Here is a 72,089-nt window from a genome sequence, read left to right on the forward strand (position 1 = left end):
TTGATTCTCCCTACTTTACTCTCCTCACAGCAAGTAACATAATTTTTTAAAAATCAAAATAAGATCACGTTATTTTCCATCTTATATCTCAGTGATCCTCTTAGTATCAACAAAAAACAAATATTTTAGCTAGTACTTGAGTACTTGAGGCCCTTCAAAATCTGACCATTGTCTTCCATTATCCCCTCAGTTTCTACCACCTCATTCACACCCCTATCCCCCCTGCAACATAACTGATTTTCCACCTGTCAGGGTGCCATACCCATATCCTGTGTTGATGGGTCTCATCTTGTCAATGGCCTTCATCTCTACTGTGCTTTCTAGTCCATGAAAATTCTGGATCCTTTTTATTTTCCTAACATTCCTAACCACAGGGTATCTTGGAGACCACCAACATACTTTTAAACATCTCATGGCGATGATTGTGGGAATTCTCACCTCTGTCTTCCTCATGTTGGAGTATATGGTACAGATGGTCCCCAACTTACCATGATTCAACTTTAAGGTGATGTGAAAGTAATATACATTCAATAGAAACTGTACTTCAATCTTGAATTCTAATCTTTCCTGGGCTAGAAATACATGGTATATTATTTTCTCAGGATGCTGGGCAGTAGCTGTGAGCCATAGCTCCCAGTCAGCCATCAGATCATGACGGTAAACAAATGATAGACTTAAAACCATTTTGTACCCATGCAACCATTTTGTTTTTTTCACTTTCAGGATAGTATTAGATAAATGACATAGGACATTCAACATTTAATTATAAAATAGGTTTTGTTTTAGTGATTTTGTTCAGCTGTAGGCTGATGTTAGTGTTCAGAGCATGATTAAAGTAGGCTAAGCTAAAATATAATATCCAGTAGATTATGTGTATTAAATGCATTTTTGACTTATGATATTTTCAACTTATGGTGGGTTTGTTGGGAAATAACCCCATCATAAATCAAGGAAGATCTATGCTCTGTGAGGCTGCCCTTCGGCAGTTATTGACATCTTCTGCATTGAGAGATCAAGAGGTCAAATTGAATGTCTCATTCAAAATAGCCTAGAGATTTCATATTAGATTATGAACTCTGCAAAACCTAAAAATAAAATGCATTAAGAGATAAAATGAACTAATTTCCAGCATATTTGTCTTGACTAGATAAAAGAAAAACACCACTTTTATATTTTAAGAAACTCTAAAAATGTCAGTTTCTTTAAGAATTGCCTGATTCTTGCATAGCATCTTTCAGTAAAAAGCACCCTATACACATATAATATAGTATAAACAGTACAATATATATGCCTTCTTAAATAGTACAAATATAATTTTTACGAAATCTCTTACAATCTACAGTGTCTAAAATCCTCGATTTTTCTCCCTCATAATGGTAGATGAATATTGTCTGGAAATAAACCATTTTTTTTTAAAGATTTTATTTATTTATTTGTTAGAGAACACGAGCACAGGCAGACAGAGTGGTAGGCAGAGGCAGAGGGAGAAGCAGGCTCCCCGCCAAGCAAGGAGCCCAATGTGGGACTCGATCCTAGGACACTGGGATCATGACCTGAGCCAAAGGCAGCTGCTTAACCAACTGAGCCACCCAGGCATCCCTGGAAATAAACCTTTTAAAAGAAAACTAGATCGTCTTATAATAAAAATGGCATAAATCCTCTTAACTGTAGAGAAGTTGCTAGTGGTTTTGTATACTTAATATAAGTATACAGACCCATTTTTAGTGTATTTCTTAGTGCTAGAAACATTGGTTTTGGTTTTGGGTTCAAATTCAGACTCAACTACTCACCAGTTTAATGACATTGTGATTTGAATGCTATTAGCCTTCTTAACTGTACTTCTTTTTATCTGTTGAATTATTTTACTTGCATGGAAACTCCCTTGCTGAAGCTTTTTGTGATGTTCACTTATTTTTCTAGACTAGTGTCTGACTTAGAGTAGGTGCTCGTTAAATATTTGCTGAATAAATGTAGGAATTACAAGCTAAATTTCCATTATTTTTATTTTAATTAAAAAAAATATTTGGAGAGAGCACATGAGCAAGTGTGAGCAGAGGGAGGGACAGCAGGAGAGAGAGAATTGCAAGCAGACTCCAAGTTGAGTTGAGCCTGACGTGGGGCTCAATCTCATAACCCCAAGATCATGACCCAAGTTGAAACCAAGAGTCAGACGCTTAAACAACTGAGCCACCCAAGGGCCCCTAAAGATCAGTTTTAAAAGAATGTATGTAGTAGGCCCTCAGACTGTGTATTGTGCAGTGTTGTCTCCCTGGAAGTTTCTTTTGGGTTTTCTATTCGTGGAGAACACTTCCATTTTTACAAAGGAATTAGACTTCCTGGATGATTGTCCTTATCTCACAGTGAATTCTTTTATGGCTCTTCTTTTAGAAAAGGAAGCAACTAAAGTCTTGAAAATTATGGCCATAGTTTAGTGGTGGAGTTGAATGAAAATGCCTTCGTAGTGTGAATATTTCTGAAGGCTTTAGGGTTTATTCCTGAGTAATATGCTTTTTGTGTTTTTTGGGTGCACTGACTGATTAGTCTTGGTGGCTCTAGCGTTTGGTCATCTCTAGCTAATGGCTCAACCTTCTATCCTGATTAATTTGTGCCATGCACTGTAGCCACAGTCTGGTCTCTCCTGGGATTTTGAGCAATTATTCTTGGATATTGTCTGGAGTTCATTGTTCAGAATGAACTTAATTTGATTAATGTGGCATCAATACCTTATAGGCTGAGGAACAGAGTGCTCAAATTGTCAGAATGAACTCCAGAGAAATATTTTTCACATACACATTACTAACGATGACTGAGAACCAAGACTAATATCACTCACTAGGAGAAACTTCTGTCCTATTATGAGGGAGCATTTTCACAGATGTGACCTTCAGTCTCCTCTCCCCAGAAAGTCCCTCAACAGCAAACAGTGGCAGGTATTTTTTCCTAAAATATCTAGGACTGGGGTATGTGGGTCCTCTGTCAGTTAAGCATCAGCCTTTGGCTCAGGTCATGATCCTAGCATCCTGAGATGGAACCCCTCACAGGGCTCTCTGCTCGCAGGGAGCCTGCTTCTCCCTTTTCTCCCAACTCAGTGTGCTCTCTCTCTCTCTCTCTCTCAAATAAATAAATGTTTAAAGGTAATAAGTAAATAAACAAAATATCCAGGACAATTTGAGCACTCTGTTCCTCAGCCTATAAGGTATTGATGCCACATTAATCAAATTAAGTAAAATTACTATAACAGGAAAAGAGAAGGAAACTTGTTGAATGTATACAAAACCAATAATGGCAGCAAGTAAACAGATTCCAGAAGACATGGAAAAGAGGACATGTACTGGTTAGGAGAAACATTAGTTGCCTATTATTTCCAAAATGTTTTTAAAATCAACAGGCACTGCATGTTCCTAGCCATCTGCTATATATAAACATAAACATACCCATTAAAGGGGCTCTGTAGAACTCTAAAAACAATTATTTGAGATTCCAAATATTTGCATTTTATTTATGGTACTGTTTTAATTCATTATCCAGCTTTTGGTTTTCAGCTATTTTTTTATTCACTCAATTAGGGATGGTAGGTACACTATGCTATAGATGTTTATACTTTTGTGTGTGACAGTAGAAAATGAAAATGCTTATCTGCTAAAGACATATTTGTTCCACTATGTTCTGACCCAGCAAAGAGGAGATAGTGTCATACACAGCTGTGATCTGCAGAGATGCTCAGAATATATGCTGAAAAAATGTAATATGGCCCCTCTGCTGGCAAGGAACTACTGCAAGGAAAAGACAGATAAGTCAAAAAGTGCCATGTTGCATTTGCCTGATATACGCATTTATGAATTTAGCCAACATCCTTCTCCAGTAGCGGCAAGCTGGTGACTAAGACAAGAAGCCCTGCCACAGAGGAGTAGCTTTTTGTCACAGGCTTTTTTGGGGACAGTTTGTTATTAGGACAATTAAGACTTGACTATTCTGAGAGACGGTATTTAGTGTAACTGTGGTTGAGTCAAATTGGCTGCAACATGGAATTAAGACTCAAAGAGAGAAGGATTTCTATTTGTTTCTGGGAGAGCTAAGGAAGAAATCTGTCAAAGTATAGTAAAAAAGAAAGAAAACTTAATTGTGTAACAACCTAAGTTTTCTGGCAATTTCCCAAACTAGGGTAATGTTTATGGAATAGTAATACTCAGTAGGAACAATTTATGAGCTGAATATTTCTGAAAGTCCTATTGAATTCCATGTTCTTTATTTACATAAAGCAGACTGTGCTGAGTAAACTAGACTTGAAAATGTCCCTCAAGGTTTACTGCAGATCAAAACTTTTTTTTTTTTTCTTCAATTATCCCCTGGTTCTTGGACCTTAATCCTGAATTCTTATTCAGTTTTAGAAATGAAGAATCCCTAGTAATTGGCACCTAAGTATATTTGGGAAATACAGAAAGGGAATAAGCTCTAACACTCTTACAAGTATAAATCTTTAGGTATGATAGAGGAGCACACACTGATGAAAATTTAATGGGAAGGAAATACGGTTCTCAGTTATCCATAAGGAAATAAAGATAATTAAAGTTGGTATAGAAATCTGTGTTTACATAGTTCCTGCCCTAACAGGTTATATGATTTTCACAATAAACTTGTAAGGTAAAAAGGATAGATTGGGAGCTGGGACCCAGAAGCCCTATATGACTGGCCTACAGCACAAATTGTATATAATGAAATTGGTACTTGAACCCAGTTTGTCCTCATCCAACCTCTGTGATCTTCCACCACCCTCACTGATGTGGAGTTTTGGACAGATATTTATTGCATCAGGCTAAATGCCTGAGCCAACTTTGAAAGGAAATACCACCCACTGTGTGAGGAAATGCCCTGAGCAAAGCCAACCTGTCTCTCCTATTTCAAGCATCAAGGCGGGTCCCTTCAGGGAGTAGCTGGCATCAAAATGGTATTTGCAGTAACTGCTTGCTTGGGGGAAACTCAAGTCATTATTGCGGCTAAATTATCCACACTATGTTGAGATAGTACGGAACAGAAATGAGATACTGTTTTAGCACTGAACAACAATATCTTTCATAACAGGGGTTATAGTTTAAAACCTGTATGCACACAATTTGGCATTGTGATTTAATTTAATTTCCATCACCACAGTGGGGCACTGTAGCTGGCCTCACTGCATGGTATGAGGACAACTATAGGAGCAGGTGCAGGCAGGAATGTTCCCTAGAGCCATGAGGTCTCTGTTTCCCATAGATGGCCATCACTCAGTAGGCTGCTCATAAATAGCAATTCACATCAAGGTTCTTTCTTCACTGGCTGCTGGAGATGTCATAGTCCTTCTTACTCCATCTCCATGATTCTGCTCAGGCTCTGTTCTCTAACTTTTCATCCTCTCAAACCATGGAAACCATACTATCCCTCTAAGGCTCAGTTTAAATTCCCTCATTTTCAAATACCTCGCCTTATATTGATCTTTCTGTCTTTGCTTTAGAAATATAATTGTGTTGGTAGTTCATAAAATTTAGTGTTCGGGGCTCTTTTTGTTGCTTGCTATTTTTTACATATTATTTTTTTTGTTTCATTTTACTTTTTTTTTCTTTACTAATTTTCAAAATTTAAAATCCCTGAAGGACAGAATATGTCCTTCTTAAGTACTGAATTGCCTTGCTCAATGCTGAGCACATGAAGGTTACAAATAGATGATTGTTTTTAAATTATTTGCACGTTTTTACCTATTTACAATAGATACATCTTTGGACTGTGCCCAACATAGAGTTTGCTTAATGTTTACTCTTTGAATTATATTAAATATATCTTTTCCAATTGCTTAATATGCATTTCATGATATTTAGGCAGCTGCCTTAGAGTATTCATATAGATCTCTTAAATTTCACTACTTTATACATGTTTATATAGTATGAATCTATATGGAAGAAAGTTTTAATATAATCTTGGTGTAATAATACAAATCACCAGATCAAGCTGATTAAGTATTTTTCTCTCACTAGGGTGTTGGATAGTGGTACATTCATTTTGTCTTTTTAAAAGTGCTTCCTTCTCTCCAGCTATGCACATTATATTGTTGTATTCTTGTGATTATTTAAGATCAAGCAGGAAAAACAATAATGCATTCAGTTGTCTTTTAATTTAAAAAATATACATATGTAAGTTTCTTATCCCTGCTGCTTTAACCATGAAATGATGCTGAATCACAGAAAACAGAGTCCAAAAAGGCCCATTAGCACATAGTCTTATCTCCTTTGTCACTATAAGAACATTCACTATTATACATTCTCTAATGTGATGAGGAAATGAGTCAGCAATCTTACAAGAGGGAAATGTCCTGGGTCTGCTTTTCTTGTTGATTTACTGTCAGCTTCTATTTGAATTAGACTTTGGTCTGAATACAAACAGGACCATATTCATCCCCCGAACAATCATTTCCTGGATCTCAGGCTAGCTGATTACTATTCAGGGCAAGAAAAGGCAGATGAAACAAAAAAATGTCAGAAAGGACCCCTTAAGCACACACAAAGATACATCTGCTCTTACACAGACACACATGTGCACTTGCACAGAGACATGGGCACTACTCGCACAGACAGATGGGCACCCTTACACCCTCCAATGCCAGGAGATCCTAGAGCTGTGATGCTGATTTTAGAGGGTTCAAAGTACAGAAGAATTGAATGATACAAAGAGAATTTTTGCCAGGTTTCCTAGGTTATAATGAATACTTTCTTGCTGCCCATTCTCTTACTGCCCTTCAACATAGAGGGAAATAAAGTCAAGTAGAACAGAATCAAGCATGGCAGATTTCATTTTCCAAAGATGACCAAATGCTCTTTTAGATCAATCCATCTCTTGAAGTAGATAAAATCTATTTCTCTCCCCCTTAAATGTAGGCAGGATTTTTAATGGTTTCAACAATGCACACATACACACACACCCCTTTAAAGTTCAGACAGTAAGCTTTGAGGAAGTTCAAAATAGTCTGTGTGGAGAAGAACTGAGGCCCCATGCAAAAGACATCAACTGCCTGACATGAGTAGATGAGCCCACAGAGAATTCTAACTTTCAGCCTTAAAATTTTCAGCTGGTAACAGGAAATAGAGAAACACTGTCTCTACTGAGTTCTGCTACATTTTGGAGTATTTAGCACAGTGAATAGTAAGTGGATGAGGGGTGAGTATATTTTGCATGTTGGAGGGATAGAGATTGTTGGGACAAATGGTAGACGGTGGCAGATTATGTTTGCAAAAATGATCACAGCAATATTCCAGGGCCAAATTCTCTTTCAAAACTTTATCATTACTTTATCATTACCTATCAAGAAGTAGAGAATATTTTTGCTTCTGGTTTCAATTAATGGAATGTGGCAGAAATGGTATTATGTGATTTCTGAGGCCAGGTCATAAAAGGTGATAAGAGTCTGCCTGTTCTTTGCTTTCTTGTTTTTGGACTCCAGTTGCCATACTCCATTTAAAAACAAACAAACAAACAAACAAACACGTGGAGGGGCACCTTCATGGCTCAGTTGGTTAGGCATCTGCCTTCGGCTCAGGTAATGATCCCAGATTCTGGGATTGAGCCCCACCTTAGTCTCCCTGCTCAGCCAGGAGCCTGCTTCTACCTCTCCCCCTGCTGCTTCCCTTGCTCATATGCTCTCCCTTTCTCTCTCAAATAAATTAATAATTAAAAAACTAAAAAATAAATAAAACGTGGAGAGTAACTGAAGCTGCTAACCATCAGTCAGAGTAGATCTCTAGATACATGAGGGAATGAGCTTTTAGATCATTCTAGGCATGAGACTTCACATTATTTATCTGTAGCCCCAGATGTAGTAGGACAGAGAGAACATGTCTATGCTGTGCCTTGTCCAAATTCCTGTCCTACACAATCCCTAAGCTTCAAGGCAGTTAAAAGAAATTATATCTAGAACACTAAGGAACCTAAGATCCCTTTTAACTCATCCATCCATGTAGGGCATATAGAGAAGAGAGGATTCAAAATCCAATGTGTCCATGGTCTTTAATATTTATGGATTATCACAAACTGAGACAGATTTCCAACACTTGCTATTATTATAAGACTCTTGGACATCCTTGGTTTGTACTCAAATTTAGAAATTTTTATAAAATATGACTAGATTGTGGTCCCAGTTACTATACTTAGTAAAAGAATTTTCCTTTGGAAGAGGATATGACAGGATTTATTATTTGGATACTAAAAATAGAAGTCAAAAATTTCAGTTAAAGTTGGTGAAGTAATTGCATAAGGTAAGTTCCCAGTTAGTAATCACTCCACAAACTGCTTATTCTAAAGTAAAGTCCGTTAGACTAGCACACAGTGCTTGTAGTCAGTCACCCAATTTAGGAACAAGAACTTTTGGGAGTGAAGGGATAAGTTAATTTATTTTCAGAGTAAATCTCCAATGTCTGTATTTACCAGTACAGTCTTCTATTCATTAAAGTGTGTTGACCACCAAAGAGCTCTAGACTTTGGAGAAAGGCAAGTAATCCAAACAGAAAGGTCAAGAGGAACAAATAAAACCTAACACCTGAGGAAAATGATAATGTAAAAGAAGAAAAACATATAAAACACCTAGTTAGTATCCTTAGAGACATTTGAACGAACAATGACTCCATAAGCTAGAAGGAAATGCTTTGGGAACAAAGAGGGATTGGGAAAGTAAAAGCATTCAAAATGTAAAAATGCGTTGATGGCAAAACTAAAAGAAATACAAATACAAGGGGGAAAAGTAAAGGACCCATATAATAGGTCTTTTAGAAAGAGGATAGGGAAAAAAAAAACAGATTATAAAAGATAATGATTGAAGATTATAGAGATTATAGATTATTATAGATCTATATATAGATTGAAGATTATAAAGATAATGATTGAAGGGACACTAAGTCAGTAGTTGGTTTATACATTTGTTTATGTATGCTTAGTAACCATAATAGAAGATGTGTAGGTTAACCTAATTTGGGAAATGCACTTTGTTTTGCCCTCTTTATTGAGATATTATGTAAGATAATGTTCTGATTATTACATTTGGAAATATTGTCATAAAATTTCTATATTCTAAATGAAAGTGAAGGCTCTATGGTTTCTGAGGGAGAGGAATATGCATAGCAAAAGCACTTGACAAAATTTAATAGCTATTCATGACAAAGACCTTTTTTTTCATGGTAAAATCTCTTGAGTTTGACATAGAAGGAAATAACATAATAAAAGCCATTTAGGACAAACCCACAGCTAACATCATACTTGATGGTGAAAGATTGACAACTTTTTTTGGTAGATCAGGAACAAAACAAGGGTGCCCATTTTTACCACTCCTATTCAACATTACACTAGCTAGGACTTCCAGTACTACTAGGCAAGAAAAAGCAGTGGTATCACAATAGGAAAGGAAGAAGTCAAAGTATCTATATTTTCAGATGACATAGTTTTAAGTAGAAAATTCTAAATGATTACAGCCCTGTTGTAATCAATGAATTTAGTTGCAAGATGAAAATTAACATACAAAAATCAACAACATTTTTGTACACAGTGAATTTTCTGAAAAATCTTGTTTACAATAGCATCAAAAAAAAAATAAAATAGAACTTGAAATATCTCTAAAAACTGTAAGACAATGACTAAAGAAATGGAAAACACATGGAAAATCATCCCACATTCATGGATGAATTAATATAAAATTAATTTTATAGCTGTATTAATATAAATATCTCTGAATTAATATAACATTTTTAATAACACATATATATCTGAATTAATATAAAATATCAGTACTACCAGAAGTCATCTATAGTTTCAAAGCAATCCCTATCAGGATTCTAAGGGCATTTTTCAAAGGAGGAAAAAACACTCTTAAAATTTATATGGAATCACAAAAGGTCCCAAATTGCCAATGAAATATTGAGAAAGAACAGAGCAGGGCTCATCATCACAGACTTCATGATTTCAAGATACACTATAAGATATAGTCATCAAAGTCATGTGTTACTAGTGTAAAAAGAGACCCGTAGACTGATGAAACCGAATCAAGAGCCCAGAAAATAAACCCAAGCATATACAGTCAACTAATATTTGACAAAGGAACCAAGAATGTTCAATGGAGAAAAGATAGTCTTTTCAATAAAAAGTGCTAGATAACTGGATAATCACTTGAAAAAGAAACTAAACCCAAATGTTACATCAGTCAGAAAAATTAACTGAAAATATGACTTAGACTTAACTCTTAAATGTGGCACCAGAAACCGTGTGATTGTAGATGAAAACCTAGAATAAAGCTCCGTGACAGGGTCTTGGTAATTTCTTGGGTAGGACAACTAAAATATAAACAACAAAATAAAAATAAAAAAGCAAGACTACATCAACTAAAAAGCTCCTATATAACAAGGGATACCAACAAAGTGAAAAGACCACTTATGGGAAAACATATCTGCAAATGGTATATCTGATAATAGGTTAATATATGACCACTTGCAGGACTAGCCAGTCATACTCTCCCCTGGGAAATAGTACTCTTTGGGCTGTGACAGGGTTGAAACAAGGACTGGAGCTGCACTTGTTTTTCCATCAAATGATACATGATTAGTAAAATTCATTAAACTGTGGGGCCTAAGCAAACAGAAAACATTCACTTGAAAAGATCTCGGCATTCTAATATTCATAACATCATTATTTATAATAGCCAAAACATGGAAACAATCTAAGTGTCCATCTGCAGATAAATGAATAAAGAAATTGTGGTACACAAATATTCAATAGGATATTTGACCTTTAAAAATGAGTAAATCCTACCATTTGTGACGACATGGATGGACTTGAAAGCATTATGCTAGGTGAGATAAAATAAACACTGATCTCACATACATGTGGAATCTTAACAACACCAACAAAAAAATACCCCCCAAAAAACAATAAAAACACCTCATAAAAAGAGATCAGATTTGTTACCAGAGGTGGAGGGGAGGATAAGGGGGATTGGAGTAAGGTGGTCGAAAGGTACAGACTTCCAGTTAAAAGAGAAATAAGTACGAGTGCTTTAATGTACAACTGGACTGTAACAGGTCAGTATGACACAGAGCAGAGTTAAGAGAGTTGGTGCTAAGAGTTGTCACAAGGAAAATGTTTATTTTTAGTGTATTTATAGGATTGTTAGCTGAATCCATTATGGTAATCAATTTATGAGGTATGTATATCAAACAATCATGCTGTATGCCTTAAGCTTATACAAGGATGCATGTCCATTATTTCTCAGTAAAACTACAGAATTTTTATTGAAGATTTAGAATAGTTTTATATTACTCAAAGTCATAGTCATAAGCAGTGAAATCCAATTTAGAACTCATTCTTGTAGTAAAAGTTTGTATTTCCGGGTCAACATCTGGGCACTTTTAAGTCAGCATTTTCTGACTTGACATTGGACCACAGCATTTGTTGTGACGTTGAGAAAAGAATTTACATAATATCTCAATACAAGATGGCAAAACAAAGTGCATTTCCCAAATTAGGTTAACCTACACATATTCTATTATGGTTACTAAGCATACATAAACAAATGTATAAACCAACTACTGACTTAGTGTCCCTTCAATCATAAGATTGGAGCCACAAGCTTAAAATCTTAAATATTATTTGTTACAAAAAATAAGTTAACGTTTTGGAAGAAGCAGGATTGTCCTAAATCAATGTTCTGACTTTGAAATTTATGCCAAACTGTAGTAATTCACAAAACCCACAACCTATGAAATCATTCTTATTTGTTATATGAGACAATAGCTCCTAAATTAGTCTTAAAATCTGATTTTCTTCCATTTATACTTTTCTATTTATGACTGAAAAGAATAATTTAACTTGAGAGACAAGCTGAAGTAGTTGACATTTTCCTGCCCTGCCTAATGTCCCAGTAATTTTAAAAGGTTATGTAGAAGATGCATTAAGTATAAAAATACTTTACTTTTATAAGGCAATCCTTAATTATGCTTCAATTGAAATTCAACTGGAATACAGAGACTAGCAAGCAATTTTTCTGAACTTGCATAGTTCTTAAGATCCTGTTTCTGTTTTGTGATATTTCAGTTTCCTTCTTAAGGAGTAAGAAAAATATAAATTCGGGAGATAAAATGACTCAAATTATTTTGTAAATTTTCCTTTATCTCTGAGCATCTAGTTAAATGCCCCCCACCATTCATGTATATATTAAAGTTTCTCCTGACCATAAAACTCATTGGGGTCTTGTTTGATGCCCAGGGCAGTGCCTGAAGTGGTCTTTAAAGTCCAAGCACTAAGGCATTAGCTGGAATTTTCACAATAACTGCAATGTTTATGGCTTACCTTTTACTCTGTCTTGGCTGAGTGACATTGTCAGAACTGTAAACTAAGAGTTTTATATATTTATAGTCTTCACCATAACTTTGACAGGTAGTTATAATTTTCCTCATTTTGTCACTGATGCAAATGAGACTCCAACTGGTTATTAACTGGTCCCAGAATATCTGTTACTTGGTTCTCTTTTATTAGTTAGGATTGATATTGGAATTCATCTGACTTGCAAGGCCATATACTTTAAAATACAGTAATTTGCTTTCTTTTAATAAAATAAATTACGTGTTTTTAAAGCATTTTGTAAATCATAATATCCCATATGAATTTAAGAAAATCCCTCAAAGTTCTTATTTATCTTTATGATGCAACCCATTGTTTATCTCTGAGTATCATTCCATTCTTTTGTTGAAGGTATTCTTAACAAATGTCCTCTATTTCTAGGGATAGAATGTGTGCATGGTGGACTAATACACATAGTCAAATTTCTTTATATATGCACAAATATGCATATATACTCATGTTAAAGGGACATATCCAGTTTGATGTAGGTGCCATAGTATTGCCCAAACTTTTTCTAGCTTTTGCCAAATTTTGACCAACAAATGAAATGTGCTTTTTTCACAATTCAGGGTATGTATATTTTTAAAGCAAGGCCTGTCATAAAAATCATGTTGCTGAGTGAAGCATAGAACATGCAGGCCAGGTACCACTTGTGAACCTGAGAATTAAGACATATGCAATCAGGTTGACAGTGAAGAAATATGTTGAAGAATTTGATTATATAGGAGGAGACTTGAAGACCTTGATTATATAGGAGGAAACAGTGACAGAGGGATTTTATATATCTTAGGAATGGCCAATTGTAGAGCATGATGGCTTAATAGGGTTGCAAGTACTCCAGTATTTTAGGTCAGGTGTAGGTTATTTTTCCAAGTAAGACCCCAGTTTTTCTTTAAAAACTAAAATGTGGCCAAAAGAAAAACAAAAAAAGGCTGAAAATTACTGTTTCATCTGCGTGCCCTTTATAACACTATGTGTAACTCTCCCTTCCTAATTCTGTCATTTAAAAATCCAGGATACTTACCTGTCCTCTGTAGGAGTGGTCTCAACATTCTTCCATTCTTCAGGGAGCATAGCAAATGGTTGCAGATGTGGATACAAAATGTAGTGACCTCAGTGCTTAGAATTGTAAGTAGATGTCATGTGCTCTTGGTTTCTAGATAGCTCAAGATAAACTTCCTTAAGTTTTGCTTTCTTCATACACCTTTGGGTCATTTCTCTTTTTAATAATCTGAAATAATTTCCCATTTCTTACTAGAAAAATCCACACACTTTGAGAAAACATCTGAGGAATTTCAAGTTCTTATCCCTATGTTTTCATTATAGTAACCAACTTCTCATGAGCTGACCAAAATTTTTGCTGCAGTCATTGTTGCTTACTTGGGTAGGGCCACTTCCTCAACAATAGGGCACCTCATAAGGTTCCCCTGAACAATGCTTTCTTATCCTATTGATATTTAAAGTATTTCTCCTTAAAAAGGATAACATCAAAGTATTGATTTTCATGAGCACCTGGTTGGCTCAGTCAGTTAAGCATCTAACTCTTGATTTTGGCTCAGGTCATGATCTTGGTGTCCTGGAATCCAGCCCCACCTTGGGCTCTGTGCTCAGCGGGGAGTCTGCTTGAGGATTCTTTCTCTTTCTCCACTGCTCTCCTCTCCCCCTGCTCACACATGCTCTGTCTCCCTCTCTCAAATCTTTGAGCATTATTTCTCTCTTTTCCCCCTTCGGCGGTGTGTGAGTGCTCTCTCTCTCCTTCTCTCAAATTATAAAAGTTCACTTATGGTCATAGTCTCCATCTCACTTTATTAAACACAATGGCTGGCACACAGCAGTTGATTAACCACACTATTCCTTTGTTTATTCATTCATTTAGTGCCACAAAACACAGGAGGTCTCTTGTGCAAAGTGTTAGGCTCAGAAAAAAATTACTTAAACACAAAAAGTAATAAAAAATGTTTTATTACATTAATAAAATTATAATGGTATGACCAAAGAGAAAGTGGTTTCAAGATACATTGATTGTGGGGCACCTGGGTGGCTCAGTAGGTTAAGCCTCTGCCTTCCTCTCAGGTCATGATCCCAAGGTCCTGGGATGGAGCCAGCATCAGGCTCTCTGCTCAGCAAGGGGCCTGCTTCCTCTTCCCCCTCTACCTGCTTCTCTGCCTACTTGTGATCTCTCTCTCTCTCTCTCTCTGTGTCAAATAAATAAATAAAATCTTTTTTTAAAAAAAAGATACTTTGATTGTGTTAAGTGACAAGAGATTATTTGTGTTTGTTTTGGGGGTATAAGATAATTTATAAGAGAATAGAGGAGCTGACACTTCTATACACATAAGTGATATTCCCCAGAGCTCACAATTCAACTAGGGCAGGTTTATTTCTTGTAAATAACTGAATAATAACTGAGAAATAATGAGAATTTAAGTCTTGTGATGATTAGACTTTTGAAGGAAAGAGTAGAGATGATAGAAAAAGTATGTAGAACATAGAAAATAGTGTCAGAAATTTCTACCAGTCTTCATTACCTGTTGCAAAATTGAGCAACTTTTGAAGTCTCATGTTTAAAGTGGGAGATAACATTAAGATATTAGATTTTAGTTTACTATATAATAAAACTTAAAGATGCATAAAGATGAATAAAAATGCATAAAGATGAATAGTAATGAAAGCTAAGCCAATGGTTAATTTTCTTTTTGTTCATTGTTGGAATTTTCAGAATTAAATTATTTGAATTTCTCATTCTTCCTAATTTTGCCTATTTTGTCACAGAGCTGTTAATACCTTGGAAAGACCTATAAAACAATCTTGTTATTATAAATGTGGTGATCCACAGAATCATGATATATAGAAAGAAAATAAGGTAGATTTTTTAATTTACTGTTTATTTTTTGTTTAGATGATCTGTTCATTGATATAAGTGAAGTATTAATATTTCTATATTTTGTTAACTATCAATTAGTTTCTTTGTGTTTCTTAATTATTTTTTATATATTTGGGCACTTCCATGTTGGGTGCAAAAATATTTACAATTATTCTGTCTTCTTGTTGGATTCTTCCTTTTATAATTATATAATGCCCTTCTTTGTTTCTTTTTCTGGTCTTTGTTTTAAAGTCTAGTTTGTCCAATATAAGTATGACTACCCTGGTTTTCCTTTGACATCTGTTCATGTGATGTTTCTCTACACTCTTGCTTTATATCTGCAGTTGTCTTTAGGTCTAAAGTGAATCTCTTATACGTAGCATATACATGGGTCTTATTTTTTTTTATCCATTTTGACAACCTATGTCTTTTGATTAGAGTGTTTAGTCCATTTACACTCAGAATAACTATTGATAGCATGTATTTAGTACCACTTTATTACTTGTATTGCCATTGTTGCTGGAGATTTTTCTCTGATCTTTTCTTCTCTTTGCAACATTAGGTCTCTCCTTTGCACTGAGTCTTCTTTAATATTTCCTGCAGGGCTGACTTAGTGGTAATGTATTTCTTTTGTATTTGTCTGGGAAACTTTTTATCTTCTATTTTGAATGTTAACTCCACTGTATAGATCTGCTTGGTTGCAGACTTTTCCCCATTCAGCACTTTGAATATATCATGCCACTTTCTTCTGGCTTGTCAAGTTTCTGTTTAGAAATCTCTAGTCAACCTTAAGGGTTTTTCCTTTTATTTTATTTTTTTAAAATTTTTAATTTCTTTTCAGCATAACAGTATTCATTGTTTTTGCACCATACCCAGTGCTCCATGCAATCTGTGCCCTCTCCAATACCCACCACCTGGTTCCTCCAACCTCCCACCCCCTTGCCCCTTCAAAACCCTCAGGTTGTTTTTCAGAGTCCATAGTCTCTCATGGTTCACCTCCCCTTCCAATTTCCCTCAACCCCCTTCTCCTCTCCATCTCTCCTTGTCCTCCATGCTATTTGTTATGCTCCACAAATAAGTGAAACCATATGATAATTGACTCTCTCTGCTTGACTTATTTCACTCAGCATAATCTCTTCCACTCCCATCCATGTTGCTGCAAAAGTTGGCTATTCATCCTTTCTGATGGAGGCATAATACTCCGTAGTGTATATGGACCACATCTTCCTTATCCATTCATCCGTTGAAGGTCATCTTGGTTCTTTCCACAGTTTGGCAACCGTGGCCATTGTTGCTATAAACATTGGGGTACAGATGGCCCTTTATTTCACTACATCTGTATCTTTGGGGTAAAGACCCAGTAATGCAATTGCAGGGTCATAGGGAAGCTCTGTTTTTAATTTCATGAGGAATCTCCACACTGTTTTCCAAAGTGGCTGCACCAACCTGCATTCCCACCAACAGTGTAAGAGGGTTCCCCTTTCTCCACATCCTCTCCAACACATGTTGTTTGCTGTCTTGCTAATTTTGGCCATTCTAACTGGTGTAAAGTGGTATCTCAATGTGGTTTTAATTTGAATCTCCCTCATGGCTAGTGACGATGAACATTTTTTCATGTGTCTGATAGTCCTTTGTATGTCTTCATTGGAGAAGTGTCTGTCCATATCTTCTGCCCATTTTTTTATATGATAGTCTGTTTCGTGTGTGTTGAGTTTGAGGAGTTCTTTGTAGATCTTGGATATCAACCTTTTGTTTGTGCTGTCATTTGCAAATATCTTCTCCCATTCCATGGGTTGCCTCTTTGTTTTGTTGACTGTTTGCTTTGCTGTGCAGAAGCTTTTGATTTTGATGAAGTCCCAAAAGTTCATTTTCGCTTTTGTTTCCTTTGCCTCTGGAGACATATCTTGAAAGAAGTTGCTTTCGCTGATATCGAAGAGGTTACTGCCTATGTACTCTAGGATTCTGATGGATTCATTTCTCACGTTGAGGTCTTTTAGCCATTTTGAGTTTATCTTTGTGTATGGTGTAAGAGAATGGTCAAGTTTCATTCCTCTACATATAGCTGTCCAGTTTTCCCATCACCATTTATTAAAGAGACTATCTTTTTCCCATTGTATATTTTTTCCTGTTTTGTTGAAGATTATTTGACCATAGAGTTGAGGGTCCATATGTGGGCTCTCTACTCTGTTCCACTGGTCTATGTGTCTTTTTTATGCCAGTACCATGCTGTTTTGGTGATCACAGCTTTGTAGTAAAGCTTGAAATCCGGTAACATGATGCCCCCAGGTTTATTTTTGTTTTTCAGCATTTCCTTAGCAATTCAGGGTCTCTTCTGATTCCATACAAATTTTAGGATTCTTTGCTCCAGCTCTTTGAAAAATACCAGTGGAATGTTGATCGGAATGGCATTAAAAGTATAGATTTCTCTAGGCAGTATAGACATTTTAACAATGTTTATTCTTCCAATCCAAGAGTATGGAATGGTCTTCCACTTTTTATGTCTTTTTTAATTCCTTTCATGAGTGTTCTGTAGTTCCTTGAGTACAGATCCTTTACCTCTTTGGTTAGGTTGATTCCCAGGTATCTTATGGTTCTTGGTGCTATAGTAAATGGAATCGAATCTCTAATTTCCCTTTCTGTATTTTCATTGTTAGTATATAAGAAAGCCACTGATTTCTGTACATTGACTTTGTATCCTGCCACGTTGCTGAATTGTTGTATGAGTTCTAGTACTTTGGGGGTGGAGTCCTTTGGGCTTTTCCATATAAAGAACCATGTCATCTGTGAAGAGAGTGAGTTTGACTTCTTCATTGCCAATTTGGATACCTTTTATTTATCTTTGTTTTCTGATTGCTGTTGCTAGGACTTCTAATACTATGTTGAACAAGAGCGGTGAAAGTGGGCATCCTTGTGTTCCTGATCTCAACGGGAAGGCTGCAAGCTTTTTTCCATTGAGGATGGTATTTGCTGTGGGTCTTCATAGATAGATTTTATGAAGCTCAGGAATGTTCCCTCTATCCCTATACTTTGAAGCGTTTTAATCAGGAATGGATGCTGGATTTTGTCAAATGCTTTTTCTGCATAAACTGAGAGGACCATGTGATTCTTCTCTCTTCTCTTATTAATTTGTTCTATCACACTGATTGATTTGCGAATGTTGAACCATCCTTGTAGCCCAGGAATGAATCCCACCTGGTCATGGTGGATAATCTTTCTAATGTGCAGTTTGATCCTGTTTGCTAGGATCTTGTTGAGAATCTTCACATCCATATTCATCAGTGATATTGGTCTGAAATTCTCCTTTTTGGTAGGGTCTTTGCCTGGTATGGGGATCAGGGTAATGCTGGCTTCATAGAAAGAGTCTGTAAGTTTTCCTTCTGCTTCAATTTTTTGAAACAGCTTCAGGAGGTTAGGTGTTATTTCTTCTTCGAAAGTTTGGTAGAATTCCCCAGGGAATCCATCAGGTCCTGGGCTCTTGTTTTTTGGGAGGTTTTTGATCACTGCTTCAATCTCGTTACTAGATATCGGTCTATTCAGGTTGTCAGTTTCTTCTTGGTTCGATTTTGGGAGTTTATAGTTTTCCAGGAATGCATCCATTTCATCTAGGTTGTTTAGTTTATTGGCATATAACTGTTGATAATAACTTCTGATGATTGTTTCTACTTCCTTGGTGTTAGTTGTGATCTCTTCCTTCTCATTCATAATTTTATAAATTTGGGCTTTCTATCTTTTCTTTTGGATTAGTGTGGCCAATGGTTTATCAATCTTATTGATTCTTTCAAAAAAACAGCTTCTAGTTTCATTGATACGTTCTACTGTATCTCTGGTTTCTACCTCATTGGTCTTTGCTCTAATCTTGATTATTTCCCTTTTCATGTGTAGAGTTCGTTTGATTTGTTGTTGATTCTCCAGTTCTTTAAGGTGTAGAGACAACTGGTATATTCTGGATTTTTCAATTTTGTTGAGGGAGGCTTGGATGGCTATGTATTTAGGACTGCCTTTGCAGTATCCCATAGGTTTTGGACTGAAGTGTCTTCATTCTCATTGGTTTCCATGAATTGTTTCAGTTATTCTTTGATGTCCTGGTTGATCCAAGCATTCTTAAGCAAGTTGGTCTTTAGCTTCCAGGTGCTTGAGTTCCTTCTGAACTTTTCCTTGTGATTGAACTCCAGTTTCAAAGTATTGTGATCTGAGAATATGCAGGGAATAATCTCAGTCTTTTGGTATCAGTTGAGTCCTGATCTGTGACCCAGTATGTGGTCTATTCTGGAGAAGGTTCCATGTGCACTTGAGAAGAATGAGTATTCTGTTGTTTTAGGGTGGAATGTTCTGTATATATCTATGAGGTCCATCTGGTCCAATGTGTCATTCAATGCTCTTGTTTCTTTATTGATTTTCTGCTTCGATGATCTATTTCTGAGAGAGGTGTGTTAAGATCTCCTACTATTAATGTATTCATATCAATATGACTCTTTATCTTGATTAACAGTTTTCTTATGTAATTGGCTGCTCCCATATTGGGGGCATAGATATTTACAATTGTTAGATCATTTGGGTAGGTAGTCCCTTTAAGAATTATGTAGTGTCCTTCTGTATCTCTGACTACAGCCTTTAGTTTAAAATCTAATTTGTCTGATATGAGAATTGCTACCCCGGCCTTCTTTTGAGGCCCATTGGCATGGAAGATGCTTCTCCATCCCTCACTTTCAATCTGGGTGTTTCTTTATGTTCAAAGTGGGTCTCTTGTAGACAACATATGGATGGGTCCTGTCGTTTTATCCAATCTGCAACCCTATGTCATTTGATGGGTGCATTTAGGCCATTCACATTGAGAGTGATTATTGATAGATACGTTTTTATTGACATCGTGTTATCTTTGAAGTCTTTCTTTCTATAGATTGTCTCTATAATTCTGTTCAATGCTATTCTTGGGATTTTTCCTTTTTTATAGACACCCCCCCTCCCTTAATATTTCCTGCAGTGTCGGCTTGGTGGTTGCATAGTCTTTTAAGCCTTGCTGGTCTTGGAAACTCTTTATCTCTCTATCCATTTTGAATGTCAGTCTTGCTGGATAAAGTATTCTTGGCTGCATGTTCTTCTCATTTAGTGCCCTGAATATATCCTGCCAGCTCTTTCTGGCTTGCCAGGTCTCTGTGGACAGGTCTGACGTTATTCTGATGGGCTTTTTTCTGTAAGTAAGGAGCCTCTTTGTCCTAGTGGCTTTCAAGAGATTGTATCTACAATTGTGATTCCTCAATTTGACTATCAGTTTCCTTGATTTTTTTTTTTTAATCTATAATCTTGGGTGGAGACCATTCGGCCTCTAGTACATGAATGCTGGTTCCATTCTCAAGATCGGGAAAATTTTCATGAAGAACTTGTTCCACTATATCTTCTAGACTTCTTTCTTTCTCCTCCCCTTCAGGTATTCCAATAATTCTGACACTGGAACGTTTCATGTCATCATTTACTTCCCTGATTCTGTTTTCGTGGCTTCTAAGCTGTTTCAGGCTTCCTCCTGATCCTTTCTCTCTGTCCTCCAGATCACTAATTCTATCTTCTGTCTCAGTTACCCTAGCTTTGAGAGAATTTAGATTAGATTGGAATTCATTGAGAGCATTGTGAACATCATCCCTGGTCACGTTCAGTTCTGCCCTAATCAATTCTGTTTGGTCATCCATGGCTTTCTCCAACCTAGCTATTGCCTGGATAATTGTTAGCCTGAATTCTCTTTCTGACATATTGTCTATTGATAGCCATTAGCTCTGTTGCAGAAGGCCCATCCTTTGTATTTTCCTTCTGTTGGGCATTCCTCCTTCTAGACATTTTGGTGAGAGATGACTGAACGGATGTAGCTGGATGTATCGACCGTGGTGCAGTCAAGGTGCACCCTGGAATGCTTCTGAGCAATCAGGATTCCCCACCCAAACAAGAGAAGAAAGAAAAGAAAAATAAAAAGAGAGAGAGGGACAGGAAAAAGAGGGAAGATAAAAGAGAAGGTTCAGCCTAAATGGGCCCCAAGGTAAGATTTATGAAGTATGCAAACAAAAACAGACAAACAAAAAGACTGATAAAAGTATATGACAAGGGTAGTGGCCTTGTTCTCCGCTCTTCTTCCCACGTCCGGGAGGCCGCTGTGTTTTTGTCAGTCTCCGACCCGCAGTCGGCCCGAGACTGAGCACCATGCCCTCAATTAAGTTGCAGAGTTCCGATGGAGAGATATTTGAAGTTGATGTTGAAATCGCCAAACAGTCTGTGACTATCAAGACCATGTTGGAAGATTTGGGAATGGATGATGAAGGAGATGATGATCCAGTTCCTCTACCAAATGTTAATGCAGCAACAATATTAAAAAAGGTCATTCAGTGGTGCACCCATCACAAGGATGACCCCCCTCCTCCTGAGGATGATGAGAACAAAGAAAAGCGGACAGATGATATCCCAGTTTGGGACCAAGAATTCCTGAAAGTTGACCAAGGAACACTGTTTGAACTTATTCTGGCTGCGAACTACTTAGACATCAAAGGTTTGCTTGATGTTACATGCAAGACTGTTGCCAATATGATCAAGGGGAAAACTCCTGAGGAGATCCGCAAGACCTTCAATATCAAAAATGACTTTACTGAAGAAGAGGAAGCCCAGGTACGCAAAGAGAACCAGTGGTGTGAAGAGAAGTGAAATGTTATGCCTGACACTGTAACACTGTAAGGATTGTTCCAAATACTAGTTGCACTGCTCTGTTTATAATTGTTAATATTAGACAAACAGTAGACAAATGGCAGCAGCGAATCAGTTGTTTAAGCAGAATATTGTCCTCCTTGCATGTGTAGTTTGAGTACAGATTCCAAACTTAAGGCTGAGTTTCTTCTAGTACGATCAAAAGTTTTTTTTCTTTGCTCTAAATAAACCTGAACTGTGAGTTCTCTGTAGAAGGTGGCATTTTGGGCTTTCCCTCTCTTTGTAAAGCGATTTCTGCCTAGTTTATTGTCTAGTTAACTTTAGTTTAATGACCTTTTAAAAGTTGGCATTGTAAATAAAACAAGTTGAAAAAAGTTTTCTGAAATAGAATTAACAATGTATTATCTTTATTCATGAGTTGGAAACTGGAAAAAGGCTACTTGAGGTAAATGTTTTGAGTGGGATTATTAGGGTGTCTTCCAGCTTCCTGGAGTCAAGGAGTACCACTGGTATTGATTAGCCTGTATGTAGCAGGGCTCCCTTAATTGGATAAGGACTTGTTTTTGCATTTTTAATTCTCAGCTTGGAATATGTTGGCTAGAGACTCAGTTACTACTAAATTTGTGGCTTGGGGGGGAAATGTAACTAGCCAGTGTGTTAGCTTTTCGATTAAAAAAGACAAATAACCCATGCAGTGTGTCATCTTTTTATAATCAGTGATCCCATGTGGGGGAAACTTCACAGTACTTGCATGTAAAAAAAATAATTTAACCTTTAACCTTAAAGTGTCTGGAAAAACCTAGAAAGCATCCATCACGAATGCAAGATACTTTCAATAAAAAATAAGTTATGTAAAAAAAAAAAAAAAAGTATATGACAAGAGAAAAAAATATATATATATGCAAATAGAGGAAGAACCTCATCAAAAAGAACCCCAAGTGTAAGATTTATATACTGAAAGGACAAACACAAAAACACAGAAACACTGGTAGAAGAAAAAGATGGGAAAGTAGTTATAAATTCTCAGTGTGGGCAAGGAAGGTTGTTTTGATTCTTCCTGGATGTATCTTGATATCTTTGTTAAAGGACTCAACTTTCCTAAGATAAAGGGGGATTAAAAATTTGTTTACCTATAGGGGTAGCATTGATTAGGGGAAGGGGATTACTTTGAAGTTTAACTACATGAATATTAGAGAATAAAAATAAAAAAGGAATAAACTAGACTAAACTAAACTAAAATTTAAAAAAAATAGAAATGCAAAAGAAAAACACAGGTGTATGTATCAAAAAGTTCAGGTTAGAAGGTTATATGGAATTTGATGTACTGGACATCTCACTGTGATGGTAAATAGGTTAAAAAATTATCTGTATGTAAAAAAAAAAGAACCAGAATAGTGGGAACGAGTTAAAAATAAAAGTTGTCCTATCAAGTAGTGGTGGTTGTTCTCTTGTAGTCTTTTTTTCCTTTTTTTTTTTTTTTTCCCTTTTCTGGTTGGTTTTCTGGGGGAGGGGCCTGCCACGTGGGTTTTCAGTCAATGATATTCCCTGATTTAAGTCCTCCCGAATCACCCCTCAGAGGGATGGGCTCTGAGGAAACCGTTTTTTTCAGGCTTTTGTTCTCTGGAGGTTTTTATGTTTTGTTCACTTTTTATTTTTCTCCTGCCTTGATGGCTTTTGATGGTTTTTGTAGGTTTAGAGGAAAGCAAACTGCACCCTGACCACCCTCTCAGAGAGAAGCCTCAGTCTGTTCTCCTGTGGGTGCTGCAGAGCCCATATAAATTCCCCCTTGGCTGCTGGCAGAGCAGGTTCCGAGTCACGGTCCCTGGGGACACAGGATCTTCTGCTTGTACCCAAAACCATGGCAGGGGTGGCTGTCTGGGCAGCTCCAGACCGCCAGAGAGGTTCCAAGCAGTGACTGCACACTGTGATTGTCCCGCTGGCACGGGATGGGAGTGCCTGGTCTCTCTGGGTCTAAGAGCGCCAGGCTTGTGTGCATCTCTCTCAGGGGAGGCTGTGGGTTGCACGGGCATCTCAGGCTCTGATACAATTGCGCAAATCTAAGAGCGCCGGGCTGGGCCTTTAGGCACCTCTCCTAGGGGAGGGTGTGGGTTGTGAGCATGTCTCAGGCTCTGATACAGTGGCGCGGGTCTGAGAGCACCAGGCTGGGCCTTTGCACACCTCTCTCGGGGGAGGGGCACACGCGTCTCAGGCTCTGTTACCATGGCTCCGCATTCTGCCGTCTGGCGAGGCTCCCAGCCCCTCACAGGAGCCAGGCCCCACGTGTTCTTGGATGTACTGGTGGCTCAGGGACCAAGACCTGGTTTCTCTGCCACACTCTCTTGGCTCAGTGCCAGGGGAGGCTGTCCTGGGTCCAGGGACTTAAGGTCCTGTCCCTAGCTGCCCCGATTCCCACTATTTCCCCCCCGCGATCCCTTGCTCTTTTGGAGTGCTTTCAACCAGTCTCAAGTTAATGCTGGTCCCCAGATGCAGGGCACTCTCGTATTAGGGGCATTACTTTCCAATTGGTCACCTCTGGTTGCTCCCTCTCCCTTTTGTTTATCTTCCGATATCTGTCTGTCATTCCCACTTAGCTCTACCTGCCCACTGGCATCTTCTGCCCCTATAGAGATACAGACGTGTATAATTCTGATCTCAGGCTGATTTCATGGGTGATCGGAGTTCTTTGGTAGGTAATCAGCTCACTTTAGGGTACACGTTGAAACGGCGCCTCCTCCTACTTCTCTGCCATCTTGTTCTCCCTTGGGTTTTGCTTTTATCCTGCTCTTTTAAGACTTTTTCTTTATCACTACATTTTGAAAATTACTATGTGCCTTGGTATTGCCCTGCTTTTGTTGATTTTGATGGGAGTTTTCTGTGCCTTCTGGGTCTGAATGTCTGTTTCCTTCCCCAGATTAGGAAGGTTTTCTGCTATTTCTTGAAATAAATTTTCTACCACCTTTTCTTTATTTTCTTCTTCTGCAACTTCTATAATACAGATGTTACATTTGATGAAGTCAGAACATTATAGCCTTAAAAAAAAAAAAAGCATATGCATTTTGTTCAAGAACACCTAGAATATCCTCCAGAATAGGTTACATATAAGTCACAAAACAGACCTCAACAAATACAAAAAAGATTGAAATCATACTGTATAACTTCTCTGGCTACAGCACTATAAAAATAGAGGTCAATCATAAATACCTGGAAATTAAATAACATGCTACTAAACATTGAATAGGTCAACCAGGAAACCAAGGAAGAAATTTAATAACACATGGAAACAAATGAAAATGAAAACACAATGGGGATGCTTGCATGGCTCAGTCAGTTAAGCAACTGACTCTTGATTTCAGCTCAGGTCATGGTCTCAGGGTATGGGATCAAGCCCCGCATCAAGCTCTTCACTGGTCATGGAGGCTGCTTAAGATTTTCTCTTTCTCTCTCCTTCTGTCCCTCCCTCTTTCTTTCTCTCTCTCTTATTAAAAAAATTATTGAAAGTACAATAGTAAAAACCTTTGGAATGTAGCAAAAACAGTCCTTTGAGGGAAGTATATAGTAATACAGGCATATCACAAAGGGCAAGAAAAATCTCCAACAACCTAACCTTACATCTAAAGGAGATAGAAAAACTAAGCCTAAAGCCAGAAGAAGGAAATAAATAGTATAGATTAGATCAGAAACATATGATATAGAAACTAAAAATACAATAGAACATGTCAATGAAACCAGGAACTACCTCTTTGAAAAAAATAATAAAATGGATAAACCTCCAGCCAGTGTTATCAAAAAGAAAAGCTAAAGAACTCAAATAATAAAATCACAAGTGAGAGAGAAGAAATAACAACCAATATAACAGAAATGCAAACAGTTATAAGAGACTGTTATAAGAAACTGTATGCCAAAAAATGACAACCTAGAAGAAATGGATAAATTCCTACAAACATATAAACCATGAAAACCAAAATAAGAAGAAATAGGAAACTTGAACAGACTCATAAGAAGCAAAGAAATTGAATTAATAATCAGAACCTCCCAAGAGAAGTCCAGGGACAGGTTCCTTCACAGGTGAATTCTACCAAATATTTGAAGAATTAATACCAATTCTTAAAGTATTCCAAAAAAGAAAAAAAGGAAAGAGAACTTCCAAAGTTATTCTATGAGACCAACATTACCCTGATATCAAAACCAGATAAAGATCCCACTAAAAAAGAGAACCACAGGTCAATTTCTCAGATGAACATAGATGGAAAAATTCTCAATAAAATACTAGCAAACTGAATCCAACAATATATTTAAAAAATAATTCACCATGATCCAGTGAGATTTATTCCTGGGCTTCAAGAGTGGTTCAGTATTCTCAAACCAATCAATATGTTACACCACATTAATAAAGGGAAGGGAGAAAAACTATAATCATTGCAATAGATGCAGAAAAAGCATTTGGCAAAGTACATTCATTTATGATAAAAACCTTCGACAAAGAAGGAACATAAATTATAGCAGAATTATTTTTTTAAGTTTATTACATTCTATTTAGTTAACAAAGAGTGTAATACTGCTTTTAAGAGTAGAATTTAGTAATTCATCACTTACATATAACTTCACATGCTTATCACAAGTGCCATCCTTAATACCCATCCCCTATATAGCACCCCCTGCCCACCTCCCCTCCAGTAACCCTCACATGGTTTGCTATAGTTGAGAATCTCTTATGGTTTGCCTCCTCCTTTTTTTCCCCCTTCCCCACGTTCATCTGTTTTGTTCCTTAAATTCCACATATGAATAAAATAATATTGTATTTTTGTCTTTCTCTGACTTATTTTATTTAGCATAATACAATCTAGTTCTACCCATTTCATTGCAAATGTCAAAGCTTTTTATTCTTCTTGATTGTTAAGTAGTATTGTGTGTATGTGGATCTATATCTATTATCTATATCTATATCTATATCTATATCTATATCTTCTCCATCCACTCATCAGATCATGGACATTTGGCCTCTTTCCATAATTTGGCTATTGTGATAATGTTGCTGCATGGTTCCCTTCAAATAAGTATTTTTACTTACTAGGTAAATACCTAGTATTCTTTAGCTGGTTTGCAGGGTAGTTCTATTTTAACTTTTTAAGGAACCTCCATACTGTTTGCCAAAGTGACTGCACCAGTTTGTATTCCCACCATCAGTGTAAGAGAATTCCCCTTTCTCCACATCCTTGCCAACATCTCATTGTAGTTTTGTGTTTTCCTGATGATAAGTGACGTTGAGCATCTTTTCATATGTTAGCCACTGGGATGTCATCTTTGGGAGTGTCTGTTCATGTCTTCTGCCCATTTCTTATCTGCATTATTTGTTTTTGTTGTTGTCTAAGTTTTTTACAGATTTTGGATACTGACATTTTGTCAAATATGTCATCTGCAAATATCTTTTCCTATTCCAAGTACTGCCTTTTAGTTCTGTTGATTGTTTCTTGCCCTGTGCAGAAGCCTTTTACCTTAATGAAGTCCCAGTATTTCTTTTTTGTTTCCCTTGCCTCCTGAGATATGTCTAGTAAGAAATTGCTACAGTTGATTTGAGAGAGGTTGCTACCTCTGTTCTCTCCTAGGATTTTGATGGTTTCTTGCCTCACATTTGGATCTTTGATCCATTTTGAGTTTATTTTCATGTATGGTAAGAAATTTGTCCAGTTTCATTCTTCTACATGATGCTATCTGGTTTTCTCAACACAATTTTTTGAAAAGACTATCTTTTTTCCATTGGATAGTCCTTCCTGCTTTGTCAAGGAGTAGTTGACCATATAGTTTTGGATGTATTTCTGGGTTTTCTGTTTTGTTCTATTGATCTATATGACTGTTTTGTGCCATTACCATACTGTTGTTGTTTTTTAATCAATGCAGCTTTGTAATATAACTGAAGTTTAGAATTGTGATGCCTCCAGCTTTGCTTTTCTTTTTCAAGATTGTTTTGATTATACAGGGTGTTTTGTGATTGCATACAAATTTTAAGATTGTTTTTTCTGGCTCTGTGAAAATTGCTGGTGATAATTTGATAGGGAGTACATTAAATGTGTAGATTGCTTTGTGTAGTATAGACATTTTTACCAATATTCTTTCAATCCATGAGCATGAAATTTTTTCCCATTTCTTTCTGTCACGTTTGATTTCTTTCATCATTACTCTATAGTTTTCAGAGTACAGATCTTTTACCTGTTTGATTAGGTTTAATCCTAGGTATCTTATCAGTTTGGGTGCAATTGTAAATGAGATTGATTCCTTGATTTCTCTTTCTGCTGAGAAATTATTTCCTTACTGGTGTATAGAGACGCAACAGATTTCTGTGTGGTGACTTTGTATCCTGCAAATTTGCTGAATTTGTGTATGAGTTCTAGAAGTTTTTTGCTAGTTTTTTAGTGGAGTCTTTCAGGTTTTTGAAATAGATTATCATGTTATCTGTGAATAGTGTAAGTTAGACATCTTCCCTTCCTACTTGGAAGACTTTTATTTCTTTTTGTTGTCTGATTGCTCTGGCTAGGACTTTCAGTAGTATGTGAAGTAACTCATGATGAGAGTGGACATTCCTGTCTTGTTCATGACCTTAGGGTGGGGGGAATGTCTGTTTTTTCCCCCACTGGGGATATGAGTTGTGAGTCTTTTGTATATGGCCGTAATGGTGTTGAGGTATGTTCCTTCTATTCCTACTTTCTTGAGGGTTTTTATCAAGAAAGGATACTATATTTGTCAAATGTGGAGTTCTTTAAAAAATTTTTTCCTGCATTTACTGAGAGGATCATAGAGCGTTTTTTTCCTTTATTTTATTAATGTAGTTAATCAGGTTGATTGATTTGTGGATTGTGAACCTCACTTGCGGAACAGGAATAAATCCAACTTGATTTTGTTGAATAATTCTTTTAATGTGTTGTTGGAATTGTTTTGCTAATATATTGGTAAGAACTTTTGTATCCACGTTCATCAGAGAGATTGGTCTGCAATTCTCCTTGTTAGTGGGGTCTTTATTTTTGGAATCAAGGTAATGTTGGTCTCATAGTATGAGTTTGAATGTTTTCTTAATTTATTTATTTATTTATTTTTTTTGGAACAGTAACTACTGATTCAATTTCTTTGCTGGTTATGGGTCTGTTCAAGTTTCCTATTTTGTCCTGTTTCAGTTGTGGTAGTTTGTATGTTTTTAGAAATTTATCTATTTCTTCCAGATTGACCAGTTTGTTGGCATATAATTTTTTATAGTATTTTCTTATAATTGTATTTCTGTGGTATTGTTTATGATCTCTCCTCTTTCATTCAAGATTTTATTTATTTACATCTTTTTTTCTTTTTCATAAGTCTGGGTGTTTATCAATTTTGTAAGTTATGGGTTTATCAATTTTATCTTTTCAGCTCCTAGTTTCATTGATCTGTCCTATTTTGTTGTTTGTTTCTGCATCATTTATTTCTGTTCTAATCTTTATCTTTTCCCTTTGTCTGATGGCTTTAAGGGTTCATTTGCAATTCTCTTTCTAGTTCCTTTTGGTGTAAGGTTAGGTTTGAGACTTTTATTTCTTCTTGAGGTAGGCCTGTGTTGCTATATACTTTCCTCTCATGACTGCTTCTGTTGCATCCCAAGGTTATGGACTGTTGTGTTTTCATTTTTATTTGCTTCCATGTAGTTTTTATTCTTTAATTTCCTGGTTTACCCGTTTGGGTTTTTTGTTGTTGTTGTTGTTGTTGTTGTTGTTGTTTTTTGACAGTCAGAGATCACAAGCAGGCAGAGAGGCAGGCAGAGAGAGAGAGGAGGAAGCAGGCTCCCCGCTGAGCAGAGAGCCCGATGTGGGCCCATCTCAGGACCCTGGGATCATGACCCGAGCCAAATGCAGAGGCTTTAACCCACTGAGCCACCCAGGTGCCCCAAACCTTTCATTCTTTAGCAGGATGTTCTTTAACTTCCATGTACTCATGGTCTTTCCAAATTTGTTTGTGTTTGATTTCATGTTTCAGAGTGTTGTAGTCTGAGAATATGCATAATATAATCTCAATTGTTTTGTATTTGTTGAGGCCTGATTTGTGACCCAGTATATGATCTATTCTGGAGAATGTTCCATTTGTCTTGAAAAGAGTGTGTATCTCTTTTGATTAGATCCTACAGGTGAACCTTTCTTGTTCTTTCTTTTAGGATGAATTCTTTCATCTTGGTATTTTGTATTTCTGTCTTTTCTCTGTTAATAAAGCCAACTATGTTTCCTGCTCCTGAAGTGAAAGCTATATTAAGAAGAGGATCATACACTGTTCAGGGCCTTGCACTTCAGTACATGTTTCTGGTGTATGCTCCATACACTCCATATTATGTTTTGACTGTTCTTTCCTCAGGTTAGACCTCTGCAGAGTTTTTCCTTGCCTGCAATGGAAATTTTTTGGATCTTGTCTAGTATGTAGTGAGTTTTAACTAGGTGTGTTTCGCTCTGCTTGTTAAAAGAGGCTAGGTCCTATATCCACTGGAGCTCAAGATTTGCAGCATTTTATGGTCAGTAGACTTGGCACCTATGGGAGGGTTTGTGCTGGCCTTCTGGGAGAGAGACCTCACTGCTCTTCTGGCTCTCAGACACTCTTATGCTAGTCAAAAAGCACTCGCAGAATGTGGAGGTTGTGGCTTGATGTAAGTGGCTCTAGCCTCCACTGTAGCCACTATGCTGCCCACTGAAGTCTGTTTATGCTGATGGGTGGGACTTGGAAGGAGAAATGACATCAGCTGCCTCTCCAGTTTCTACAAAGAGGAGTTTATGCCTACCGCTATTCAGGAAGTCTCAGAGAAGAGTGAAACATCTCCCTTCAGGTGTCCAGGCAGTCCTCAGATCCCTGCCTTCACCTTGTCGCATCTGAACTATCTGCCCATCCATGGGGTGCAGTGATCCTGAGTTTTATCTCGGGCATACCAGCTGGGTTTCAAAACTCCAAATTTTAGGGACTTCGTGCAGAAAGGACCCACTCTCATCCTCTGGGGATAGATCTCATTGCTTTGTGGTTGGTGCTGGTTTGTCCTAGAAGGGCAGTCACATGAACACACAGGGGCCTGGAGTTTATGGTAAATTGCAGCAAAAATGTGGTGTTAGGTTACCTGGTCTCAGCAGGTATCTCTGCTCCTATGCTAATGAACAGGCACCTGCTGGTACTTTTGTCTCCTGAGGGGCAGTGCCACCTCTCCCAAATGCACTCCAAGAAGGGGAACTGTCTCTTCCATTGTGGCCCAGGGGACCTTACACCACACTCTCCATTCCTGGGCGTTTGTCCTCTTTCTCCACAGGAGCACCACTACACCCACCACGCTCCAGGCTGGCCATGACATGGACATCCAAACCTTCAATCTTTGAACTCTGTTGCTTATGATAAATTGTAATTATCAGTCCCTTTTATTTTTCCTATCGATGGTTTTGGGGAAATGGTTTTCTTATGTGATCCCCTGTGTGCTGTTCCCTTGCTCTCCATCTCTTCTCCCTCTGTGATCAGAGCTCCCTCTCCTCCACAGCACCAGTGATTCTTTTCTTACCCCAAATCATGTCTCTATGCTTCCTACCTTCTACCATGTGGCCTCTTTTCTTTCGCTAGTTAGGTTGCTTATTCTCAGTCCTCAGATCAATTTCTTGGGTATTCAGAATAATTTCATATTTTCTAGGTGTTTCTGAAGGACAAGACAAGCATCAGTTTTCCATACTCCTCCACCATTTTAACTCCTCCCCATATAGCAGCATTATCTATAATAGTTAAATTAAGAAAACAACCCAAGTGTCCACAGACTGATGAATGGATAAAAAAGTTGAGGTGTATATATGCAATGGATTGTTACTCAGCCATAAAAAAGAATTAAATCTTGCCATTTACAGTGACATGGATGGAGCTAGACAGTATTATGCTAAGTGAAATAAGTCACTTAGAGAAAGAAGGATATCATATGTCAGTCACTTGTGAAATTTAAGAACACAAATAAGCAAGGGGGGAAAAAAAAGCAAACCAAGAAACAGATTCAACTTCAGAGACAACTGATGATTACTAAAGGGGAGATGGGTTGGGGGAGGGATGCATGAAATAGGTGATGAGAATTAAATATTGCACTTGAACTGGGTGTTGTATAAAGTGTTGAATCACTATATTGTATACTTGAAACTAACATTGCACTGTATGCTAACTGGAATTTAAATAAAAACCTTAAAAATTTTCCATTTAAGTTACACAGTTGTGTCATTGTTCTAAATATAAAGAAAATATTCCCTAAATTCGGTTTGGAAAATAAAGTATGAAGTAAAAGAAAGTCACCTATAGGCCCATATTCAAATACAAATAGTTAACATTTTAATCCTTTCCTTCTAGCTTCTATATAATGCATTATGTGCTAAGTTGAATATGTACAATTTCTGTCATCAAAATATCATTGTAGTGTGAACACAGCAGTTGTTTGTTTTTGTAATGTAATGCAAATGTGTGACTTAAGCTTTTATCACAGAGACATCCAGTTTAAAGATGGCTTCCAGAATAAGCACACTGCCAGCCACACAGCTAGATAAAGAGCCAGCCCCCATGGCCTCACCCCTTGAGGGTTGTTTTACAGATCCTGATTCATTTAGATAACTGGCTATTTGAGCCCCTTGTTTTCTCTCCCCATGCTTTAAATATCCACTCTTATATTTCATTTTTAAAATTACCAATTATGTTTTTTTTTTAATTTGACAGGTCACAAGTAGGCAGAAAAGCAGGCAGAGAGAAATGGGGGAAACAAGCTCCCTGCTGAGCAGAGAGCCCAATGCAGGGCTTGATCCCAGGACCCTGAGATCATGACCTGAGAAGAAGGGAAAGGCTTAACTCACTGAGCCACCCAGATGGCCCCCAATTTATTTTTAATGGAACTATCATTGACACAGTTTTGCCTTAGTTTTAGGTGTACAACATAGTGATTCCACAAACCTATACATTATGCATTGTTCATCACAAATGTGGCTACAATCTGTTAACAAAAAAGTCTATTACAATACCATTGACTATATTCGTTATGCTGTATCTTTCATCACTGTGACTTATTCTTTCCATAACTGGAAGTCTGTACCTCCTATCCCCTTTCACTCCTTTGTCCATCCCCTACCAGTCCCTTCCCTCTAGCAACCATCAGTTCTGTATTTATGGTTCTGGTTCTGGTTTATTTCTTGCTTGGTTTTTTTTAGATTTTGCATATAAGTGAAATCAGTTCTAGAGGGAAGGAGGCAAGTAGGGGACCTTGTTTCATCTGGTCCCTCCAGCTTAGCTGAATATCTATCAAACCATTCTGAACACCCACAAATGCAGCCTGAGATATAAATTTAAATCTACAAGAAGTAAAAAAGACAGCACTTTGCATGGTAGGAGGTGCAAAGTTGCGAATCTGTGGGAAAATATAAGAAGATAAACAATGTGATTGGTAAAAGAAATTAAGGAAAATCATGAGATACCTAGAAATATACCTAACCAGAAAGGTAAAGGATCTGTACCACAGAAACTACAGAACACTTAAACTGAGGAAGACACAGGGAGATGCAAAGACATTCCATGTTCATCGACTGGAAAAATAAGCATTATTAAAATATTTATGCTGCCCAAGCAATTTACACATTCAATGCAATCCCTGTCAAAATACCACTGACATTTTTCACAGAGTTGGAACAAACAATCCTAAAATGTGTATGGAAGCTTTCAGAAAAGAGATGGTATCACCCAGGAAATGTTGAAAAAGAAAACCAAAGCTCGGGGCATCATAATGCCTGACTTCAACCTATGTTATAAGTCTATGATCAAGACATCATGGTGCTGGCATAGAAACAGACACAGATCAATGGAACAGAATAGAGAGCCCAGAAGTGAACTCTCAACTCTATAGTCAACTTATCTTTGACAAAGCAGGAATGAATATCCAATGGAAAAAAGACAGCCTCTCCAATAGATGGTGTTGGGAAAATTTTACAGTCACGTACAGAAGAATGAATCTAGATCATTCTCTCATAGCATACACAAAGATAAACTCAAAATGGATGAAAGGTCTAAATGTGAGACAAATCCATCAAAATCCTAAAGGAGAATACAGGCAGTATCCTCTTTGACTATGGCCACAGCAACTTCTTGCAAGATACATTTCTAAAGTTAAGAAAAACAAAAGCAAAAATGAATTATTGGGACTTCATCAAGATTAAATCTTCTGCACAGCAAAGGATACAGTCAACAAAACTGAAAGGTAACCTACAAAATGGGAGAAGATATTTGCAAATGACATACCAGATGAAGGGTTAGTATCCAAAATCTATAAAGAACTTAGCCAACTCAACACCCAGAAAACAAAGAATCCAGCCAAGAAATGGGCAGAAGACATGAACAGACACTTCTTTTAAAAAGATATACTAATGGCCAACAGACATATGAAAAAATGCTCACATCATTTGCCCTCGGGGAAATACAAATCAAAACCATAATGAGATACCACCTCACACCAGTTAAAATGGTTGAAATAACAAGATTGTGAGCAACAAATGTTGATGAAAATGTGGTGGGACTTACACTTTTGGTGGGAATGCAAGCTGGTACAACCACCCTGGAAAACAGAATGGAGGCTTTTCAAGATGTTAAAAATATAACTATCCTACCACCCAGCAATTGCACTACTGGGTGTTTATCCTAAAGATATGAATGTAGCGAAAATAAGGGACACATGCACCCTCATGTGCATAGCAGCAATGTCCACAATAGCCAAACTGTGGAAGAAGCCAAGATGTCCTTCAACAGATGACTGGATAAAAACGAAGTGGTACATATATGAAATGGAATATTACTTAGCCATCAGAAAGAATGAATACCTATATTTACATTGATATAGATGGAACTGGAGGGGATTGTGCTAAGTGAAATCATCAATCAATGAAAGACAGTATCATATGGTTTCACTCATATATGGAATATAAAAAATAATGCAGAGGACAATAGGTGATAGGAGGGAAAACTGAACAGGAAGAAATCAGAAAGAGAGACAAATCAGGAGAGACTCTTGACTCCAGGAAACAAACTGAGGGTGCGGATAGGGAGAAGGATGGCAGGATTGGGTAACTGGGTGATGGGTTTATTAAGGAGGGCATGTGATTTGATGAGCACTGGGTGTTATATACAACTAACAGGTCACTGAACATTATTCAAAACTAATATACTCTATGTTGGCTAATGGAACTTAAATTTTAAGAAGTTGATGCTAAAGCCCTAAAAAGAAAAAGTGAAATTATATTTGTCTTTTTCTGACTTATTTCACTTAACATAATACCCCGTGAGTCCATCCATGCTGTTGTAAAAGGTAGGATTTCATTCTTTTCTATGGCTGAGTAATATTCCATTATATATATGTGTGTATGTCTTCTTTTTTAAAAAAATTATATTTATTAACATATAATGTATTACTTGCCCCAGGATACAGGTCTGTGAATCATCAGGCTTATAATATGTTTATCTATTCATCTGTTGACAGGCTATTTCCATACCTTGGCTATTATGTATAATGCTTCAATAAAGATAGGGATGCATATAGCTTTTCAAATTACTGCTTTTGTTTTCTTTGAGCATATGCTCAGTAATAGAATTACCAGTTCATAGGGTATTTTCATTTTTAATTTTTTGAAAGACCTCTGTTTTCCATAGTGAATGCACCAATTTACATTCCTGCCAATGTGCACCAGCATTCCCTTTTCTTTACAGTCTTGTTGACACTTGTTATTTCTTGTCTTTTTGATTCTAGCCATTTTTTACTGGTATGAAGGAATATCTTATTGTGGTTTTGGTTTGCATTTTCCTGATGATTTGTGATGTTGAGAATTTCTTCATGTATCTGTTGACTATCTGTGTCTTATTTGGAAAAATGTTTATTTAGGTCCTCTGCCCATGTTTTCATTGGGTTGTTTTCTTTCTGGTTTTGAGTTGTAAAATTTATTTATGTATTTTGGATATTATCAAATATATCATTTGCAGATTTCCTCCTATTCAGTAGATTGCATTTATATTTTGTTTATTATTTTTCTGCTCTGAAAAACTTTTTATTTTGGCATAGCCCTAATAGTTTATTTTTGCTTTTATTTCCCTAGCTTGGGGAGACAATTCTAGAAAAAATTGCTAGGGTCAAGGTCAAAGTATGGTTTTTGGTTTTTTGTTTGTTTTCCCTAGGACTTTTATGGCTTCAGGTCTCACATTTAACACTTTAATCCATTTTAGTTTATTTAGTTTAGTATATGATGTAAAAAAAAAAAAATGGTCCAGCTTTATTCTTGGTATGTAGCTAATTTTCCCAACAATTGAGACTATTGAGAAGACTACTCTTTCTGCATTGTATGTTCTTGTCTCCTTTTCCTGATGATTGACCATATAAGCATAGATTTATTTCTGAGTTCTATATCCTATTCCCTTTGTCTATGTGTTTTGTGCAAGTAATATGCTGTATTCTTTAGTTTTGGAGTATATCTCGAAATCTGAAATTGTGATAACTTAAGCCTTGTTTTCCTTTCTCAAGATTGCTTTGATTATTGCAGATTTTCTGTGATTCATACAAATCTCATGATTATTTGTTCTATTACTCTGAAAATGGTCAGTTGTATTTTGATAGGGATTATACTGATTCTGTCAATTTTGGAAGGTAGTTTGAACTTTTTTTTGAGCATTTTTCCAATCCATGAGCATTGCCATTTTTTTATTTTGTTTACATCATCTTTAATTTCTTTCATCAATGTTTCATAGTTTTCAGAATACAGGTGTTTTAACATTTTGGTTAAGTTTATTCCTAGATATTTTATTCTTTTTTGTGCTATTGTAAATTTTTTTTTAATTTCTCATTTTGCCACTTTGTTACTATATAAAAATGCAACAGATTTTTTATATTAATTTTTACCTTGCAACATAACTTTTACTTTAGTGTTTTTGTTGGATATTTTAGGGTTTTTTATGTAAGATATTATGTTATTTGTAAATAATGCCAGTTTTATTTTTTTCTTACACATTTTGATGCCTTTATTTCTTGCCTGATGTTGTGGCTAGGACTAGTACTATGTGAATAAAAGAGGTGAGAGTGGACCACCTTGTTTTTTTTCCCGATCTTGGAGGAAAGTCAGTTTTTCACTGTTCAGTATGATATTAGCCATGAATTTTTCATATATGGCTTTTTAAATGTTGAGACATATTCTCTTTAAACTCACATTGAAAATTCTTATCATGAATTGATTTTGTTTTGTCAAATGCTTTTTCTGCATCTACTGAGATAATCATGATATTTTTATTCTTAATTGTGTTAATGTGGTATGTTATATTGTGGTCTGAGGATATTCAAATATCTTTGTATTCCTGGGAATAAGTGTAACTTGATTGTGGTGAATGATCCTTTAAATGTATTGTTGATTTCAGTTTTTAAAATATTTTGTTGAAGATTTTTGCATGTACGTTGGATTTATTTATTTATTTATTTTTAGGGTAGTGTCCTTGTCTGGTTTTTGTATCAGGGTAATGCTGGCCTTGTAAGTATCCTCTTCCACCTATTGCAATAGTTTGAGAAGTATAGGTTTTAACTCTTCTTTAAATGTTCTGTAGAATTCACCTGTGCATCCATCTGCTCCTGGACTTTTGTTGAGAGTTACTTTATTACTGATTTAATTTCTTTACTAGTAATCCATCTGTTTAGATATCCAATTTTTCCTGATTCAGTTTAAGAAGGTTGTATACTTTTCTCCTCCTGATAGGAGAAAAGCAAAGAGTAGCAATTGCAAGAGCCATTTTGAAGGACCCCCCAGTCATTCTCTATGATGAAGCCACTTCATCATTAGATTCAATTACTGAAGAGACTATTCTTAGTGCCATGAAGGATGCAGTCAAACATAGAACTTCTATTTTTATTGCACACAGATTGTCAACAGTGGTTGATGCAGATGAAATCATTGTCTTGGATCAGGGTAAGATAGCTGAACGTGGTACCCACCATGGTTTGCTTGCAAACCCTGGCAGTATCTATTCAGAAATGTGGCATACACAAAGTAGCCGTGTGCAGAACCATAATAACCCCACATGGGATGCAAAGAAAGAAAATATGTCCAAAGAGGAGGAAAGGAAGAAACTACAAGAAGAAATTGTCAACAGTGTGAAAGGCTGTGGAAACTGTTCCTGCTAAGTTGCATAAGACTTTTTTTTTTGACACATTTGCACTGAAGCAGAATTGTTTTATTAAAAAAAATCATACATTCCCATTTTCTATAATCCTTTTTAGATAAGATTTGTTTGAAAAGAAATTTGAGTTTTACATCTTTCACAATATTTAATGTGACATATGCATTTAGCTCCAAACTACCTTCTTGTTTAGTGCCTTAGTTATGCCTAAAGCATGTTTTTTGTTACTATTTCACTTTTCCCCATTTCCGTTTTGGGGGGCCTGATAGCCATTTGATATCCATAATCAGATGAATTACATTGGATTCCAAATTTTAATAGTTTTTTATTTTAAGTCTCCTTTATGCTTATAGTTTAGATGAAAAGTATCCATTACTTTTTTTTTTTTCTTTTTAAAAGAGGACAGTGTAGGTTCATTGTTTCTCCTCTTCCCTCCCCGCTGACATACTTCAAAGATAGATACCTACACCTTCATTTTTTAAAGTCTGCCACTGTATAGTTTTTGGAGGAAAAACCTTAATTCTCATGTATGTATGTAGAATGTTCTTCATCATTAACCAGCATCTCTAGCAGTGGGAATTTTAATTTTTCATCAGAATGAGTTATTGCTCTTGTTTGGGACCAAAATTTATGCCTTTCTCTTTAACACTTAAAACCCTGATGTAGGGGAGGAGTCAAGATGGCGGAGAAGTAGCAGGCCGAGACTACTTCAGCTAGCCAGAGATCAGCTAGATAGCTTATCTAAAGATTGCAAACACCTGAAAATCCATCGGCAGATCGAAGAGAAGAAGAACAGCAATTCTGGAAACAGAAAAACAACCACTTTCTGAAAGGTAGGACCTGCGGAGAAGTGAATCCAAAGCGACGGGAAGATAGACCCTGGGGGGAGGGGCCGGCTCCCCGCAAGCGGCGGAGCAACCGCGCGCACAAAATCAGGACTTTTAAAAGTCTGTTCTGCTGAGGGACATCGCTCCAGAGGCTACCCGGGGCAAAGCCCACACGGGGTCAGCATGGCCTCAGGTCCCACAGGGTCACAGAAGGATCGGGGGTGTCTGAGTGTCGCAGAGCTTGCGGGTATTGGAACGGGAAAGCCGGCTACAGAGACAGAGCCGACAGTAAGCTCAGAGCTCGGTGTTACCTTGAACCGGTCGCAGGCTCGGTGAGCTCAGAGCGCGGCCCGAGGTCAGGCAGACGGGAGTAACTGAGCGCGGTTCTCTGAGCGCGCACTGAGGAGTGCGGCCCTGGGCTCTTGGCTCCTCCGGGCCGGAGACCAGTGGGCCGCCATTTGTATTCCCGTCCTCCGGAACTCTATGGAAAGCGCTCAGGGAACAAAAGCTCCTGAAAGCAAACCCGAGCGGATTACTCACCCCGGCCCCGGGTAAAAGCGGTGCAATTCCGCCTGGGGCAAAGACACTTGAGAATCACTACAACAGGCCCCTCCCCCAGAAGATCAACAAGAAATCCAGCCAAGACCAAGTTCACCTACCAAAGAGTACGGTTTCAATACCAAGGAGAGCAGCAGAATTCTAGAGGAGGAGAAAGCAAAGCACAGAACTCATGGCTTTTTCCCTGTGATTTTTTTTAGTCTTGCGGTTAATTTAATTTTTTTCTTTTTCTTTTTTTTTTTTTTTTTTTTGCCTTCGGGTAAATTTTTTTTTTTTTTTTAACTGTTACCTTTTTCTTTTTTAACGATTTTTTACTAGTTTATCTAATACATATATTTTTTCTTTTTTATATTTTTCTTAGGTGTTTTCTTTTTTTTTTTTTTAATTCTTTTCTTTTTTTTTTTTTTCTTCTCTTTTTTCTTTTTTTTTTTTATTTCTTCCTTTTTGAACCTCTTTTTATCCCTTTTCTCCCCCCTCACGATTTTGGATCTCTTCTAATTTGGTTAAAGCATATTTTCCTGGGGTTGTTGCCACCCTTTTAGTATTTTACTTGCCCCTTCATATACTCTTATCTGGACAAAATGACAAGACGGAAAATTCAACACAAAAAAAAGAACAAGAGGCAGTACCGAAGGCTAGGGACCTAATCAATACAGACATTGGTAATATGTCAGATCTAGAGTTCAGAATGACAATTCTCAAGGTTCTAGCCGGGCTCGAAAAAGGCATGGAAGATATTAGAGAAACCCTCTCGAGAGATATAAAAGCCCTTTCTGGAGAAATAAAAGAACTAAAATCTAACCAAGTTGAAATCAAAAAAGCTATTAATGAGGTACAATCAAAAATGGAGGCTCTCACTGCTAGGATAAATGAGGCAGAAGAAAGAATTAGTGATATAGAAGACCAAATGACAGAGAATAAAGAAGCTGAGCAAAAGAGGGACAAACAGCTACTGGACCACGAGGGGAGAATTCGAGAGATAAGTGACACCATAAGACGAAACAACATTAGAATAATTGGGATTCCAGAAGAAGAAGAAACAGAGAAGGGAGCAGAAGGTATACTAGAGAGAATTATTGGGGAGAATTTCCCCAATATGGCAAAGGGAACGAGCATCAAAATTCAGGAGGTTCAGAGAACGCCCCTCAAAATCAATAAGAATAGGCCCACACCCCGAACCTAATAGTAAAATTTACAAGTCTCAGTGACAAAGAGAAAATCCTGAAAGCAGCCCGGGAAAAGAAGTCTGTAACATACAATGGTAAAAATATTAGATTGGCAGCTGACTTATCCACAGAGACCTGGCAGGCCAGAAAGAGCTGGCATGATATTTTCAGAGCACTAAATGAGAAAAACATGCAGCCCAGAATACTATATCCAGCTAGGCTATCATTGAAAATAGAAGGAGAGATTAAAAGCTTCCAGGACAAACAACAACTGAAAGAATTTGCAAACACCAAACCAGCTCTACAGGAAATCTTGAAAGGGGTCCTCTAAGCAAAGAGAGATCCTACAAGTGGTAGATCAGAAAGGAACAGAGACCATATACAGTAACAGCCACCTTACAGGCAATACAATGGCCCTAAATTCATATCTCTCAATAGTTACCCTGAATGTTAATGGGCTAAATGCCCCTGTCAAAAGACACAGGGTATCAGAATGGATAAAAAAACAAAACCCATCTATATGTTGCCTCCAAGAAACACATTTTAAGCCCGAAGACACCTCCAGATTTAAAGTGAGGGGGTGGAAAAGAATTTACCATGCTAATGGACATCAGAAGAAAGCAGGAGTGGCAATCCTTATATAGATCAATTAGATTTTAAGCCAAAAACTATAATAAGAGATGAGGAAAAACACTATATCATACTCAAAGGGTCTGTCCAACAAGAAGATTTAACAATTTTAAATATCTATGCCCCCAATGTGGGAGCAGCCAACTATATAAACCAATTAATAACAAAATCAAAGAAACACATCAACAATAATACAATAATAGTAGGGGACTTTAACACTCCCCTCACTGAAATGGACAGATCATCCAAGCAAAAGATCAGCAAGGAAATGAAGGCCTTAAACGACACACTGGACCAGATGGACATCACAGATATATTCAGAACATTTCATCCCAAAGCAACAGAATACACATTCTTCTCTAGTGCACATGGAACATTCTCCAGAATAGATCACATCCTCAGTCCTAAATCAGGACTCAACCGGTATCAAAAGATTGGGATCATTCCCTGCATATTTTCAGACCACAATGCTCTAAAGCTAGAACTCAACCACAAAAGGAAGTTTGAAAAAAAACAAAATACATGGAGACTAAACAGCATCCTTCTAAAGAATGAATGGGTCAACCGGGAAATTAAAGAAGAATTGAAAAAAATCATGGAAACAAATGATAATGAAAATACAACGGTTCAAAATCTGTGGGACACAACAAAGGCAGTCCTGAGAGGAAAATATATAGCGGTACAAGCCTTTCTCAAGAAACAAGAAAGGTCTCAGGTACACAATCTAACCCTACACCTAAAGGAGCTGGAAAAAGAACAAGAAAGAAACCCTAAGCCTAGCAGGAGAAGAGAGATCATAAAGATCAGAGCAGAAATCAATGAAATAGAAACCAAAAAAACAATAGAACAAATCAACGAAAGTAGGAGCTGGTTCTTTGAAAGAATTAATAAAATTGATAAACCCCTGGCCCGACTTATCAAAAAGAAAAGAGAAAGGACCCAAATAAATAAAATCATGAATGAAAGAGGAGAGATCACAACTAACACCAAAGAAATACAAACTATTATAAGAACATACTATGAGCAACTCTACGGCAATAAATTTGACAATCTGGAAGAAATGGATGCATTCCTAGAAACATATAAACTACCACAACTGAACCAGGAAGAAATAGAAAGCCTGAACAGACCCATAACCAGTAAGGAGATTGAAACAGTCATTAAAAATCTCCAAACAAACAAAAGCCCAGGGCCAGACGGCTTCCCAGGGGAATTCTACCATACATTTAAAGAAGAACTAATTCCTATTCTCCTGAAACTGTTCCAAAAAATAGAAATGGAAGGAAAACTTCCAAACTCATTTTATGAGGCCAGCATCACCTTGATCCCAAAACCAGGCAAGGATCCCACCAAAAAAGAGAGCTATAGACCAATATCTTTGATGAACACAGATGCGAAAATACTCAACAAAATACTAGCCAATAGGATTCAACAGTACATTAAAAAGATTATTCACCACGACCAAGTGGGATTTATTCCAGGGATGCAAGGTTGGTTCAACATCCGCAAATCAGTCAATGTGATACAACACATCAATAAAAGTAAGAACAAGAACCATATGATACTCTCAATAGATGCTGAAAAAGCATTTGACAAAGTACAGCATCCCTTCCTGATCAAAACTCTTCAAAGTGTAGGGATAGAGGGCACATACCTCAATATCATCAAAGCCATCTATGAAAAACCCACCGCAAATATCATTCTCAATGGAGAAAAATGAAAGCTTTTCCGCTAAGGTCAGGAACACGGCAGGGATGTCCATTATCACCACTGCTATTCAACATAGTACTAGAGGTCCTAGCCTCAGCAATCAGACAACAAAAGGAAATTAAAGGCATCCAAATCGGCAAAGAAGAAGTCAAATTATCACTCTTCACAGATGATATGATACTATATGTGGAAAACCCAAAAGACTCCACTCCAAAACTGCTAGAACTTATACAGGAATTCAGTAAAGTGTCAGGATATAAAATCAATGCACAGAAATCAGTTGCATTTCTCTACACCAACAGCAAGACAGAAGAAAGGGAAATTAAGGAGTCAATCCCATTTACAATTGCACCCAAAACCATAAGATACCTAGGAATAAACCTAACCAAAGAGACACAGAATCTATACTCAGAAAACTATAAAGTACTCATGAAAGAAATTGAGGAAGACACAAAGAAATGGAAAAATGTTCCATGCTCCTGGATTGGAAGAATAAATATTGTGAAAATGTCTATGTTACCTAAAGCAATCTACACATTTAATGCAATTCCTATCAAAGTACCATCCATCTTTTTCAAAGAAATGGAACAAATAATTCTAAAATTTATATGGAACCAGAAAAGACCTCGAATAGCTAAAGGGATATTGAAAAAGAAAGCCAACGTTGGTGGCATCACAATCCCGGACTTCAAGCTCTATTACAAAGCTGTCATCATCAAGACAGCATGGTACTGGCACAAAAACAGACACATAGATCAATGGAACAGAATAGAGAGCCCAGAAATAGACCCTCAACTCTATGGTCAACTCATCTTCGACAAAGCAGGAAAGAATGTCCAATGGAAAAAAGACAGCCTCTTCAATAAATGGTGCTGGGAAAATTGGACAGCCACATGCAGAAAAATGAAATTGGACCATTTCCGTACACCACACACAAAAATAGACTCAAAATGGATGAAGGACCTCAATGTGCGAAAGGAATCCATCAAAACCCTTGAGGAGAACACAGGCAGCAACCTCTTCGACCTCAGCCGCAGCAACATCTTCCTAGGAACATCGCCAAAGGCAAGGGAAGCAAGGGCAAAAATGAACTATTGGGATTTCATCAAGATCAAAAGCTTTTGCACAGCAAAGGAAACAGTTAACAAAATCAAAAGAAAACTGACAGAATGGGAGAAGATATTTGCAAACGACATATCAGATAAAGGACTAGTGTCCAGAATCTATAAAGAACTTAGCAAACTCAACACCCAAAGAACAAATAATCCAATCAAGAAATGGGCAGAGGACATGAACAGACATTTCTGCAAAGAAGACATCCAGATGGCCAACAGACACATGAAAAAGTGCTCCATATCACTCAGCATCAGGGAAATACAAATCAAAACCACAATGCGATATCACCTCACACCAGTCAGAATGGCTAAAATCAAGAAGTCAGGAAATGACAGATGCTGGCGAGGATGCGGAGAAAGGGGAACCCTCCTACACTGTTGGTGGGAATGCAAGCTGGTGCAACCTCTCTGGAAAACAGCATGGAGGTTCCTCAAAATGTTGAAAATAGAACTGCCCTATGACCCAGCAATTGCACTATTGGGTATTTACCCTAAAGATACAAACGTAGTGATCCAAAGGGGCACGTGCACCCGAATGTTTATAGCAGCAATGTCCACAATAGCCAAACTATGGAAAGAACCTAGATGTCCATCAACAGATGAATGGATCAAGAAGATGTGGTATATATACACAATGGAATACTATGCAGCCATCAAAAGAAATGAAATCTTGCCTTTTGCGACAACATGGATGGAACTAGAGCATATCATGGTTAGCGAAATAAGTCAAGCAGAGAAAGACAACTATCATATGATCTCCCTGATATGAGGAAGTGGTGATGCAACATGGGGGCTTAAGTGGGTACGAGAAGAATAAGTGAAAGAAGATGGGATTGGGAGGGAGACAAACCATAAGTGACTCTTAATCTCACAAAACAAACTGAGAGTTGCTGGGGTGGGGAGGGGGTTTGGGAGAAGGGGGTGGGATTATGGACATTGGGGAGGGTATGTGTTTTGGTGAGTGCTGTGAAGTGTGTAAACCTGGTGATTCACAGACCTGTACCCCTGGGGATAAAAATATATGTTTATAAAAAATAAAAAATTATATTAAAAAAAAAATTTAAAAAAAAAATAAATAAATAAATTAAAAAAAAAAAAAAAAAAAAACCCTGATGTAATTTGACAGTTGTCATACTGGGAATGATCTAAAAAGCTTAGAAAGTTAATTGCCCTTCTATTTCCATCTTAACTATAGTGCTTTTGCTGTCTGAAGCTATATGAAGAAAAAACTAAATGGAATGTATGCATACACAGATATGTGTGTGTGCACATGCTCACAATTGTATATAGAGCAACAACCACTTAAAGATTATTAATGACCTTGAGGTAAATAGGAGAAAGTTATGTATATGTACTCTAGATGATTGGGACTTTAATCAGTGATATGTCAGAATTTATTACAAGATCTTCCCTTCCTTCTTCAGTAATTTAATGAGTTCCTTTAAATGTGACTTAACAAGGAAGAGCCCAAACAAAATGATCAAGTTTTACCTGTTAATAAAATGCTGGTATATGTTCAAAAAAAAAAAAAAAAAAGAAGGTTGTATACTTCTATGAATTTAACCCTTTCTTCTGGATTTTCTAATTTGGCATAAAATATTTTGTAGTATTCTCATAGTCCTTTTCATGTCTATTGTGTCAGTGGTTATATTTCTTCTTTTACTTGTGATTTTGAGTTCTCTCTGTCTTTTTTTTTTTTTTTTATGAGTCTGGCAAAAGTTTTATCAGTTTTGTTCATCTTTCCAAAGAACCAGCTTTTCTTTGATATTTTGGTTTTTTAATTCTCTAATTTACTTCTGCTTTCATCTTTATTATTTCTTCCCTTCTAACTTCAGGCTTTCATGGTATTTTCTAGTTTTTTTAGGCCCAAGGTCAGATTGCCTGAGATTTTTCTTGAGGTAGCTTGTAAAGGTCCCTTAAAGATTTTATTTATTTATTTGATAGAGAGAGAGAACATAAGCTTGGAGAGCAGGGAGAGGAAGAACCAGGTCTTTTTGCTGAGCAGAGAGCCTGATGTGGGGCTTGATCCCAGTACCCTGGGATCATGACCTGAGCTGAAGGCAGATATTTAACTGACTGAGCCACCCAGGCATCCCTAAACTTCCAAGTGCTTTTACTATATGCCAAATACCATTGTGTTTTCATTTTTGTCTCCATGTATTTTTAAAAATTCTTCTTTGATTTCTTTGTTTACTCATTGATTAATATGTTGTTTAGCCTCCATATGTTTATATTTTCTCCTAGTATTTTTCTTGCTTCTCTTTTTCTTCCTCCTATAGTCATTTGTTTCTCGAAGTCCACGTATGTATGAAATATCTTGGTCTGTCTCTCTCCCCTCTCCACCATGTTTATTTGTCCAGTTATTTTTCTTATAGTTCTAATTTCATGCCGTCGTAGTCAGAAATGATGTTTGATATAATATCATTCTTCTTAAATTTATTGAAATGTGTTTTGTGACCTAACATATGATCTGTCTTGGAGATTTTTCCAAGTGCACTTGAAGGGAATGGGTATTCTATTGTTTGGGGATAAAATGATCCATATATATCTGTTACGTCCATTTGGTCTAATGTGTCATTCAAAATATGGTTTCCTTAAAGATTTCCTTTTTTTTTTTTTTTTTCCAGGATAATGGATCTATTAAAATAAGTTTGTTGTAGGGCACCTGGGTGACTCAGCAGGTTAAAACTCTGCCTTGGGCTCAGGTCATGATCTCAGCATTGTGGGATTGAGGTCCACATTGGGTTCTTTGCTCAGCATGAAGCCAGCTTCCCCCTCTTTCTCTGCCTGCATCTCTGCCTACTTGTGATCTCTCTCCCTCTGTCAAATAAATAAAATCTTTAAATAAAATAAGTTTGTTGTTAAAATTCCCTATTATTTTTGTGTTGTTGTTGATTTCTTCTTTATGTCTGTTAATATTCAGTCTATGTTTGTAGGTGTGCTAATGCTGGGTGCATAGATAATTATAATTGTCATGTCATCTTATTGGTTTGATCTCTTTAACATTATGCAATGCCCTTCTTTATCTCTTGTTTTTGCTTTAAAGTATGTTTTTAAAAAAAGGATGAAAACTGTAAGAAACTCTTAACTATAGACAACAAACTGACTGTTGATGGAGGGGAAGTAGACAGGGAATGTGCTAAATGGCTGATGGGTATTAAGGAGGCAAATGTGATAAGCACTGGGTTTTTATGTAAGTGACAAATCACTAAATTCTACTCCTGTATGTGTCTATAGGTCAGAGGTGAGATTTGTGGATGGCATATTTGTGGGTCTTCTTTATTTGTTTGTTTTTGTTTTTTTTTTCTAGTCTCTTCAGTTTCCTATGTCCTGTATTTATTGCCATTTTATTGTTTTCTTGTTATTTTTGCATTTTGTTTTTCTTTACTTGATTAATTCATTGTGATTAATGACTTTCTTTAGTGTTATGCAAGGCTTTCTTTCTCGTTATTTATTTATTTTTTTGTGTGTAACTATTACAGGTTTTTGGTTTGTGGTTACCATTGAGTGTATATATAACATCCTAAGTATACAGCAATTTATATTAAGTTGATGGTCACTAAAGTTTGAACCCATTCTAAGAGAAATCCAATTTTATTCCTTTGCTCCACTATTTTTATGTTATCATATTTTACAACTCTTTATTTTGTGAGTTCTCTTAAGTAACTTTTTAGATATAATTGACTTTGCTACTTTTTTCTTTTAGTCTTCATACTAGCTTTATAACTGATGCTCTACTGTATATTTGCTTTTACTTATATTTGTTTTTTCTTTTTTTTTTCCCTCCTAATTCTCCTTTGCTTTTCCACTTAAGTCTTTTAACATGTCTTGAATGGCCATTTTAGTGGAGATAAAGTCCTATACCTTTGTCTTGGAACATCTTCATCTCTCCTTCAATTTAAATGATTACCTTGCCAGGCAGATTGTTCTTGGTTGTAGGTTTTTTCTTTCCATACTTTGAATATATCATGCCACTTTCTTCTGGCCTGTGAAGTTTCTGCTGAAAAATCAGTTGATAGTTTTGTGGAATTTCCATTATACATAGCTAGTTGCTTCTCTTATGGTGCTTTTAAAATTATTTACCTTTAATCTGTGAAATTGTAACTATTATGATTTGTGTGGACCTCCGTGCATCCATCTTATTTGAAACTCTTTATGATTCCTGATTCTGAATGTCTATTTCCTTCTTCAGTTTAGGGAAGTTTTTAGCTATTATTTTTTCAGATAATTTTCCTGCCCCTTTCTCCTCCTTCTCGTGCTTCGGTAGTGCCAGTGTTTGCTTGATGATGTATAAGAGATTCCCTTAACTTATCTTCATCTTTAAAAATAAATACTTTCTGGGTGCCTGGGTGGCTCAGTGGGTTAAGCCGCTGCCTTCGGCTCAGGTCATGATCTCAGCGTCCTGGGATCGAGTCCTGCATCGGGCTCTCTGCTCAGCAGGGAGCCTGTTTCCTCCTCTCTCTCTGCCTGCCTCTCTGCCTGCTTGTGATCTCTCTCTGTCAAATAAATAAATAAAATCTTTAAAAATAAATAAATAAATAAATAAATAAATAAATACTTTCTTGGTGCTATTCTTTAGCTTGGGTGCTTTGCATTACTCTTTTTTCGAGATTGCTGACCCATACTTCTGCATCTTCTAATCTACTTTCGACTCCTTCTAGTGTATTTTCATTTCAGTTATTGTTTTTTCAAACTCTGATTCTATTTTATGCTTTATATCTCTGTGTTGAAATTCTCACTGAATTCAACCACTCCTCTCTCTAGTCTGGTTAGCATCTTTAGAACCACATTTTGATCTCTGTATAAAGCAGATTACTTATCTATTTCATTTAGATGCCCCCCCAACAAGGTTTGTCTTATTCTTTTATTTGGAGCATGTTCCTCTGTCTCCTTATTTGCTTTTTTGTTTCTGTGAATTAGGAGGGACAGCTACTTCTAATCTAGAAAGAATGGTCTTGTGTATGGTTATTTCCTGCATAGATTGTGTGCTTAGTGACTTTGCCTGGCTGGGTGGTGCTGTGACTAGTGTGGGCTTGGGGTCCTGGGGCACTCTGCTGAGGCCACCCTGGTGGGAAGACCAGAGCTGAGGTGGGTTCAAGCTGCCCAGTTTGGGGGCTCTCTGTGCAGAGGATTTCCTGGCAGGACATCTGAAGCCAAAATGGGCATGGCCATAGTGGTCCTAGGGCTTTCTGCCCTCAGGGTGCCCTAGCAGAACAGTTGATCTTAAAGTAGGTGCTAACTACATTTTTCAGGGCTCTCCACACAGAGGGTGCCTTCATAGGAGAGCTGAAACAGAGGTGCAAGCTGGGGTGTCCCAGGATGCTTCCTGGTGAGTGTTTTAGAGCAAAAGTGATTTAGGCCTGGAGTGTTTTATACCTGTGCCACCTTGGCAAGATGGCTGGACCTGTAGCAAGGCTTGACCAGGAATATCCCAGTGTGTGGGATCCCAAGCTATGCTTGGGTCACATTGTGGGATAGTTAGGTCTGGTTTGGACTAGGAGATCAGGGATCATGGATGCAGTGACCTGGCTGATTGTCTAGACCCTGCTGTTGACTGTGCTATCAAGCTGGAAGGGAAACACAAATTGGGGTGCTCATCAGGCCTTTTGACCAGGAGGAAGTTGCAACAGCTCTCCACCCACAGTTTGGCAGAGTTCTAGGGCTGGATCCTTTGTATTTTAGTAGTAGTTCTGCTGCTGCTGCTGCTGTTTCTCCTCCTCCCCCTCCTTTCCCCCTCCCCCCCAGCTGGCTATGGTGCACAGACCTTACTCCCATCTGTGCTAGCAAAGTGGAGGGAGTGCATGAACTGCAACATTCACTGGCCCCTCAAACCTAGACAAAGTTGCAGCAACTCACTCCACTGTTAGGCAGCTTCTAAAACCAGCTCCCTGATATTCTAGTTGACCTTTTAAACCATAGCTTTTTCTCCTGTGCTCCAGGACAGATGAATCTGCTCACAGTTCCTTAGTACTATCCCTCCCCAGAATAGTTCAGTGTCCATAATAGAGGTTTCCTTTGTTACCATGGCTCCATCTCTTTGCTGTTCTCTATGTAATCTATCTTTTGTTGTGCTGATGCTGTTCAGTCAGACCTTGCTTATTCTTCAGAGTGAATTACTTTATAAATGGGTATAGATTTGGTCTGTCTATGGAGGAGGTAAGTTCAGGGACTTTGTATGTTGCCATCTTTGGCCCTCCCTTCTCCCTGCTCTTATTTTTATATTTACCAATAAAGAGTGATGCTGTGAAACTTTAAGCCCCTACACTCTACCCCAATAAAAGAAAAAACCCAGGCTTATGCACTCTCTCCTTCTGCTATGACCCCACTGTGTGGTTCCAGGTGTTCTGTGTACTCTTCAGGACTTGCAAGTAATAAACATTCTCCCTTCCCAGCCCCCACCAAAATTTCCTGATTGTTACTGCAGGTAGCATCTTGCAATCATACTAAGAACCATAGGGCCCTATCCAGCTACAACACTGGTATTGAAACAAAGACTGGCACAAAACATTTTAATTTTTCTCTCAATAAGGAAAAATTTCCCCAGCCATTGGGTAAAATCTATCAGGACTGTGATACTTTGCTAAATGTGAAGTAATAGTCTCTTGAGTTTATAAATGCAGACCCTGTTCATAATTTGAATATCCCATCCAATGTAGTAAACAGGATTCTGAATTTGGTACTAGTCATTCTCCCCATCCTAGCTCATGTCTACTTCAGGTTGGAATCCTACAGTGGGTGGGGAGAGGAGTGTCTTCTCATTGTCCTTCCAACTAGCTATTGCACATTTTAAAACCTTCTAGTACTAAGGTTTGGGAAAGGAGGATAAGAAGAAACAAACAGGTCTTACTTTTGATGTCAGCAAACATACGCTCTATGCTCTCTGGAGGCTGGTGGAGATTTTAAGGCTGAGTCCTTGTTTCCTGGAATTACTTCCCTTTACTTGAGTGAGTACATTTCTATCTCTGGTTATTGCTTGGGAGCTTTTTTTTTTCAGGCCCTGTGGTCTCATCTACATTTCTTGTTGGGATCCTGCCACTCTTCTAGGTAGCTATAGAATACCTTACACTAGCTTTCCTTTCTTGGCTAACTGGACCCTAGGAAACATACATGCATTTGCATCCCATGCCTAGAAGAATCTGATTGTGCATGGAAGTGTCCTCTCATAGTAGCATAATCTTATCTCTGCTCCCAAGGAAATTAGGGCTCTTTATCATCTGAACTGAACTTCTGAGTATTTCTTTTTTTTTTTTTTAATATTTTATTTATTTGACAGAGAGTTAGAGAGAGAGCACAAGTAAGCAGAGCGTCAGGGAGAGGGGGAGAGAGAGAAGCAGGCTCCCCGCTGAGCAGGGAGCCTGATGTGGGGCTCGATCCCAGGACCCTGGAATCATGACCTGAGCTGAAGGCAGCTGCTTAACCAACTGAGCCACCTGGGTGCCCCCTGAGTATTTCTTTAGGATAGTGTCTTAGCCTATTCAGGCTGATAAAACAAAATACCAGAATCTGGATAACTTATAAAAAACAGAAAAGTTTCTCACTATTCCAGATGCTGAAAGTAAGAGATCAGGGTGCCCACATAGTGAGGTAAAGGACTTATTTGAGGTCACAGATTTCTCTTGAGTCCTGACATGGCAGAAGTTTCAAGAAGTCTCTCATGACTTAATCAGTAGCAAAGGCCCCATCTCCTAAATATCATCATAGTAGGCATTAGGATTTCAGCATACTAATTTTGGGAGGAAACAGACCTTAGCAAATAGGTTCTAAAAAGTGGTGGAATTCAATCATTTTGAAGTCTAATTTTATATTTTTCTTCAATTATGTACTGAGAAGATGGTATTTCTTTCATTTTTCCACGCTGTAACTTGATTGACTTTATATTTTAATCTTTGAGATGACTTTATTTTTAATAAATAAATCAAACTTTCTTTGAATTCATGATTATTTCTGCTTGGAAAGTCACTGGCATACAGAAAACAAATAGGCTTTTACATTCTAAGGCTTATCTCCATCCTAACATATTTTCCTTTTATGCATGGCATTAAAATCTCCTTGTTTTCTTTCAAATTTTTTGGCCTCCCTAGCATCTCTTTCACATGACCTTAACAATGCAATGTTGTAGTTCTTTGATGTTCTATTTGAGGATGGCTTTTGACTTCCCAAGCTAGTCTCACCCTTTGCTATGAATTCAGTTGCTATTCATATTTAAGTAATTATCAAATTTACATCTCCACTGAAGTTTTCTCTTGAGTTTTAGATATGCATTTACTTTTCTACTTCATACCTGTGCCTGACCAAATTATATGTCTAAAATTTTAAAAATGATACTTGTCCTCCCCAACTTGCTTTTCCTCTGGTGTTTGCTATCTCAAATAGCTCCACAAATGCCTTACTCCTAGTGTACATGGAATTTTTTATTTGACCCTAGATTTGTATCTTAACCCCGTAGTCAATCAATTACCAAACATTAATTTCCCTGTCTAAATAGCCCCTAAGTCAACTGATTTTTTTTTCTCATTTCGTTTGTCATCATCCTAAACCCCACTTGTATCATTACTTACCTTGATTATTGTACCATCTCCTAGCCTATATGGACCCCAGAGAGTTATTTTTTCTTTCAGGATAATCTCTACAATAAAATTAGAGACTTTAAAAAATAATTTTATTTCATTCTTCTGTCTAAAGCTCTTTATCTTCTATTCTCATTAGAGTAAAGGTTCAAAATACTAACACTGGTATTGTCCTATGAGATAAATCATGTTTACCTCTTACCCATCTCTTTTTAGGATACATTCTAGCCATTCAGTGGCCCATTTTCTTCATCTTTTTTGTTCTTTCTAATCTCAAGGTCTTTGCATACATTATTGCATCATCTAAATCATATGCTACAAACCCTCTTTCAACTCACTCACACACTATAAATACACTCAATTCTTTGTTTATTTAATGTCATAAAATACCCTCCTTAGGGAAGACTTGTGAACCCCAGGCAAGTTTGTTTTTGCCATGAATTATATATCTTGTTCCCTGTACTGCTCATTTATACTAGTTCAGTGTTTTTCTAATGCTGTCTGCAAGAGTATAGAGTATGTGCATTTTATTCATTATTATTTGCCCCAAACAGAACAATGTTTAACTCAGAGTAGGTGCTTAAATACTTATTGAACAACTACAGTTTTAAATTACCAAGGTCTAGTTGAAGGCCAATAGCTTGAATGGGCAGAATAGGTACAGAGGTGAAAGGAAACAATCCTTGATGCAGTTGTTATAGCTACAATAGCAACATAAAAAATATGCTTCCAGAAAAAAAGTTTTGGAAGGCTTTTAGATTTTTTTTTCCCTCTGTGACTGGTGTAGTTCTGAAGCTAGAGAAATTCAAGTGCAACTATAGTATTATTTCCTGTAAGGCAACTTATTTGTTCACAAGCTCAGATTTAATAGACACTTATATGATTGTGTTATTTTATTCATCTGGTTAGAGAAATAGGGAAGAAATGAGAAAAAAGAATACTCCATTTAAAAGATGGTATCTCTGTGCAGTAGAATTTAAGGCACTTAAAATTATTCTTTATATTTTTAATATCTTATTATGACTATATATTTAAAATTTTATAACCATAGAGCATTACTTCAAGCATAAAGTATTATTAAACAAAAGGCTAGACCAATCCAATGTTTACATAAATTCAACTGGTATTTATGAAATGTTCTAGGTGCTCAGTTAGGGTCAGTTTAAAGACTCATTTTTAATATGAAGTTTCCCATTTTTTATTCTCAAGCCAAGAAATTTCTTTTTCTATTCATGCTGTAATCACTTGGAAAAACAAAAGTTGCTATGCAGACATGTGATAGACTGTCATTCTCAAGAAATAAGTGTGCAGATACCTCAGTAGTTTCTATAATTTCATATATACTTTGTTTACATTTTTAATAAAATTTTAAGCATAAAGACATCATTAAGTTGCAATGCTGCTCAAAATAGAAGGCAAATTTCCAAATTATATTCCTTCCAGATTGATGTCTGTTTATCACGTATTGGTAAAAAATTTGCCAATCAAAATTAGCATAAATTGCTAAATTTCAGTTATTTCTGTATGATTTGCAATAGAAGTACATCTACAATTAAGAGGAAAGCAGGACATTTCTAAAATATCCTCTACTTAAATGAAATCCTGTCAGACTACATAGCAATTATGCCCTCTGATGAATAAGAGAATGAACATAAAGAGATGCTGTTTTTGGACTGACATATTCTCTTTGGATAGAACTCATCTAAGAAGTCATAAGAAATATCAAATCATTTTCATTTTCAAGTTAAATCATATTCAAGGATAAACATGGTAGACATCTGTGGCATCACTATATTCATGTTTGCTCTTGGTGATCACCATTCTGATTTGAATATTTTAACATTATCCGCTATGAGACTTTTATAAGACTAATGATACTTCATGTTTTTAATGATCAAGTTTAAGATATTCTATCTTGTGTCTTGGCCTGTTATTTTTTCAGGAATAGAGCAATGCAAGAGTAAACCAATCAACTCATCATTATCCCAAGAATACTAGGTCCAGTTGGGCAAATAAGACCTCTCATTCAGTCTTTTCCTGATATGTTGTTGGAAATGCTGGGGAACAGACTATCATTATTGTTCTTGCTTATTATGAATCAAGAAACATATATTCCTCAGAATTTCTGTTTATTATCTTTGCCTCGAAAGGGAAACCACCATTAGAAGAAGCCAAAATTAAGGGAGAAGAGAGTAAAGAGAAACAAACAACAGGTTTTTGATATTCATTGACCCACCAGATAGCGTCTCGTCTGAAGCTTCATCTTGGTACATACATTTACATAAACTTTTAACATGACTTTTATGTTACACACTTGAATACAATAACCGAATATTTTCATCTAAAGTGATCAAATTAATGGAAGAACCAAAATTGTTCTTTCAATTTCAGCAAATATTAATTCTATATAGTTAAAATATAAATATATTATTCACACAAAAATAGGTAATATGAACATATATAAATGAAATTCTTATCAGATTACCCCAAGCATAGTATACACAGTTAGCCAGACTATTTCGGGACACTACGTATTCATCAAAACAAAAAGGTACCAAATAGTAACACAGAGTTTTGGTCATTGTTAACATGAGATTTTCATTTTCATTTTTTTTAAGAAGATATTTTCATTTTGTACTTAAAAAGAAAAAAAATATATATATAGTAATTATTTGAATGTTAATAGAAGAAAGTTCAAAGTTTCACGACCTCTGATTCTACTTGTCATTTGAAAAAAAGTAGCAACAAATAAGATAAAGTGAATATAAAAATCATTTTAAGCATCAGACAAAAGATAATTTATAATTAAGCAAGCATTAGCCAAAGGATAAAACAGAGGTGCCTTCACATTCCAAGGGGGCAATACAGCAGAGAGTAATGTTGCAAGATACATAAAATTCTTGATGTAAATAAGATTTAAGCTTCCAGAGCAGCAATATCCAGCAGTTGGAAATGAACCATAAGAACAAACTGCTGGACTTTGTGTTTGCAGGGCCCTTCTTTTGATCCACTAAAGCATCCTCACCTAACTGGAGTTAGAACTGGCAGCAAGATAAATCATCTAAGACCCAGAGCTCTTGAGTAGTGAAAAGGCAAATATAAGTCTAACCGATCCATGTAAACCCATTTCTGGTAACAAAGCCCAGATAACTTCCAGTGTCTGTTAGATATTAAAGTTACATTGCCTTAATTAAATAAAGTCATCTCATCAAAAATGGATCAATGATCAATAACATTTATGTAATAGATTTTTCATGGGCATGGCACTTTTATATTTTTATACATGAAATAAAAGCTAAATAAATCTAGCACTAAATGAAGATTCCCTTGATAATTAATTATACACAACTGTGTATACAAAATGAATAAAAAATTAATTGCAAATGACTACAAAAATATAGTTGATGGTGATATCTTAGATATTCTCAGAAAGGAAAGAATTTCATTATGTGGATTGACCCAATGAGCAATGTATCAGAAATTAGAAAAATCATAAAAATTTATATCTTCTTTTATGAGTCGTCTTAATCCACAAGGAATTCTTTGTACTTGATTTTAACCTGTTCTCTGCTATAAACTCCTAAAAACAAAACAAAACAAAACAACAAAAACCTGTGAAGAAGGTAGGTATAGAGGTATGTAACCACAGTTGTGAATCCTGTTAAGCAATGATGAAGAAACCCCTCTGATTATAATTTTCTTATGAAAGAACAAGTAGCATCTGTGACATTTCAATCCTTTACTAAATTTTTAATATGTGGAAAGTATATTCACATCAATTATCTTTACCACTGTTTTGAAAATGCTATTTGAGAAATATCAAATTCCTGAACACTTTTTCCTATATTGTTTATTGTTAAAACTCCTGGTAGTATTTTACGTGGGTTAAAATACTGGGGAAAAAGGACTTAATAGAGAAAATTAACCCTGTAAATACTTTTACTCAGTTTCTATTGGAGAGTTCACACTACCATGCCAGAAAGTTGTAGGAATTCATTCACATAATAAATATTTAATTTTTACTCTGTGCTAGGTTCTATGCTAGACATTGGGGATGAGACACTAAATATGTGGTTTTGAAAGGCTTTGAAAGGCTTACTATCTAAAATAAGATGGAAAAGAATTCTGTAGTGGGAAGGAAATTTTTTATTGGAAAGCTGTGTCCTAGCTGAGTATTAAAAGTAGGCATTTTCCAGGTGGATGGAGGTGGAGGAGAGTAGGAGGTTGAGGAAATGTCATTCTAAGATGAGAGTATCAAGAGATGCCACCTAGTTAAAAGCCAGGGACACAGGATATAAGCATAGATGACATTGGCAGTGTTTCACACACAGTTTATCCTAGTGACAATTCTATATTAAGTTAGGGGGATCATAAATTTTAGTTAATTCTGTCATTGAGTTAGTCTATAGGTGGTAGCTATTGACATACAAATGAAAGAAATAATTTAAAAGAATATATAATGTGAAAATTGAAGAGAGTCAAAGACAAAGTTCTGAAAGCACCAGTTGTCATAAAGAGACGAACTAGAAGCCAGAGAAGATAGTTCAAGAGGAAGGGATTGATGAAATGTCATCTGCAGAGAATTTGAGTAAAATAAGGTGACAATCAACCTTTTATTGACAATTAGGGAATCATTGGAGTAGTACCTAACTCTAGCCACTTGAAGGGTAAGTGGAAAATGGAGAAGTGGAACAACTGATGATATTTCTCTCTTAAAACTTGTATTTTACAGTAAAGAGAAAGATAAGTTGGTAGGTAGAGTCAATATGGAAACGAATGAAGTACAAACAGAAACAAAAATAGAACAAAGAATAGAACTCCTAGATTGTCCCGAAGAAAATATGAGATCATTTTAAAGACACAGATGTTGAAAAATCAACCTTGAGCATGAGTAGATACAGGTTGCTCTGATACTGCAAAAGGACATAGTGGGTAGTACAGATAACTTCTGTTATAATAAATGAATGTGCTTGGTATTCTTTTTTTTTTTTTTTTTTTTTTTTTTTGACAGACAGAGATTACAAGTAGGCAGAGAGGCAGGCAGAGAGAGAGAGAGAGAGAGGAGGAAGCAGGCTCCCTGCTGAGCAGAGAGCCCGATGCGGGACTCGATCCCAGAACCCTGAGATCATGACCTGAGCCGAAGGCAGCGGCTTAACCCACTGAGCCACCCAGGCGCCCTGTGCTTGGTATTCTTGATGTTCTCCATGGAATGGATGGTAGAATCCTTTGTGGATAGAAGGAAGGGTATTCATGCAGGCTTGAGGAAAGTGAGTCTTGATATACTAGATAGGGAAGGAAGATATGGTCAGGCAAATAGATTGATGATCAAGAATGTGTATTTGGCTTAGGTGGGAAACAGAATGAAAGAGCAAAAGATTTGGAATCATAAGACAGATGTAGAATGAAATTTGGACTCTGAGTAATGTTAGCTGTTCATCTGGTGCAAATCAGTGAATATTTCTGAGTTTCCATGTTCACAAGAAAAATGTTAACAGTAATATCTGCTCTGCCATCTGTATATGATGATTTGGATGATATAATTATATATCATATATATATGACGTATTTATATATATATAAGTATAATTATGTGTGTTAAAGTAGGTTATAAATAAAATTTATGATTAGCTTTTAATCAAATTAAATCTCTATAAAATAAGAAGTAAATGATGGATATGTTGATCAGATAAAGAAGAAAATCCACTTAGATAAAACCATAAGGGAGACAGTAATGTTAACTTATATACGTATAATTTGTGATTTCACTTATGCTTCACCACATTTATGAAATAGGCTTACATTTCATAAGTTAGGCTGATGTAAGTGGGGGTAATTCAAATTAATCTGTCACTTGCTAAGTATGATAAAAGAATGTTCCATAATTTTTTTTTTGAAAAGGCTAAAACTCCAAATAAATACATTGTAACCTTAATCTGTTCTGTTTATAATCTCACTGTCCCTTCAAGGTCTTTTAGAGATGCCATATGGGCTGGCTTATTGTTTAATGAAGTTTACAAATATGAATGAATACTTTTTGGGGGGTTTCTGCTAAGTCAAATTAAGTTGGATGCAATGTCAAGCAAACAGTACATATCATTATTTCACAAAGGAAATAAGGATTTATTATCACTGAGGAAACAAACTCCCAAATTACATTTTACTGGATGTGCAAAAATGCTTACATCCACTGTTCTTCAAATCTGTCACTTATTGGAAGAGGCATGCTTATTACTACAATAAATAAATTACTTCCCAGTGAGTTACTCTATTTACTAATATGCTTCCTGGTTTTATTTATTCTATAGATTGTTCATTAACAAACTGCGAAGAATTCTTTCTCTTTCCTAAAATAGAGTTCTGATATGAAAAATTAGGTAATTATAATAAGAATAGCTTTCAGGTCTTTAATAGTAAACTATTCAAGACAAGTCAGTCAAATGTTTTTAGACAAAATTTGATTTGTGCTCAGGAGGGGAAAAAAAAAAAAAGATGGCCTTCAAGTGATGTGGATTATGTTTTAAAAAATTTGCTCATCCCAAATGTATGTCTTTAGAAAGCCAGGGAACAAACACAAATCAGTAACTCATTATATACAAACTAAGAATTGTTTTCATTAAATTGTAAAAAAAAAATTCAAGAAAAATATATAATGTTAGGTGGATATCACATTAAAATGTCGACATCTGAACTATAGGTAACTTTAATAGTGGATTTTCCTCTATACTTCATCTAATATATAAGGATCTTCTCATGACTTTATATATTAACATATTTTGACATCAAAAGATCCTAACCAGTTTATTGAGCAATGTTTTTTCTTTCTATATCAAAGTCACTCAGTATTACTTAGGATGGGGGAAGAGATGTCATTATATATATATTAAGCAGATATTCCTATGCCAACTATAAAAAATAATCAGACTCTGTAATTATGGCTTTTAAGATGCCTTTTTTAAGGGTTCCTGGGTGGCTCATTTGGTTGCGCATCTGACTGTTGGTTTTGGCTCGGGTCATGGTCTCAGGAGTGTGAGACTGAGCCCCATGTTGAGCTCCCCATGCAGTGGGGAGTCTTCTTGAGATTCTCTCCCTCCTCCCCACATGGGCTCTCTTTCTCTCAATCTCTCTCTAAAATAAATCTATTTAAAAAGTTAAAAAATTAAAAATAAAAAAGAGATTCTTTTGTTATAATAATCCAGTGAAAGGTGATGCTACCTTTAAGATGGTCTTTATGGATGAACACCAGAGTCCTTGATGAAAGCATATGAGAAATAAAATATTTCCTCCTTCTCTCCTCTAAATCAACTAATATTCCAGGTTGATTCTGATATGCTGGTTATGATTCTGATTTAACATTAAGAGAAATTAATTGACTGGAAATTTCTTGATCATTTTGAATTATTTTTCAATTGCTCATGGGCTATTATTTAAATCATTTTTCAAACACTACAAAAATTCTAATTAGTGACCTTCTTTCTAGATCAGTGGGTAAAACTCACAGCTTAGCCAATAATCATTTGCCTTATAAATATGCATTGTAATTAACTGTGGTTATTTATAGATAATAAACACATTTTTCTCCTGGCATGTTATTGTTGTTCAAGGAGTATAAAACGTTAGACCTGATGGTTTTACTTCTGTTAGTTGATGTGTGACTTCACTTACATTCTTGATGATATCAGCTCCCAAGGAAAAGAGAATTGTTGTATTGGAATATTTTCTCAAGTAATCTTAAGATGGAATTTTCGGACTTTTAGGCTTGAATATATTTTTCATTTAGAGAAAGGAACTGGGAAACAAGTACACAGAATCTTCCTGATTCTTCTTAGCTGGTTCCACAAAATTAAGGCAACAACTAATACTTCCATTATCCTGCAAAATGTGTGGAAAAATATAGCTGTGTTTTAACTCCGTGGATGAGAATAAAGAGGAAACCAGAGTTACCATAGCACTAAGGTGGTAAAATGGATTGTTCACACCTATGTTGATGATCTCTGTTGTGGATAAGTTTTAGGAATTTAAGTCCAGAACTTTTAGATGTAATTGGTAGAAGAGATGGACCCTTCTGAACATATACCACCATAGTGTAACTGGAATTATCCATATTAAATACTCATATTAGTGGAAGGAAGAGTTGTTAACCAACTACCTAAGGTTCAAGGAGATACAGGAGATAAATTTAGGATACAGGAGAGAAAATTAGATTTAAAAAAATTAGAAATAACAATAATAGCACAAATTAAAAATAGAAAAACAAAAAATGAATTAAAACCTGTATATTTGAAAAGATCAATAAAATCTGTTAACTGCTAGCTAGACTGATCAAGAAAACCAAGGGAAAAATTAAATTGCAAACTTCAGAAATAAAGTAGTAGTTATTGTATACATATATCCCAGACATTTACTGAAAGTAAAATGGGGGCACCTGGGTGGCTCAGTGGCTTAAAGCTTTTGCTTTCGGCTCAGGTCATGATGCCAGAGTTCTGGGATCGAGCCCTGCTTCTTCCTCTGTCTCTGTCTGCCTCTCTGCCTATGCATGATCTCTGTCTGCCAAGTAAATAAATTAAAAAAAAAAAAAAAAAAAGGAAAATGAGGAGTACCTAGGTGGTTCAGTCAGTCAAGCATTCAACTTGTGGTTTTGGTTCTCAGGTCACCATAGATCTCAGGGTTATAAGATGAAGCCCTGCATTGGGCTCTAGGCTCAGCAGGGAGTTTGCTTGAGATTTACTCTTTCACTTTGCCCCTCCCTCTGGTTGCTCACTTGCTCTCTCTCTCTCTTTTTCTTTCTCTCTCAAATAACCTTAAATATCTCATTTTCTTTCTTTCTTTCTTTCTTTCTTTTTTTCTTTAAGAGTAGACAACATTTAATGATATATAGAATAGAAAAAATTTGGGGGAGACACCAAAATGTTTACTCAAGAAGTAGATAGCCTAAATAATTCATCTTTTATAGAATATAATTTATAGTTATATACTTTTCCATAAAGAAATATTCAGACCCGAAGGCTTCATAGTAAGTTCTGCCAAAAGCACAAAAAAAGAATAAAACCAGTTTGACATGGACACTTCCTGAAAAAAAAAAAGAATATTTGCAATTCATTTTATGAGATTTCCAAAACCATATAAAACTAGTATCAGCAGAGAAAACTAAAGACCTATATCCCTCATGAACATAATTGTAAAAATCGTTAACTAGGTATTAATAAGTTGAATTCAGCAATATTTAAAAAGGGTAACACACTGTGATCAAGAGGGTATTTAGAATGTAAAACTGGCACAACATGTACCAATCAGTAAATGAATTTTACTATATCACAGACCAGAATATAATAGAAAAGAAGAAAAGACATGATCAACCTAATAGTTACAGAAAAAAAAAATATTTTACAAAATAAACTTCTATTCATGATAAAAACTTTCATAAATATGAATAAAGGGAAACTTTAATGTGATTAAAGGCTTTACCCCCCCCCAAAAAAAAAGCCCACCAACAACAGCTAATACCATATTTATGGTGTAAAACAGTATGTTTTCACTATGAAATTGGAAAGGAAGCAAGGATGTCAACTCCCAAATTCTATTTAATGATTTGATTTAGAGGAGGTTTAGCAAGTGTGAATAAGGCAAATGAAAACTTAAATAATTTTTAAAATACTGGTTTGAAAGGAAGATATAAAACTAGCTTTATTTATAGAAAGCATGAATATCTACATAGAAAATACAAAATTTATTAAAAAACTTCTAGAAATAGCAAGTTTAGTAAGATTGCAGGATATGACATCAAATTATAAGAAAAATCAGTTTTCTTTCCATATATTATGATTATAGTTGAAATTTTAAAAGATAAATAAAAGCATCAAGAGCATTAGATATTAACAGTTGATACACAAGATACATGTGATATAAAGAGAAAAATAAGAAGCCATAAATGGAGTTTTTTTTTAATCATTTGGAAGATGGGAGATTCTTCAGATATTGTTTTTTTCCCAAACTGTTGTAAATTAGACACAATTCTGAGCACAATTTAAGCATAGTAGTTTTGGTATGATAAAATGATGAATAGCTCTTGGTGAAATTTCAAAGAGTGTAATTCTATACCAGAAAAGTTTGTGTATTCAGTTTATACAAATATAATTCTAAATAGTTTTTCTATATCATATCATACATAGTATGTTTTTCATATTCATAAATGTATACTTTGATATGGAACATTTCTTTTTCTTGGTTATAGTTGTTCTAATGAATATAGAATGCTTAACATTTCTTTTCTTTCTTTTCTTTTTGTTATATGGTAACATTTGGTGTTTTTGGTTCTATTTTGTGTTTAACCTAGGAGAAACTTAACATAGTTTATCTTCACAAAAGCAAACTATGGTAGTCTAAACCTTAAAAAATAGAAATAAGTCATACAAAGGACTTGCTATCTGAAAAAAAATGTTTCCCAATTTCCTGTTAATTTTCTTTTGTAGCCTGGGCATATTTATTTACTTTAATTGCATTTGGAGGAGCACAGAGAGGAATTATGTCATATTACATGACGAGATGAAGATTAAAATGCCCAAGACTCACAGGTACCCCCAACCCCTTATCTTGAAATTTTAAGTCTCAACCCCTTAGATCTGGAGGATGGGAAATAGAAGGGAATTACTCTGGATCCTCTCTGACAAAAACAGTCTATGTTTTCTCATTTGTAAAAAAAATTATATGGTATAATGAACACTGGTTGGGTACCAAACAGATGCTCAGCACTACTCCAGGTGATTAATATGTTTCACTTCATTGATTATACACAGAAATCATGTTTCTCCTCTAATTGAAATAAAATATAGCTAGGTTTTGTATGTGTGTTATATAACCTAATCAGCCTGAAAAACAAAAAAAACTATGTGTATGAAGAAAAGGATAAGGGAACTCACCATTATTTCGGGGCAGCAGAAAAAGACGTCAAGAAATCAATCCCACTTACAATTGCACCAAAACCATACAATACCTCGGATTAAAACAGGTAAAAGATCAGTACTCTGAAAACTCTAGAGTACTTTTGAAATAAATTGAAGAGGACACAGAAATGGAAAAACATTCCATGTTTTTGAGTTGGAAGAACAAATATTGTTAAATGTCTATACTACCCAAAATAATCTATACATTCAATGCAATCCCTATAAAAATAACACTACCTTTTTTCACAGAGCTGGAACCAACAATTCTAAAATTTGTATGGAACGAGAAAAGATCCCAAATAGCCATAGTAATGTTGCAATGAAAAAGCAAAGTGGGAGGCCTCTCAATTTCAGACTTCAAACTGTATTACAAAGGTATAATCATCAAGACGGTATGGTACTGGCACAAAAACAGACACACAGATCAATGGGACAGATTAGAGAACCCAGAAATAGACCCACAACTGTGTGATCAACAAATCTTCGACAAAGCAGGAAAGAATATCCAATGGAAAAAAGGCAGTCTCTTTAAGAAATGGTCTTGGGAAAACTAGACAACCTTGTGAAGAAGAACGAAAGTGGACCTCTTTCTTAAACCATTCATAAAAATAAATTCTAAATCAATGAGAGACTTCAATGTCAGACAGAAAGCCATCAAAATCCTAGAGGAGAAAGCAGGCAGCAACCTCTTTTACATCCACTGTAGCAACTTACTAGACACACAAGAGAAACAAAGGCAAAAATGAAATATTGGGACCTCATGAAGATAAAAGCTTTCTTCATAGTGAAGGAAACAGTAAACAAAACTAAAAGGCAACCAGTGCAATGAAGAAGGTATTTTCAAATGACATATTGGATAAAGTGTTAGTATCCAAAATCTAAAAGAATTTATCAACCTCAGCACCCAAAAACAAATAATGCATTCTTAAGAAATGGGCAGAGTGGAGTCTTTTGGGTTTAAGTGGGTAGGAGAAGAATAAATGAAACAAGATGGGATTGGGAGGGAGACAAACCATAAGTGACTCTTAATCTCACAAAACAAACTGAGGGTTGCTGGGGGGAGGGGGTTTGGGAGAAGGGGGTGGGATTATGGACATTGGGGAGGGTATGTGCTTTGGTGAGTGCTGTGAAGTGTGTAAACCTGGTGATTCACAGACCTGTACCCCTGGGGATAAAAATATATGTTTATAAAAAATAAAAAATTAAAAAAAAAAAAAAAAGAAATGGGCAGAAGACCCGAATAGGCACTTTTCCATGGAACACATCCAGATGGCTAACAGATGAAGAGAGGCTCAATATCACTCATCATCAGGGAAATGCAAATCAAAACCATGAGATACCACCTCACACCTGCTGGAATTGACTGAAATTAACTTAGGAAACAACAGATGTTGATGAGGATGTGGGGAAAGGGGAGTGCTCTTACACTGATTGTAGGAGTGCCTTCTGTAGCAGTCACTCTGGAAAATAGTATGGACATTCCCTCAAAAGTTCAAAATAGAACTACCTTACAACCCAGCAATTGCATTACTAGGTTCTTACCCCAATGATACAAAAATGCTGATTCAAAGGGCACATGCACCCGAATGTTTATGCAGCACTATCAACCATCACAAAATTATGGAGAGAGCCCAAACATCCATTGACTGATTCATAGAGAAGATGCAGCGTGTATATATATATATATATATACACACATGCAATGGAATATTAGTATACACACACATATTAGTGTGTATATACACATATTAATGGAATATTCTAATGGAATATTACTCAGGCATCTAAAAGAATGAAATCTTGCCATTTGTAACAAAGTAGATAGGACTAGAGTATATTAGGTTAAGTGAAATGAAACAGAGAAAGACAAATATGACTTAAATCATATGTGGAATTTAAGAACTAAAACAGATGAACATAGGGGAAGGGAGAGAAAAATAAAATAAGAGAAAAACAGGGAGCCAAACCATAAAAGACTCAACTATAGAGAATAACTGAGGCTTGCTGGAGGGGAGATGGTTTGGGGGGTGGGGTAGATGGGTGATGGGCATTATGGAGGACTTGTTACGATGAGTGCTGGGTGTTGTATGTAAATGATGAATCACTCAATTCTACTCCTGAAACCTATACTACACTATATGCTAACTACCTTGAATTTAAATAATAATTTAAAAATACAGTGAGTAGCTAATTATATGAAAATGTATATGTATATAATCTTTATTCCCAGAATAGATGATTTTTATAGGTACTTGAATAAAACACTTCACTGTAACATTTGTAAAACAAAGCTCTCTCCCAAAATTGACTTTCCTGCTAAATGTGCAATCTATGAAACTTCAAATATTCTTTGAAAGACAATATTTTATAATCATTAAATGTTGATATTTAAAAATATCCTCCAATTACCTGTTCAAAACACTGTAAGTTCATAAATTCGAAGATAATTGTATTATTTCACACAACAGAGCAGATGAGCATTCTTTCATAAGCTAGCTGTTAGCAAATCTTCATACCTCTTACCTAAACTTTGGAAACAGTGTATTTGTGTTCCTGTCTGGCACATCTCAAATTTTAAAGTTCACAAGAATCATCTGAGAATCTTGGTAGAGTACCATTAGGTACCCGTTATAATTATGGGTAATTATAATTATGGGTGAGATGTTAAGTAAAAGAGTTAGGGGGGTTAGGGAGGTTTTGTCCATTAAGTAGTTTCACAATTTCTCATTTTGGTGAGTTGTACTTGCTTTGTACAAAGTAGGATATATTAAAAATAGAACTTGATTATTTACTTTTATCACACTCTTTTCCCTGTAGACAGTCTGATTCCATGATATTGTCTATATTGCTAAACTCAGGATCTGAAAGAAACAATTTATTATATTTTAGCTATTTAAAGTTATGTTGTTATTTTAATTATCTAAAATTATGAGTCTTAAAATTGAAGGCAATTTCATAATTTGACAGCAATTTTTTTTTGCTCTTAGTTTTCTCTCTTTATTTTACATGGATCAAGAATTCTGCTTCTTACAATCAGTGGATTCATAGATTTTAAGAAATATAACAAAAAGAAAGACAAACCAAGATACAGAGTCTTAACCGCAGAGAGCAGACTGATGGTTACCAGAGGGGAGGTGGGTGTGGGAATGGGTGGTCTAGGTGATATGGATCAAGACTACAATTATCATGATGAGTACTGAGGAATGTATTGGATTGTTGAATCACTACATTGTACGCTTGAGACTAATGTAGCACTCTATGTTAACTATCCTGGAATGAAAACAAACAAACAAAACTAAAAAGAAGCAGGGTTGCTGATGTGTCCTGTATATAACTGATCATCTTCTGCAGAGGCAACAGCTTGGGCTCTGATGGCTTGTTTTAACAAATGATACCATAGATTCTGCTGCAAGCAATAGCCAAACAGGACAGAAATCACACAGGGTATAAAATGGCAAATGTGCAGGGATCTCATATAGCATTCTGCACAGATTTTCCTTCTGGGACCATTGGGAACAATCACAGACCTGCAGAAAAGGCTTTTTCTTTTGCTGTTCCTCCTGAGACTCAGCTCTCAAAGCCACTTACATCCTACAGAGAAAGAGAACAATGGCTGGTATTTTTTCCTCTTCCAAATACATATTTGACAAAAGTTTAAAGACATTTTCAGATTCCCATAATAAAGGCCTCTTTGTTAGGCTGAGTTAGGACCAAATGACAATGACGGTTTCTTTTCCTCCACCAACAAGTGCAGGTGCAAGAAAAAGAGGTTTACAGATAACTTTGTTTTGTTTTGTTTTTGTTTTTTTACTGGAAAAAAAAAGTAAAATCCTGTGGATAATGAGACAGTTTTCCAAAGTTAAGGTTAGTAATCTTAAAAAATGTTTATTTTAAAATCACATTTATCATTTCTATCTGTATTTGTTGGGCATATACGTACACTATAGTTACCCCAACCTTAACTACCATACTGATGACAAACTATTGGTGATACTTCAGTCTTGTTATGTTTCTTACAAAAATGAAAGACATAAGCCTTAAAGGACAAATTACATGCTCCTTCACTCCCAAGAACACATATAAACAGATGCTCAGAATTGGCTCTGTTTCCTGAGAAGGGCAAAGTAGCCCTTTATTAATCTGCTGTTTTTATGCTCTATCAGAGATAATAATATATTCTAAACTCAGATGAACTAATGTCCTAGCAGTACTGGCACAAGAAGTAACATTGTAATTTAGGGGGTAAACAAAAATGTGGGAATGATAAGCTATAATCCTATATTTCTAAACATAAAAGAACTATGGCCTTATATTTTAAAGCAGCTCAGTAATGAGGGAAAATAAAAAGCAACTTATTGTCAAATGAAGCTTGGAAGTGGTCTACTTTAAATTGATTTAAAACAATGAGTTTATAATCAAAATTAAGAGTTTCATTTTCCATATTTTTTCACAAAGTAGAATTTCATACAAAAGAATGTGTAAGTTAGTGAATTAATCCTTTTCTTGCCCTATTATTTGTATCACAGTCCCCTAAATTTATTTATTTATTTTCCTCTGGTGAAAAATGGTTATCCATAAACATCAGTTGCTAAAATATTAAGAAATCTAGTGGTAATTCTGTAACTTAATTCCTAGTTTTATACAACCATGGAGTAATATAAATGATTGATATTTTGTGGATTTTTTTTTCCTTGTTCAACCCTCTAGTTAGGTTAATTAAGACACTGCTAGTGCTAATTGAAAAATTAGCCATTTCTTCAAATTTCCCTAACTTAGGCCTCTATTACTTTGTTAGAAAGTGCACTAGTTGTCTGCAGTTGTGTATTAGACCAGTTGTTGTATCTGGAAAATGATATTTCAAATTAAAAAAAAACTTTAATATTTCTTCAAGTTTTATAATTGTGCTTCAAGGACAAGACATTTAAGCACTAAATATGTGTGAATGTGAATATAGCTATTCCCATATTTATTACTCAAGTCCAATTTTGGGGACCAGACAATGAGTTCTGATGTAATAATTTTTTTTTTTTCTTTTCATAGCTTGCTTTTGAAGTTATGGTAGGAAAGCTTTCCAGTTACTAATGATTCATGTTTGTAAAGAATAAATAATAGTGAAAACTCTTTTCTTTTCAACAGTCATGATTTTCTAGTATGCTAGTGAATTAAATCAGAATGTTCTGCTAAATGCTGACGTAGAGTCTGCTCCTACCAACCTTCTGTATTATCTTCCTGTATTCTATCCTGGGGGTCTATCCATTCTCCTACAACAAAATACCAAAGACAATGGCCAGAATGCTTCAAGAAATTTACTTGTGTCTCACCTATATAGGTATATGCCATAGGTGAATTTGTTTGAAAGTTTGTTTACTTACCAAAGTAAACATTTAGACCGTCTCTGAGTGGTTAAAAAGTCTGATTTCTTTATCACTTTTAGCTCTTTTTTAAAAGAATTTATTTATTTATTTGAGAGAAAGAGAGCGTACAAGTGGAGTAGGGGGGAAGCAGACTCCCTGCTGAGCAGGGAGCTCCCTGAAGGGCTTGATCCCAGGACCCTGGTATCATGACCTGAGCTGAGGGAGAAGCTTAACGGCTGAGCTACCCAGGTGCCCCTAGTTATTTTCAAAACATATTTATGGCTTTGTTTTTCCTATATTTGTTTAATTTGTTTTTTCCCTAAATAAGATTTTTTTTTCCAGGAAATAAGAATAAGGAAGCTAATCTGGTATGTCCTCAAACAATCTGTTCCTCAATTCTTATAAACATCTTAAAGTTTATGTTCTAAAATGTTAAGGAGTCTATCCCCATGCCCTTCATAAGTGTGCTTAGGTTTGGCAAAAACAAAACAAAAAAAAGGCAGATGTTTGTTAAGTCTATTATGTCATGAATACATCACTCTTTTTCGAATGTTGAATGAAATGTTATCCCAGATGCTTCAAAAGTGCATACATTCATAATTGGGTGTGAGAATAGCTGTGATACATCTGGAAAGTGTTTCATTAATTCAAGGCAAACACATACACACAGAATTACCAAACTGGACAATCTTAGAGAAACTTGAAAAAATGAAAGACTTATAGGGGTTTCCATCTCAAGTGAATATTTCCTGCCTGTCTTTAAAACATATAAAATGGGGAAGAAGATCAGATTCCTTGTGCGTAAAGTTCAGTTCCCTACAAGGTGCCTGGAAGGCTCAGTGGTTAAAGTGTCCAACTCTTGGTTTCAGCTCATGTCATGATCTTGGAGTCATGAGATGGAACCCTTCATTAGGCTCCCTGCTCAGTGTGGAGTCTGCTTGAGATTCTTTCTCCCTTTCCTCTGCCCTTCCCCCCACTTGTGTGTGCATGTGTACTTCCTCTCTCTTTCTCAAATTAAAAAAAAAAAAAATTCTTAAAAAAAGAGACTCAATTCCCTGCATTTTTCTTTGTGCAAGCTACATCTCTAATGTCAGTTAGCTATTTCTATGAATTAATTTATATTCTTATCTTTCCCCTCTTCCACAGCATTCCTTTCATGTAGTGTTGTCTCCTTTAGCATAGGGAACTTGGGATCTTTTCCAGTTCAGATACTTTCAGTCCTACGTAAAAGACTCTCATTACAAATCATTACAAATCAGATTTTGATGTGAGTTAAAAAGACATAAGTATATATTTGCAAATTACCCACTTCAAATGGCACAGTTTCAAATTTAAATACATTTTTAATGTATTCTTTTTATTCAGTGGTCCTTTTGGTAGATAATTTTTACTTCTATCGGCACCCAGCTTTGCTCCTCACACCTTTGCTCTCTCTCTTTCTACCTCTATCACACATGATAACACTGTCTCCTCACTTCCCTGGGCGGGGGGGGGGGGGGGGGTGTAGATGTTTAGAAATTTTCCTAGGTATATCCAGGTTTGTCTTACCACTGACTACAATCCGAAGCCACTGTGAACCCAATTGTTTAATTCAATGACTTTTCTCACATTATCTGAGTTACATCGTTCATAGGATTTAAATGGACTGTCCCTAATTATCAGCATTTTCAATTTATCTAGTTATTGTGAGCTGATCACATTGCATCTAACACAGTGAGTAAAATAAAATATGGCACAGCTTCAATAAATGGTGTCTTATTTTTCTTCTAGCCCATCCCTCTCTCTTTTTATTTTTAATGCCTACTTCCTCAATTCTCGATCATTTCCTCCTATGTTCTGCCTAGTTCTTTATTTCTTACTTTGCAGTCATAAACTCTGTAACAGATACACTTTTGCTCCTCCCCCCCACACACATATACACACACACAAATTCACAACTCTGGGTGTCAGTATAGCTCTGTAAATAAGACCACATTAAAAAATAATCATGTGGGCCTACAAACAAATTTAAAAAATCACCAAATATGTTACAAACCTATAATGTACAGGTTTATAATATTAAAAGGACTAAGACTTTATTATTGATTCTCTGGATCAAAAATTTTTTCCTCTCTCTTTTCTTCCTCCCCAATTCCCCCAATGCTCGTCCTTTTTCTTCTTCTTCCCTTTCCTCTTCCTTCTATTTCTCCTTGTATATTACATATGTTTTTGAAGTTAGAGAATGACACACTTTATGCCTTCATATTTTTGTAGCAATCCTACAGATATAAAATATAAGCCAATCAAAATTTATAATTTCTTTCCTATTTTTGGCATGAAAAATGTCTGGCCTTTTTAAATTGATTCAGACCTGAATGTGTTTGCTGGGCTAGTTCTCTTCTTTAGAGTGATGTTCTCTTGCCACCATAAATGGATTAATCAGCGTGAGGCCTGTTCTTGGAACCTGTGTCTCCCTCTGCTTACTTGTGTCCATCAAGTCTTGGTTACAAGATGGTATGCCTGTCTTAATTTGCATTTATTTTATTGTGTCTCATTAATCTTTCATTATGAGGAGTAGTGTTACCCAGAATTTTTCTGTTCCTCAAACAGGATATGTCAGTTCTCTCAGGGAATTTGCTTAATTCATTGACTAACAATCTATTGTTGGACCTTCTTTCTACCTGATGATCAGATGTGAACATTCATTCTGATGAATCTTCACTATTCTTGATATAACTCTTATTTCTTCAACTATTTGTTTTTCCTCACAGTTTCTTGTGCCCACCATTCTTTATGTAGAGGAAAATGCATGTCTGTTGTGGTATGGTTTAACAATATCCACTCCTCTTCTGCATTCCCTGCCTCCCCTTTCATAGGCAGAACATAAGACCAACTCTGCTCAGTAGAATGTGTGTGGAAGAAACTTGTGGTCACATGACTTGAAGCAAAGGGATAGACCTGATAGAGGCCTCTAGAAACCATATTATCACAAATAATAACCCTAACCCAGCAGAACTATCCAAACCATGTCAAACTCTGCTTCCAGTACAGTTAACAGTTATATCAGTTTCAGGTGTACAATATAGTAATTTCAACAGTTCTGTATATTACACAGTGCTTACCATGACAA

At 36.2% G+C, this 72,089-nt stretch overlaps 1 long non-coding RNA gene and 1 pseudogene across 2 annotated transcripts; one reads left to right on the forward strand and one right to left on the reverse strand.

Moving 5' to 3' along the window:
* Positions 1-21,348: 21,348 nt before the first annotated feature.
* On the forward strand, positions 21,349-22,630 carry LOC309864334 (S-phase kinase-associated protein 1 pseudogene; annotated as a pseudogene). Its single transcript has one exon. The product of its transcript is annotated as an S-phase kinase-associated protein 1 pseudogene (transcript).
* Positions 22,631-37,902: 15,272 nt separating this feature from the next.
* On the reverse strand, positions 37,903-45,658 carry LOC309864335. Its single transcript, XR_014311465.1, has 2 exons — positions 45,231-45,658; positions 37,903-38,773 (listed from the first exon to the last, which is right to left on the reverse strand). It is a non-coding gene; the product is annotated as an uncharacterized lncRNA (long non-coding RNA).
* Positions 45,659-72,089: the final 26,431 nt, after the last annotated feature.

Source organism: Mustela nivalis (assembly GCF_964662115.1).
Source record: "Mustela nivalis genome assembly, chromosome: 5".
Lineage (NCBI taxonomy): Eukaryota > Metazoa > Chordata > Mammalia > Carnivora > Mustelidae > Mustela > Mustela nivalis.